This window comes from Malania oleifera, chromosome 1, assembly GCF_029873635.1.
Source record: "Malania oleifera isolate guangnan ecotype guangnan chromosome 1, ASM2987363v1, whole genome shotgun sequence".
NCBI lineage: Eukaryota > Viridiplantae > Streptophyta > Magnoliopsida > Santalales > Ximeniaceae > Malania > Malania oleifera.
Window position 1 is genome coordinate 23,428,018 of NC_080417.1, and position 53,462 is coordinate 23,481,479.

General features: G+C 35.2%; 1 protein-coding gene and 1 long non-coding RNA gene across 3 annotated transcripts; both read left to right on the forward strand.

Annotated features, from left to right (window-relative positions):
- The first annotated feature begins 34,645 nt into the window (after window positions 1-34,645).
- Window positions 34,646-51,933, forward strand: LOC131161740 (uncharacterized). Of its 2 annotated transcripts, none has more exons than XM_058117708.1 (9): window positions 34,646-34,841; window positions 34,983-35,231; window positions 35,324-35,385; window positions 37,155-37,281; window positions 47,071-47,219; window positions 48,070-48,177; window positions 48,293-48,412; window positions 50,709-50,882; window positions 51,549-51,933. In XM_058117708.1, exons 2-9 carry the CDS (start codon window positions 35,123-35,125, stop codon window positions 51,648-51,650), a joined length of 951 nt encoding a protein of 316 aa, XP_057973691.1. In that variant the 5' UTR covers window positions 34,646-34,841; window positions 34,983-35,122; the 3' UTR covers window positions 51,651-51,933. The 2 variants fall into 2 exon arrangements, with proteins under 2 accessions (XP_057973691.1, XP_057973685.1); XM_058117702.1 differs by having other exon boundaries at window positions 34,685-34,841; window positions 35,054-35,231.
- On the forward strand, window positions 45,765-46,476 carry LOC131161757 (uncharacterized). Its single transcript, XR_009138614.1, has 2 exons — window positions 45,765-45,847; window positions 45,970-46,476. It is a non-coding gene; the product is annotated as an uncharacterized LOC131161757 (long non-coding RNA).
- Window positions 51,934-53,462: the final 1,529 nt, after the last annotated feature.

Sequence of the window (53,462 nt, forward strand, 5' to 3'; positions counted from 1 at the left end):
AGAGAGAGAGAGAGAGAGAGAGAGAGAGAGAGAGAGAGAGAGAGAGAGAGAGAGAGAGAGAGAGAAGATTGCTACATGAAAATTTTCATTGAAATCCCAGTTAAGCATATTTATAAAATGTGGATTCGTCAACGAGACACATCACCTCATCGACGAGTCCATGAAAGGAGTTCGTCAACAAACTCATAACCCTCGTCGACGAACTTTAGGCTCTACTGAACCCCTCTCAGTAAGTTCTCATCGACGAGATGCAAGTCCACGTCGACGAGCCGAAGAAGGCTTCTCGTCGACGAGCGCTCTACGTTCGTCGACGAGACCCTGCTGAGTCCCTTTTGAAATTTTCCTTTTCTCTTTTTATTTTATTATTTAATTACTATAATTCTTCAGGTCTTTACATTCTCCCCTCCTTATAAAATTTCATCCTCAAAATTTTCTATCTGTATTGGACACCATCCATTGAGAAAAACAGGCTACTTATTTTATTATTACCCTCATTTTTGGCGGAGGAATACCGTGGTTACATAACTAGTTTTGGGAGATTACAATTATACCCATAAAAGAAAATTTTCTCCCAAAACCAAAACACTAACTATCCTATAACCTAAAATACAAGTATACATTCATCACTCTGTACTAAATAAAATAAATTGTCATTATCTGAACAATGTTGACTCTTACTGTGCCCCACTAAATAGGTTTAGGTATTTCTGTATGATATCCTCCTCAAGCTCCCACGAAACTTCCTCTATGGCATGATTCCTCCATAAGAATTTTACTAATTGAATTTTCTTGCTACGCAATTCATGTTCCTTCCTATCTAAGATCCGCACTGATGCTTCCTCATATGCCAGTGAATCTCTAAGTTTTAGATCCACATAACTTATTACGTGGGAAGGGTTCGGAACGTATTTCCTCAATATGGAAACATAAAATACGTCATGAATTCTAGATAGAGCTGGTGGTAGAGTTAGCCTGTAGGCAACTAACCCCACTCTCTCAAATATCTCAAATGGGCCAATGTACTTAGGGCTCAGGTTACCCTTCTTCCCAAATCTCATAACTCCTCTCAGTGGAGCTAACTTCAAAAATACCCGATCTCCCACGTCAAACTCTAACTCCTGGTGGTTAGTATCTACATAATTTTTTTTCCAACTCTGAGCTGCACTGATTCTATCTTTAATAAGCTGAACTTTATCGTACGCCTACTGCACCAACTCTGGTCCCAATACTCGCCTTTCTCCCATTTCATCCTAGTATAATGGAGAACAACACCTCCTACCATATAGAGCCTCATAAGTGTCATTCTGATGCTGGCCTGCTAACTGTTATTGTATGCAAACTTGACTAGCGACAAATACTAGGTCCAACTGCCCTTGAAATCCAGCACGCACACTCGCAGCATATCCTCAAGTATTTGGATCATCCTCTCTATTTGCCCATTTTTCTAACGATGAAAAACTATGTTGAATGCTAATTGTGACCCCATAGCCTCCTAAAAGCTCCTCTAAAATCGTGAAGTAAATCAGGGGTCTCGATCTGAGACTATAGATACTGGCACACCGTGAGAGCGCACTATCTCCTGAATGTATAACTCTACCAGTCTCTCCATAGAATAGTTGACTTTGATAGGGATAAAGTGAGTGTTATTCTTCAGCCGATCCATGACCACCCATACAACATTTTGTCCTTGTCGACCTGATGGTAGCCCTATCATGAAATCTATGGAAACATGATCCCATTTCCACTCAGCGATGTAGAATGGCTGCATCTGCCCTACCGGTCTTTGGTGCTCAGCCTTTATCTGCTGGCATGTCAAGCACTATTTCACGAATTCAGCAATCTCCCTCTTCATGCCGCTCCACCATAAGGATTCGCGTAGATCCCGATACATTTTTGTGCTGCCCGAATGCATAGTGTAAAGGGATCTATGAGCCTCCTCTAAGATTGTTCTCCTGATCTCGACGTTTGTAGGAATGCACAGTCTAGCACAAAATCTCAAAGCTCCATCATTTGAAATAATGAACTCTTCCCCCTTTCCATCCTGTACTATTTCCATCAGTTCTACTAATTCTGGATCATTCCTCTGGATGGCTTTAATTCTTTCTTGCAAAGCAAGTTGTACCACCAGGTTGGCAATGAATGCCTAGTGATCACCCTCTATCACCTCCACACCCAACCTCTCCAAATCCATCTGGATAAGGTGTTGAATCTCCACTACTGACAATATTGTTCCCACTGACTTTCGGCTCAGTGCATCAACTATCACATTTGCTTTCCCAGGGTGGTAGTTAATAGTGCAGTCATAATCTTTAAAGAGTTCTAGCCATCTTCTTTGCCTCATATTCAGTTCTTTCCGAGTAAAGAAATATTTCAAATTTTTGTGGTCTCTGAAGATTTCATATTTTCCGCCATAAATATAGTGTCTCCAGATCTTGAAAGCATACACCACTGCAGTTAGCTCTAAATCATGCATAGGATAGTTCTTTTCATATTCTTTAAGATGCTTGGATGCATAAGCAATAACTCTCCCATGCTGCATCAACACGCACCCGAGCCCCTTCTGAGACGCATCACTATAAATAACAAATTCTTCCTCTCCTGATGGAATAGCCAACATCGGGGTAGTAACCAGCCACTGTTTCAACTTTGGAAAGCTCTTCTCACATTCATCAGACCATTTAAATCTCGCATTCTTTCTCATAAGCCATGTCAAAGGACCTGAAAGTCTAGAAAACTCATCCACAAAGCGCCGGTAATACCTTGCCAGTACTAGAAAATTCCTGATTTTTTGAACATTTCTCGGCCTCGCCCAATCTACCACTGCCTCTATCTTGCCTAAATCTACAGCTATACCATTCCTGGATATCACATGCCCTATAAAAATGACTTGCCTCAGCTAGAATTCATATTTCTTGAATTTCGTATAAAACGTTCTTTCCCTCAATACCTGCAACACCAGCCTCAGATGATGTTCGTGTTCCTCAAAACTTTTCTAATAGACTAGTACATCATCTATAAATACCACAACGAACTGGTCCAAATACTGATGGAACACCCAATTCATTAGGTCCATAAATGCTGTCGGTGCATTCGTCAGACCAAACAGCTTAACGAGAAACTCGTAGTGCCCATATTGGGTCCTGAAAGTCGTCTTCGGAATGTTCTCCACTTTAACTCTCACCTGGTGATAACCTGACCGGAGATCAATCTTGGAGTAGACTTGAGTCCCCTGGACCTAATCAAATAGATCATCGATTCTGCGAAGAGGATATTTATTCTTTATCGTCACTTTGTTTATTTCTCTGAAATCAATGCACATCCTCATGGTCTCATCTTTCTTCTTCACGAATAAAACCGGTGCTCCCCAAGGCGACACGCTAGGCCTGATAAAACCTTTTTCTAATAGCTCATGCAACAAATCTTTTAACTCTTTTAATTTTACTGGAGCCATTTTGTAGGGCACTTTAGATATTGGTGTCGTCCTTGGAAGTAGATCAATTGCAAATTCTATCTCTCGATTAGGTGGTAAGCCAGATAACTCCTCTGAAAAAATATCAAAAAATTCTCTAACCATTGAAATATCAGTAAGCTTTAATTCTCCCTCTGGCCTCTCCTTTACATAAGCTACGAATCGCTGACAACTACCCTGAAGCAGCCTCATCACCTGTAAAGCCGACACTAACTGCAGTGGAGTACGCACACGCGATCATCCCACGAATCTGAATTCTTGCTCACCCAGGGGTATGAAGCTCACTTCTTTCTGATAACAGTCAATGCTGGCATGATTAGCTCCAACCAGTCCATACCTAATATCACGTCAAACCCCTGCAGGTTTAGTACCACGAGATCAACTGGTAGAACTTTCCCCTAAATGGTCACTGGAAAATTCCTAAGTACCTTTCTACACCTCACTGTAGATCCAGTCGACGTGGCAACAAACAACTCTACATCTAATAGTTGTGCCTCAAACCTAGATAATTCAGCATAACCCGATGATACAAATGAATGGGTGGCACTTGTGTCAAACAAAACAACAACTTTATATGGTAAAGCAGTAAAGATACCTGTCACGATGTCTGCGGTAGTCTCAATGTCTCCCGGCGTCAAAGCATAAACCCTTGTTGGGGTTACATTCCTCTACTGGTCGCCACCCCTGGGTGCTTGATTATATCTCTAGATCTGTCTAGGGGCTGGTGCTCTGTTTAGTGACCACTAACACTCCCGTGCTGTGTCCAGGTCTTCCACAATTGTAGCAAACATTACTTCCCAATTGGCATGCTGATGTATGCCTCCTACCACAAATAGGGGAAATAGGGTATGCCTACTCACCCCGATACCCGTGATCTCCTCTCTCCTGTCTCTGAACTCTGCCAAACCTATCTCCCCTCCAATGGCCTCGTCTAGAACTCGTCCAAATTTTCAAAGATGCATACCTCTTTCTCTAACTCAAGGTCCCCACATCCCTCTGGCTCGGTGTTCCTGCATCTTTCTGCTCACTCTCCTCCGCCATAGTGGCCTTGTCAACAAGCTCGGAGAAATTTTGCAACTTTAAAACCACCATTTGTTTATAAATATCCCGTCTCAAACCCCTCTCAAACATCTTATCCTTTTTCACCCCATCTGGAACAATATAAGGGGCGAAGCGTGATAGCTCAATAAACTTCGCTACGTACTGTTGGACTATAAGATTTCCCTGAGTCAATCCTAGAAATTATGTTACCTTTGCTTCCCTGACGATGGCAAGAAAATAGCGATCAAAGAAGAATTCTTTAAATTAACACTAGAACATAGCTACTAGTGCCTGTCTCTATTCCTCCAGTAATCTCGTAGCTATCCACCACCTCTCGGCCTCACCTGTTAGTTTATAGGCAACATGAATTACCCTCTGCTCGTTGGTGTAATAGAGGACCGTCAGTATTTTCTCGATCTCCTACACCCAATTCTCAGCTACTACAGGATTGGCTCCTCCTGAGAATGTTGGAGGATTCATCTTTGTGAACTTTTCAATAGTACAACCTCGATCTGTCGATGGTCCTCCCTGCTCTCTAGAGCTATATGCAATCTCAGCCATAACCTATTGAACCACACTACGCAGTATTGTGTCTGAATCACCACCGCTCGCACCAAAGGGGCCTGTATCATCATCTCCACTAACGTGAGCACTGCTACCCCCAGGTCCATCCTACAATAAGATAAACATAGTCTGAGGACCTTGTCCATATAACATAACCAGTATATTTATCAAATTTTAAAATCTCATAACATCAATTAATCCATCGTCCTTACCCTCAATTTAAGATTCAGTCCAGTAATTGAAAAATACAACCCAACCATAGTTTACTATGACTTTTATGAAATCATCACCCCAGGAAAGACACAGAAATCACAACGAAAATTCTGCTTCCCGATCACTAAACAAAACCCTAAATACTTATTTTCATTCCCCAACATTGATTTACTAAATTCCTAATCTATTCCTATACTCTGGTATTGTTTTCGCTGCACTCTATAGTCTACAAAACCTAACAACCTAGGCTCTGATACCAAATTGTAACAACCTAAAATTTTCATCCATTTTTTTTCCTATATTAATATAATTCCTAATACTTTGCATGAACATAGCTATCATCATCACGACCCGGAGCGGGACCGTGGTAACCTGTGCATTTCATATAACACCTAAGTAGAAGAAGTATATACATATCTAACATATTTTAAAATACAATACTAGAGCACCATATACCTAGCTGTACCCATACACGTATATACATAACACTTCCCAAAAGTCCCAAAAATACTATGGGCTCCACAGACCAGCCCAAAACTCATCCCAAAAACTATACCGACCCAACACCACATCTACCTCTGAGCTGGCCCTACTCACCTCTCTAAATTACCTGAAATGTTTAATAATTTTGGGGTGCAACACCGCTCAGTAAGGAGAAACTTGTTATTACCAATGTGTGGCGTATGAGTTAATTGGCAATATATCATTTAATAATCTCACGTATGCGGTGTTCATAATTTTCAACACCCTGAAATAACACCCATATAATTCCTAGTCACACAACTGAATTTACCATAATAATTATCACATTTATATTTCCCCAACTACACATATCCAGTTTTTCTAAACTATAATTTACCTGAGCTCCTAGAAAGATACCCGCTGGGGGTCCTTAACCCATACCTGCAGGGTCCCAAAGATACCCTAATCCTAAAAATACAACACCACAATGTTACTTCACAAAGCTCTAGTACATCCTCATACCAAAATCTAGGCTTAAATAAACTTGGTAATACTAAAAATACCCAAATAATCTACTTACCCTGGTTTTGGGATAGTGCCCAAGTTGGCCTAACCAACTATCTATTCCAATAGACTTGAAGATAATCTTCCCAGGAGTAACGTGGCTGCTTCCGATTGTTGAACCGGCGAAGAACGAAGCTAGAAATCTAGAGAGAAGGTCGAGGAGACAATTTTAGAAAGAGGGAGAAGATTACTACATAAAAAATTTTACTAAAATTCGAGTTAAGCATATTTATAAAATGTGGATTCGTCGACGAGACACGTCACCTCATCGACGAGTCCATAAAGGGAGTTCATCGACGAACTCGTAACCCTCGTCAATGAACTTCAGGCTCTGCTAAACCCTTTTCGATAAGTTCTCGTCAACGAGACACGAGTCCACGTCGACAAACCCAAGAAGGCTTCTCGTCGATGAAGACCCTGCTGAGTCCCTTTTAAAATTTTCCTTTTCTCTCTTTTCTTTTATTATTTAATTACTATAATTCTTCGGGTCTCTACATAACTTGGGTTAATGTCTGGTTGACCAACCCTAACCCCCTGTTTGGCTCATGAGAAAATGTGAGAAAACACAAGAAACCCAAGAAAACATAAAAGAAAATTGAAAAATAGGAAGAAATTGAAAAGGAGAATAAGAAGAGGAGTGAGTGAGGTCACCTAAAGCCTCAGATATGCAAGGAGGAGAGAGGCAAATAGCTTAGAGCTCGTTGTCTTTACGAGTTCTCACTTAACCTACATGGAAAAAGCAAAGACAGGGTTAGAAAGAATAGAGTAATAGATTGAGGGAGATGAGCAGAATAGAGATTGAAATAGAGACCCAGAAAAGGGATCGAGGGAAATAATAGATTAAAGAGAGAGAGAGAGAGAGAGAGAGAGAGAGAGAGAGAGAGAGAGAGAGAGAGAGAGAGAGAGATGGAGATAGAGATAGATAAAGAAGAGAGAGCAAGCAACAGCAAGAAAAGATAAAGAATAAAGAAAGATAGTCAGTAGCGAAAAAAGGAGAGAGAGAGAGAGAGAGAGAGAGAGAGAGAGAGAGAGAGAGAGAGAGAGAGAGAGAAGAGAGATATAAGAATTTTTGAAAAAAATAAATTAAAAATGTTAGTTTTGGTGCAACCCCAAGAAGGGGGGTGAATCGGGAATTTAAAATTTGTCGCCTAGGTCTACTGGTTTTATCAACAGTGTAGCACAGCCTAGGGTCAGTCTACGCAATCAACAAATAAACATACACGTGCAGTAAAAGTAAAGTGTGAAAAGTAAACAATACACGCAATATGTTATCGAGGTTCAACCAAATTGCCTACGTCGTCGCCTTGGCTACACCAACACAAGGATTCCACTAAAGCTTACTTAACGGGTGGAGCGACACCGGTAACAACCAAGTCAATTCAAAGGGCTGACCTCAACCAACACGCCTTACCAGGATGGCACCCCTAACTTTCCTAACCGTGTCTATGCCAGTCCGGGACTATTCAACAATGCTAGTCTCTCTCTTCAGGCCCGCGCCTAGAATACAATCAATGTGTATAAAATTTGTACATGGAAATACGCTTCTACACAAGTAGATATGTGCACCAATATAGCTCAATCAATATTGCAAGCATGAATGATATGTAAATATGCTCAGTGCTCTAATATGTGCTAAACACTCAATCAAGTATAGATTATCAGTCCAGATCTAGAGTGTATATCAAAAATAGATTTGAAACACAATATGTGAATAACACAAGATCAGATCAAGGTTTCAAATATGCTTAAGCAAGTTGATTCAAACAAATTCAACAAGATATTTCAATATACAAAGCGCAATGGAGTGTTTGAAAACTAGCTTTTGAAAAGGATTTTGCATACAAAAATTATAGGTTTAGGTATCTTGCAATGGCAATACAAGAACCACAACCTTCTAAGTCTTTCCACACAAGATTTATCAAATAAAATCAGTGGAAGAACTTAATGCTAAACTCTCAAATAAAATCAATCAAACAATATAGCAAATAAGAGTACTAGCTAGGAAGATTAAGCACACTCAATTTAGAAATACTCACAACACTTAAAAAATCAAGAAAAATGAAGTGTATTGAGTGTTTGGGAGTAGTATAGGCTAAAAAGAGATTTTTGAAATTGAGAGAATTGTGACCTTAATCAAAATGCTAATTCTTGCTAATTATGACAAATGAACAGGTATTTATAGGCAAGGAGTATTTTTTAAGCGTTGGGAACACAATGGAAATAATTAAATTTATTTTAAAAGCCATTAAGAAAATTAACCCAGTTTACCCCATTAAAAAATCGGTAAAAAATATTTTAACCCGCGAGGCTCGGTGCCCGACCCGAGGTTTGGACGCCCGAACAAACTCAGTCAAAAATCCAATTTTTAATGGTTCAGGTGCCCAAAGAGTGAGTCGGTCGATTAAACAAAAGTCAGTAGCATTTGTTCGTTAGTTCGGGTGACCGGTTCCAAGTTCGGTTAATCGAATTGACCAATTTGGTCACCCGAGCCCGTTTTGAACGTGATTGTTCAGGCGCCCGGGTTGTTGAAAAGGAACTTGACACAAGTTTGGGTGCCCGAGGGAGATACGCTCAAAAGTGGTTCGGGTGCCCGAACACCAAGTCAACATATTCACTTGTTTGGTCGCTTGAGCCGTTTTACATGGCATAGGTTCAGTCGCCCGAACCCTCTCAATATTTTCTATTAAGTGCATTTTTAGCCTAAATTGATTCCCCTGGTATGAAAAGTGATGTTGGGAACTTATGTACTAAATGTAGATACCTAAAGTCTAACTAGGGTATGTTATGAGCATACCTAACTACCATGCATGATGCAAATTATTACAAGCCACAGGGTGTACAGTCCATAATAATTGCATCCTAGAATGAAGAAATGAAAGATTAAATACAGACACAATACAAAGTTTCTTCATTCTTTGGCACGAACACCGTACGCCATTATGATATGTCTTTTAGTCCGAAAGCGCACACAAGGTGAACCTGCATGCAAGCCTTAGTACAACCATCAGTATCAAGAGTATTTGTCATGATCAAAACTGGGTATAACCTATCAGGTCAACAAAAAAAAGAATAATTAATTGTACACGTGTCACCGTATGGACAATGACACATGGCATAACTAGGATTGCGTATTTTGGGAGCGATGTTGCGCGATCTTGATCATCCAAGTTGTGTTTTATCTAGACGACCGGATCATTGCGATGTTAGCGATCTACGTCAAATGCCCAATGCCCATCATAACTTTGCCACTTAGCGGGTGATGTCATGCTGATGTCACCTTGCTATAGTAAACTAAAAAATATATATATATATAAAACACAAACGCCATATGTTGCCACCATTAGCTGACACATGACAATCCTTTCCCTAACCAGGTTAACCTGAGTTGACCCAATTCAGATCAGTTGAACTAGTCTGACCCATGACGAATCGTGCAGTGCATTTTTTAAATTTAAAAATTGACTGTTAATTGATTTTTAAATTTTTAAAATTGGGGAAAATAGTAAAAAATTGAAAAAATAAATTAAATAGAGAAAAAATCTTTAAAAAATCTTAGAGAATTGGAGAAAAATGTTGAAATTTTTTAGAAAATTCTTAAATTTTTTTTGGAAAACATGGAAAATGCTAAGGGCTCTCTTTGCTCAAATTTGACGAATTTTTATTATTATTATCTGTATATATTATTTTTTTTGTGCGTCACGATTATTAAATAAAGGGTAAAGAGGTGCTTCAAACATCACCTATATTAGTGTTTTTTTTGGGGGGGGGGGGGGAGAGTATCTAATTGTAATACCCCAACCCCAAAGGATCTAAGATATTTACTTTTTACCATTGATTTACAGTTGAGTAAATAAACTCAGTTATTATTAAATCAGAGCGCTAATTAACTGTATTACAATAATTTATTTTCAAAAAAAATAAAAATGACACAATAGATAATCATCTGGCATCATACTAACATTTCTAATAAATCCTTTTTTTTCTATCCCACCCACATGCTTGTTATGCCTGATTTCCAATATATCCTTCAAAGTCATCTGAAATATAAAATATGATTAGGGTGAGACGACGCTCAGTAAGTAAATAAGATTATTATTAGTGAGTGGTCAAAATGAGTTTTTAAAAATTTCGTAAAACAATATTTAATACTATAACTTCAAAACTGCTTCTAAACTAAATGTAAATCTAAAAATTTCTACATAAAACTTTTACCATTAACTATAACAGTAAAATTTAATAACCATATACTGTGACCATTAAATTAAACTTTTAACTTTAAAACTATAAAAATATTTAATTATATACATACGTATACTTTTCCTTATGCGTTTCCTTTAAATCGTCATTTAGGCACAAGAATGACCTTTTTCATATAAACTTATACTTTTCATTCAAATCATTAATAATTCTATACACGTAATTAAATATGCATAAACATATATCGTAAAAAACACCCTTAAACCTGTTAGCCGTAAGTCATGTTTACCCCCATGACTGAGTTGTGCAGTCCAAAAACTGGGCTTAACTGGCTAGCCAACCAAACTAAATCAACGTACGTAAACATTAAGTGAGATTTTCCTTATTAAGTCATTGTCCGGAATCAGGTGTGCACTCAAGAGAAATCCACTAACATAAATAACCACTCAGTAAACAGTGTGGGTACACTCTAATCTGTTTAAACTTTAAGCTGCGGTACCGAACATTTGTAACTTTGAACTTCCTTTGTCATAAGAGGTTTTAAGACCATTTTATTATAATTTATGTAATTTAAAATAATCTCGTTAAAATCTCATCTTTACTCATATTTTCATAAAAAAAAAAAATACAATGTAGAAATAAACTCAAGCCACACAAATTTTGTGTTAAAAATATATATAATTTTTTTTAATATAAAGAAATGCTGAAAATTTACCTGAGGGGATTAGAACATTTCTTAACCCAAAAATAAATGCAAGTATATTAAAGATAGAACTGGTATATTTAAATATGCGTAAAAAAATAAACTCATGGAAATTTTATGGAACTAACTAACATAATTGAAATTTACTTACAAAATAAACTCGGGTATGAATTTTAAATAAAAAAAAAATTAACATAATCAAATTTACTTACCTCTTCTTTTACCTTGTGCTACTAACACAATAACTATCTCTAAGAAACGAGATCAGAAAGAGTAGGTGAGTAAGAACTTACTCAAAAATTCTCTCTTCACCACTAATTCTTTCACTCACTAATTCTTCTCTTCTTTTGAAATTTTTTGTGAAAAATAAAAGTTAAGAGCTTACTATTTATAGGAAAATTTTGGGGAAGAAGTGGAATTTGTAAAAGTATGGGGAGGGGTGAAATTATTATTTTTTTAAAAAAATTAAAGAATGGGCAAGGGATGGGCAAGGTATGAGTTGAGTATGGGATAGGGATGGAGGTCATGTGGGAGTGTTTGCCACCACTCCCATTTAATTAATTTTTAATTAATTACTTACTTAATTAATTATTTATTTATTTATTTTATATTTTTTAATTTTTTTAAATCATTATTATTATTATTATTATTATTATTATCATTGTTATTATTTTTAAGCCATGTTTTATTTATTTTTTTTAAGAATTAAATTCCAATTTCGAAAACTTAGGTAGGCCCCACATGGTCTTGTGGGCCCCACACAACTTCAAGACCGAACTGGGTCCTACGTAACTCCCATAGTCTTCATACGGTTTTGAGCCCTACATAACTTTGAGACTCATGTGGACCCCTACATAACTTCAGGACTCATGTGGGCCCCACACTGTCTTGTGGTTCCCGCATAGAATACCTTTATTATTATTATTTTATCATATATTTTTACAAATTATGTCAGTCAAAACATTATTTTATGTACTTATTTATGTATACAAATAGTGTCTACCCTGTTTTATCCTATAAAATTCCATTTTGACTAGGCCGACCTCTAGGGAGCGATTGAGCTGCAATGGTCTCTGAGCACTCGCTTAGACAAGGTCTTTCTTAGGCATCAAACATGCAATCAAGGATCCTAATAGAGAAACACTTTCGTTTTGATACTAGCTAAATGACCATTATTATTATTATTCTACATTTTTTTTTTTTGGTTATTACATCCTCCCCTCTTTATAAAAATTTTATTCTCGAAATTTACAAAAAATTAAATGAATACCTTGTATAATGTTGTGCTTTTATCCAATCTTGCTATCGTCGAAAAGATGTGGGTATTTCTGGCGTATTTCTGCTTCTAGTTCCCATGATGCTTCCTCAATGTCATGGTTGTGCCAGAGCATTTTTACCATTGAAATCTTCTTTGTGCGCAACTCCTGATCCTTCTTGTCTAAAATCTGGATTGGTACTTCTTCATATGATAGAGTGTCACTAACTTCTAACAAAACATAACTTATCACAAGAGAAGGGTCTGGAACGTTCTTCTTTAACATTGAGACATGGAATACATCATGAATTCTCTATAGTACAGGAGGTATTGCAATTCTGTAAGGGACTAGACCAATCTTCTCCAATACCTCGAATGGTCCAATATACTTGGGGCCTAGTTTGCCCTTTTTTCCAAATCTCATGATTCTTTTCATTGGAGCGACTTTTAAAAATATATTATCCCCCACTTCAAACTCCAACTCACGCCGATGGATATTTGCATAGCTCTTTTGCTGACTTTGAGCGATTTTTATTTTGTCCCGGATGAACTTAATTTTCTGAGAGGTCCTTTGTATAATCTCGGGACCTAAAATTCATCGTTTGCCAACCTCATCCCAATATAATGGGGATCGGAACTTTCGACCATATAATGCTTCATACGGTGCCATCTCTATGCTGGACTGATAACTGTTGTTATAGGCGAACTCAACTAACGGCAGATACTGAATCCAAGTTCCTTTGAAATCCAGTACACAAGCTCTCATCATATCCTCCAATATCTGAATGGTTCTCTCCAATTGTCCATCAGTTTGAGAATGAAATGTCGTACTGAAAGTAAGTCGTGATCCTAAGGCTCTTTGCAAATTCAGAATTGTGATGTGAATCGTGGATCTCGATCTGATACGATAGACACGAGCACGTCATGTAGTCTAACTATCTCTTGAACATATAACTCTACAAGCTTGGTCATAGAGTAGTTAACTTTGATTGGAATAAAGTGAGCGGTCTTTGTTAGACGATCAACAACCACCCAGATGGTGTTCTGTCCATGGAGTGTTGGAGGTAGCCCAATTACAAAATTGATGGAGATATGCTCCCATTTCCACTCGGGAATGTGGAGTGGTTGCAGTGGTCCTGCTGGTCTCTAATACTCAGCCTTTACTTGCTGACAAGTAAGACACTGTTCCACAAATTGTGCAATCTCCCTCTTCATGTTACTCCACCAAAAAGACTCTCTCAAGTCTCGATACATCTTCGTGCTTCTCGGATGCATTGTATAAAGAGATTAATGAGCTTCTTCCAAGATTGTTCTTTTGATATCTTTGTCATTGGGCACACACAATCTAGTTTGGAATCTCAAAACTCCCTCGTCAGAGATGTTAAAGTCTCCCTTCAATCCACTTTGTATCTTACCCATAATTTTCACTAGCTCTGCATCTTCCATCTGTGCAGCCTTAATCTTTTCTGATAAGGTTTGTTGGATTACCAGATTAGCAATGAGAGCTTGATGATTTCCTTCCACTATTTCCACACCAAATCTTTCCAGGTCCATCATAATTTGATGTTGGGTCACCATTGCCGAGACTGACGCATTCATTGACCTTCGACTTAATGCATCTGCTACCACGTTGTCTTTTCTCGGGTGATAGTTGATGGTGCAATCATAATCTTTGATTAATTCTAACCATCTTCTCTGTCTCATGTTTAATTCCTTTTGCGTGAAAAAGTATTCGAGACTTTTATGGTCTGTGAAAATCTCACACCATTCACCATGGAGATAGTGTCTCTAGATCTTTAGTGCGAATACCACAACTGCCAGTTCCAAATCGTGTGTTGGATAATTCTTCTCGTACTCCTTGAGTTTTCAAGAAGCATATGCAATGACCTTCCCCTATTGAATTAATACACACCCGAGCCCTTTCCGAGATGCATCACTGTAGATCACAAAACCATCTTCTCCTGATGGAATTGTCAGCACTAGGGCAATGATGAGACGTTGCTTTAATTCTTGAAAGCTTTACTCACATTCATCAGTCCACTCATACTTCACATTCTTTCTTGTCAATCTCATTAGAGGATCAGATATTTTAGAAAACCCTTCCAAAAATCGACGATAATATCCTGTCAGACCTAAGAAACTCCTAATCTCATGAATATTCTTCGGTCTCGCCCAATCCACCACTGCCTCTATTTTACTTGGGTCCATAGAAATACCATCCTTAGATATTACGTGCCCTAAGAATGCAACTCTTTCTAGCCAGAACTCATATTTCGTAAGTTTGGCATAGAGTTTATTTTCTCTTAGTACTTTGAGTACTAGCCTCAAATGGTTCTCATGTTCCTGGGGGCTTTTTGAATAAATCAAAATATCATCAATGAAGACTACCACAAATTGATCTAGATATTCACAAAAGACCCTATTCATAAGGTCCATAAAGGCAACAGGAGCATTGGTCAGTCCAAATGGCATGACTAAGAATTCATAGTGTTCCTTGGAGTTGATCAAACAAGTCATCTATGCGAGGTATTGGGTACTTGTTCTTAATGGTCACTTTATTTATTTCTCGATAATCAATACACATTCTCATTGATCCATCTTTCTTTTTAACAAATAGTACTGGTGCTCCCCATGGTGACACGCTGGGTCTGATGAATCCTTTGTCCAGCAACTCTTGTAATTGTTCCTTCAGTTCTTTTAATTCTACCGGTGTCATTCTGTATGGAGCTTTAGATATCGGTGTCATCCCTGGTAGTAGGTCAATAACAAACTCGATTTCGCGGTTAGTAGGTAGCCCAGGTAAATCCTCAGGGAATACATCCGAGAATTCCCTTACTATTAGAATATCCTCGAGCTTCAATTCTTCCTTTGGTACCTCCACCACGCAGGCTAGGTACCCCTGGCATCCATTCAAGAGTAATCTTTTTTCCTGGATAGCTGACAATATTTGTGGTGAAGGGCATACACGAGTTCCATTGAACTTGTATTCTTGCTCTCCAAGAGGTATAAACACCACCTCCTTATTATAGCAATTTATACTAGCATAGCCAGAAGCTAGCTAGTCCATCCCAAGAATTACGTCAAACCCATGCATACTAAATACTACCAAAGTAGCCGGTAGTATTTTTTTCCTCAATACAAATTGGGTAACCTTTAAGTATTTTTCTATATACTACCGAGGTTCCCGTTGGTGTAACCACAGATAACTCAGTTTCTAACGGCTGAGTCTCTACCCCACATATTTTAACATAAGTTGTAAATATAAAAGAGTGTGTGGCTCTAGAATCAAATAATACTACTACTTTCTTGGAGAATATGGGAATAATACCTGTCACCACATCATTAGTATTTTCTGCATGTCCTGGAGTGAGGGCATAGACACACGCCTGAGCAGTGTTTTGTTGATTGTTGTTTCGAGGTGCCTGGTTGCCTCCTCTTTGTTGATTTGGATTGTAGTTATTTTGTGGGCATTCTCGTTGCATATGACCAAGTTTACCGCACTAATAACAGACCCCTAATCCGGCCCGACACTCACCCCCATGTATTTTGTTGCATCTTGGACAAGGGATTCTTTGTGCATTATTTGGATTTCTCACTGTTTGTCCTTGCCCCACATTGTTGTTGTTGTTGTTGTTGTTGCTCCTTTTCAAAGGTCCTTGATTCCTACCAGAGTGAAACACTTGTGGCATGGGCCTCTTTCTCTGGTCGGATATTTCCACACTCCTTTGTAGACTTTCTTCTGCCTTCGTTGCTTTGTTTACCAAATTGGAGAAGTCTTCAAGCTCGAATACTGTTACCATTTCATAAATCCTTAAGTTCAAGCCTTCTTCAAATTTTCGAGCTTTCTTTGATTCGTTCGGAACCAAATATGATGCAAAACGGGATAATTCAATGAATTTTGCTGCATATTGTTGTACGTTCATATTTCCCTGTTTTAACTCCAAAAATTCCCTGGCCTTAGCATCTCTGGTGGTTTTGGAAGAAAATCGTTCAAAGAAGACTTCCTTAAAACGCTCCCATGTAAGGATTATTGGATTTGGTCCTTCCTCTAGGAGTAACTTTTTTGAGTTCCACTAGCGTTTGGCCTCACCAGTCATTTTATAGGCAGCATATAACACCCTTTGTTCATCCGTACAATGAAGGACTCGTAGTATTTCTTCCATTGATTGCATCCAATCTTCTGCAACAATTGGATCAACTTTTCCCTCAAAATTCGGAGGGTGCACTCGATTGAACTGTTCCACTGTACAACCTTCATGGGTTGGTGAACCATTCCGTTCCTTGGAATTCCGCAGAAGTTCCGCCATGACTTGTGTCATATCACGCAACATCTTAGTAGCATTGATGTCTTCTCCATTGCAAGTCCCCACATTATTCTCGTTTCCTTCAACGCTTACGTTGTTGTTCTTCGCGTCCATTCTGAAGGAAAGGACTAGAGTTATTTTAAAATTATAACCTTATCTTTAAAGTTTAATTAAAGTTATAGGCAAAAGAAAAATGTACTAATTTACCCGATCTTACCCACGTCATGGTTATGCCTATGCTCTAGTAAAATTATGTCTTAAAGTCTACAGAACTTATAACCTATTGCTTTGATACCAAATGTAATACCCCAACCCCGAAGGGTCTGGGATATTTACTTTTTACCATTGATTTACAGTAGAAGTAAATAAACTCAGTTATTATTAAACCAGAGCGCTAATTAACTGTATTACAATAATTTATTTTCAAAAAAAGAAAAATTATACAATAGATAATCATCTGGCATCATACTAACATTTCTAATAAATCCTTTTTTTTCTATCCCACCCGCATGCTTGTTATGCCTGATTTCCAATATATCATTCAAAGTCATCTGAAATATAAAATATGATTAGGGTGAGACGACGCTCAGTAAGTAAATAAGATTATTATTAGTGAGTGGTCAAAATGAGCTTTTAAAAATTTCGTAAAACAATATTTAATACTATAACTTCAAAACTGCTTCTAAAATAAATGTAAATCTAAAAATTTCTACATGAAACTTTTACCATTAACTATAATAGTAAAATTTAATAACCATATACTGTGACCGTTAAATTAAACTTTTAACTTTAAAACTATAAAAATATTTAATTATATACATACGTATACTTTTCCTTATGCGTTTCCTTTAAATCGTCATTTAGGCACAAGAATGACCTTTTTCATATAAACTTATACTTTTCTTTCAAATCATTAATAACTCTGTACACGTAATTAAATATGTATAAACATATATTGTAAAAACTACCCTTAGGCCTGTTAGTCGTAAGTCATGTTTACCCCATGACTGGGTTGTGCGGTCCGAAAACTGGGCTTAACTGGCTGGCCGACCAAACTAAATCAATGTACGTAAACATTAAGTGAAATTTTCCTTATTAAGTCCTGGTCCGGAATCAGGTGTGCACTCAGGAGATATCCACTAACATAAATAACCATCTGTAAACAGTGTGAGTGCACTCTGATCCATTTAAACTTTAAACTGCGGTACCAAGTATCTGTAACTTTGAACTTCCTTTGTCATAACGGGTTTCAAGACCATTTTATTATAATTTATGCAATTTAAAATAATCTCGTAAAAATCTCATCTTTACTCATATTTTCATAAAAAAATACAACGTAAAAATAAACTCATGCCACACAATTTTCATGTTAAAAATATATATAATTTTTTTTAATAGAAAGAAATGCTGAAAATTTACCCGAGGGGATTAGAACAAAATCTTAACCCAAAAATAAATGTAAGTATATTAAAGATAGAACTAGTATAATTAAATATACGTAAAAAAATAAACTCATGGAAATTTTATGGAACTAACTAACATAATTGAAATTTACTTACAAAGTAAACTTGGGTATAAATTTTAAATTAAAAAAAACTAACATAATTAAATTTACTTACTTCTTCTATTACATTGTGCTACGAATACCATAACTATCTTTAAGAAATGAGATCGGAAAGAGTGGGTGAGTGAGAACTTACTCAAAAAATCTCTCTCCACCACCAATTCTTTTACTCACTAATCCTTCTCTTCCTTCGAAAATTTTTGTGAAAAATGAAGGTTGAGAGCTTCCTATTTATAGAAAAATTTTGGGGAAGAAGTGGAATTTGTAAAAGTGTGGGGAGAGGGGTGAAATTATATAAATATATATATATATATATATATATATATATATATATATATCTATATATAGATATATTTTAAAATTAAAGAATGGACAAGGAATAGGCTAGGTATGGTTTGAGTATGGGTTAGGGATGGAGGTCATGTGAGAGTGTTTGCCACCACTCCCATTTAATTAATTTTTAATTAATTAATTATTTATTTATTTTAAATTTTTTTTTATTTTTTTAAATCATTATTATTATTATTATTATTATTATTATTATTTTTAAGCCATATTTTTTTTTAAGAATTAAATTAGAATTTCGAAAACTCATGTGGACTCCACATAGTTTTGTGGGCCCCACACAACTGTGAGACTCAACTGGGTCCTACGTAACTCCCATAGTCTTCATACGGTTTTATGAGCCCTACACAGTTTCGAGACTCATGTAGACCCCCACACGGCTTCAGGACTCATGTGGGCCTCACACGGTCTTGTGGGTCCCGCATAGAATACCTATATTATTATTATTTTATTATATATTTCTACAAATTATGTTAGTCAAAACATTATTTTATGTACTTATTTACGTATACAAACAGTGTCTACCCTATTTTATCCTATGAAATTCCATTTTGACCAAACCGACCTTTAGGGAGCGACTAAGCTGCAATGGTCTCTGAGCACTCGATTAGACAAGGTCTTTCTTAGACATCAAACATGGAATCAAAGATCCTAACAGAGAAACACTTTCGTTTTGATACTAACTAAATAACCATTATTATTATTTTATATTTTTTTTTGGGTTATTACACTAACAATATCCTCTTTTTTGAGGTCTTATTAGGCATTCAAAAATAGCACCTTATTTTATATTTCTTTTGAAAAGTTCTATGTTTATATTTATTTATTAAAAAGTTAATTGAAGACCACTAGATTCAGTTTAGGGATGATTCATAGTTAATTATGTACCATTTGTAGAATAGGTGTACCTCGCATAACTGAACTTTCGGCCCCAATTCTAGTAAATGTAGACTAAGACTACTGATTCCTTGGCTTAAGATTAGTCGAAAGACCAATCAATGAATAGTAATTAGGTAAACTAAACAACACCTAGGTAAATAACAAATTAGTGGTGACTCCATTGAACCTATATTATTATTACCCTTTGCCATTCTGGAATCTTCTTTGGGATGTTGCAACAAGTCTTTTTAGGATCGTTCATTATATAAATGAGTGATTATCAAGTTCAATTTTTATTTTAGTTTAATAAATCAAATATGAATAAACTCGACTTGTTTTGATTCTATTTAGGCTCATTTAATTAGTTAGAATTAGAATCATCTATGGTTTCATTTAATAAGGTAGATTTAGACCTGAAAGTATGGGCTCTTTGGGCGTGGGCTTATTTAACTCAAACCCCTTGACCTATATTTAGTGATATAGTCAATGCTCAAGGCCAATAAACTTAGTGGGGGTAAAAAAATTTAGCTAGAACTTCATAATAGTAGCAATAAGAATCCCTGTCCACGTTTTTGTCTAACAAAACCTACAAGTCTCTTGCCTTTGGTGAGAGGTTCCAAAAGAAGTAAAATTGTTTGTGAATATTTCAGTAGTTTGGTTCAATAAGGATGCGACAAATTATTTATTTACATAATAAACAATTTTGAACGAGCATATTAAAGCACAATCTGAGCCCAATTCAAACTCAAACTTGATTGAAATATAATATACAAGTTTGAGCATGGTAAGGTCAATTCAACTCAACTTGTTTGTAACCCTAAATTCACATCCTTTAGGCTTTTAAAATGTAGGTTATCTTTATCATGTATCTTGATCTATTACTCACAAGAGTATCTAATTCAATAATCTTCTTTTTTCCCTCAATCAATTTATTAGTTTATAACTTAAAAAAAAAAAATCCTCCACAACGAACCCAAGAGAACTTACAGATTGACTTTTTGCATTAATCCTAATTAATCAAAAAAATTATTTTGTTTTGTTTCCGAGTACTAATCCAAGTGATATATACTTATATTTATATGTACAAGTGCAATCCATGAGCCTCTCTCTCTCTCTCTCTCTCTCTCTCTCTCTCTATATATATATATATATATATATATGTACAAGTGTAATCCATGACCCTCTCTCTCTCTCTCTCTCTCTCTCTCTCTCTCTCTCTCTCTCTCTTTATATATATATATATATATATATATATATATATGTACAAGTGTAATCCATGACTATATATATATAAATTAGCAAAGTGACAAAGGAAACATACCCACGATTCTTCAAGCTAAGCCCTAATTCTGGGCATCCATAAGGCTGAAGCATATGCATGTATGTATCATTTTATAGCTGTCAAGGGCAATGGAAGTTCATTGCACATGTACAAAGCCCAAATGAAAGATCTAGCTAGCTAGCTAGCTAGCCTCTACTTGTCTGATCCCTCGGTATAATGATTTACTCATTGCCCTATTTCTCTCCAAGAGTAGAAGTAAAAAAGTGTTGGGATTCTTTCAAAGAGGTAGAAAAAAAAAATGTTGGGATTATCAAAGCCTAGAGAGGGAAACAATAAAAAACACATATAGGAATTAGAAATCTGACGAATCAAAACCAAAGCTAATTCCCGGCTACTTAATTATATGCTTGCCCTTGGAGATTGTACTCCTTCCTCGGGGGAGAGTTTGGATTTTTTTGGCTCATTAAAATCAATAATATTTACAATTTTTTGCAGAAAATATCCCAAACTGTTGAAGATGTGATTTTTATGTTAATTCTCTTGAGTTTAAATCGAATAAAAAGAATTATAAAAAAGTAATATAAGGTGAGAAATGCACTACTTTCATTATATAGTTCAAAAATAATGAACTTTTTAATGAATCTGAATAAAAATCATCTTTATTAAGAGATTAATAGTATGATTTTTTTTCCATGCCATAGTTTAAAGTCTCAAACATTGTACCTAAACTTTCATAGCTCCACAAGAAACCAAGGTCTTTGTAGCGCCTAAAAGATTCTTCAACTAGAATGGTCCATTACTACTCAAATTAAGTGTCCAAGATGAAATAATTATTTACAGCTGCCCCTTCCCATAGGTTGCATTATGGTGTCTTCGTAACTTTACTCAAGTATTTTTTTTATTTTATTTAATGTTATTTGACTTATTATCAAGTTTTAGTCTCATTGAATTCGGAAGCCACATACACGAGATTAAGAAAGTGTTATATATAATACAGACTTCTCAAAGGTGCCATGTATGGTAGAAGGATGCTTATCAAAAAGTCTTTTATAATTCTTCCTCTCATTGTTTTAAAACTTGGAATTGTGAGGAATCACTGAGCTATACTACAAGAAAAATGGAGTATTGGGGGTTCGAATCACGGTTGATGCACACGGTGTAGACTTAATTGTGTCCTGAGATGTGCCCTGAGAAGCGAGTTGGCGAAACGTCTAACCTAGGTTGTGATTACCAACCGCATCCGATTTACACGAGTGGCGAATCAGGGAGGAAGGCCGCCGCTCCGTGGGCTTGATGCCACGCCGGGGGGTCTGAAGGGCTCGTTGGTGGTAGGAGTCCCCACGTTAATAAAAAAAGAAAAAAGAAAAAGAAAAAATGGAGTGCAGCGATGAACAAATTTCATCGTGAAAATACATTTTCCGTTCGGAAAAGAAATTTTTGCAATGAATAAATGTTGTGGCTCATTTTGTCACTAAAAGCCCTATGGCAATTACTTTGTGATGGCATTGCCGCAAACATTTTAATTATAGCAGTGTTGTCACTAAATCCATTTCTAAAACAATCATCCTTTACATTTCTAAATTAGGAATGTTGCCCTATTGAGCAATGAAAAAGAAGATGTTACTCCTAAAAAATTCCCATTGGGGCTTACAATTTACATATTTAGTGATGAACATGCATGCTGTTGTCAATTTGCTATACTTGCCTCGAAAATATAGGAAATAACCTTCATTGATAAATGCACTTTTGCAATTGGTGACAACATTATTTTGTTGCTAAACAAACAATATTTCTCTTTAAAACTTGATTATTTGTGATAGTACATTTTTCTTTCAACAAGCAAAAAGAAACTTTGTTTAGCAAGAACTTGAGGAAAACAAAAGTACAAAATCCTAAAGAAACATAAGTTATTACAGTCGCAATGTCCTAGAGAAGAGTCTGGAAGAGTGAGGAATAATAATATTAAAGATTCGATGGAGTTGTCACTAACTTGTTATTTACCTAAGTGTAGTTAGTTCATATAATTACTGCTCATTGATTGGTCTCTACATTAATCCTAGACCATGGAATCAGTAGTCTCGATTTACATCTACTAGAGTTGGGATCATGAGTTCAGTTATGCAAGGAGAAGGTACTAGCACCTCCTACACAACCGTTCTATGAAAGTTACCTAATTAACTATGAATTATCCCTAAACTGAATCGAATAGTTTTTAATTAACCCCTTAATCACTACAAAAAATAAGGTTATTATTGAAGGATCAAAACCATCACTAATAATCATAAAATCGTCACTAATAGTTTTAGTGACGAATTTATAAGTATTAGTGACGGTTTTAAATTAATTGTTATATCTGTCGTTACTACTAATTATTAGTAACGAATTTTGAAATCGTCACTAATAATATAGTATTAGTGACGAATTATAACCGTCACTAAAACCCCAATACTGTCACTAATAATTCTATATTGGTTCAACATAAATTCATCACTAATAGTAGGGTATTAGTGACGAATTTTAAAATCGTCACTAATAATCTAGTATTAGTGAAGAATCATAATTCGTCACTAATAGTGTAGTATTAGTGATGGTTTTAAATTCGTCACTAATAGTTGGGCTCTAGTGAAGGATCAAAACCGTCACTAATACTTATTAGTCTTTAGTAAAAGATCATAATTCGTCACTAATAGTGTAGTATTAGTGACGGTTTTGATCCGTCACTAATATCTATAGAAACCGTCACTATTAATTTAAAATTAATATTTTTTTAAATCATTAATTCCTATGAAAATCTGTAATTACATTTTCACATAAATTAAACCATAATTATTAAAAAATTCATAAATTATTAAAATTTCTAATTCAAAATCAAATACAATTACAAATACATTATATAAATTCCGAATGTTTTATACATGAATCTCATATGTTCAGATAACAAAAAAATAATAATAAAAAAATCAAAAGTTGCATCCTTCTGTAGTGCATGGCATCGTGTTGATGATGTGACAACCGCAAACCCTACAAATTAAGAATTATAAAAAAAAAATAAAAAATTAGTATACAATTTTTTACCTTATACGTATTATAAGTATCAATGATTTGAGAGAAAAATAATCGGACACTTGGACCAAAAAAAAAAAAAATGATACTATATTAAATAGCTAAATTTTATCAGTTTTGAGAAATTTTGGCAATATTTCCTTTGTAAATAGGATATTTTCCATAAAGATATGTTTGAAACCTGAGTATTTACACTAAATAGGTCACAATAATCCAACCAGTAATTAATGAATTTTATGAGTGCACAAGATCTTCATATAATCAGTATTAAATAATGTAATGTGTTTATGCATCCCACAAACAATTTATATCAGACTATAGTTCTATGAAAAAATAAAATGTGACATTGATAATGATTTACATGACTTCTTTAGGACTAAAAAATAACTATAATAATCAAATAATGCAAATGAGTCCATTATTGATAGAATTTTCACTTAGCATATGCAAAAGTAAATTTAGAGATGAAGTTTAAAATTTATTTGAACTTCACTCATCATTTCAAAAAAGTTTTAACATTCAGTATACTATAATCATTCTCACAAATATGGTATATGACTTTGAAACACTATGATCTATTTAAATTTATCCAACTAGTAATGACTACATCTTATAAGTGGTACAAAACAAAAAAAAGTAAGCTTTGAAAAACTATGATTTATTTAAATTTATATACACACACACACACACACACATACATACATACATACATAAATATCTTTATTTTGACTAGATTGTATGCATGCTTTTGATCTTTGTTTCCTTAATTGGATCTTAAAATAAAGTTTAATGTTGTTAGATCTTCAGTTAAGGAGTTGGGAGGCTCCTGTATTACTTGTAGGCTATAGTGTTTGGAAGATTTATTTGGGGGGAGGTTAAGAAAGCGTTGGAATTTAACAAATTTTCGGTAGCATACTGTCTCTAAATAGAACATTTCCCAAACCTGCAAGTCACAAAAGTTTTTCCTAGGTTTAGCTAAGACAGCAACAGTAGTACACAACCTAGGGTCTCTCTACACAAATATGAAATTGCAGAAAAGATAAATCAAGTCCTAACAGCACAAGCAATACAGTTTCAATATCTCCCAACAATTTACAATTCAACATATGAATAGAATTAAACAAGCAACAGAACTACCAGCATGCAATTCAAACTACGTTTTACATACCTTTTAATGAGAGGAGCCACCGACATCATCTGGTCGAGATTGGCGCATCATTTGTTCAAACTACACTTAATTGCCTGTTCAGAATTACTACGAGCATGGCTTCAACGTTGGACACCTTGTCTTTCAAACTCTGGTTCTCCACTGTGACGTTAGACACCATGTCTTTCAATTGTTGGTTCTCCATTTCCATCGTATGCATCTACTGAACCATCTCCTCCGCCCAAGACTTGGCGTCTCCACATTTGATTAAATCTCTCACAAGACCACGGATATCACATCAAGCTAAGAAGTTCACAACACCCCAACATTCAATCTTTACTAGCTCCACTAGTTTCTAAAACAAAGTACAAAGCATTTTGTCAGAACAGTTGAACTTATATTCTAACATCACAATGTATAAGAAGAAGCACCTTATTGTTGCGAGGATGAGTCATCGTCTATAAATTGGACATTTTCTCATAAAACCTCTATTTGAAATCTGGTTATTTTCAATAAATAAATCATTTCAATCATGCAACAACCTAAATCCACTACCAGCATACAATTCACAATATACTGCATCAGTCATGCAGTTGGCATTCAACACAAGCATATATTTCAGCCCGCGAATTCTAGAATTCATATAACATAATACCATCATCTCTTACATTGCAGAAAACATAATAATAAAACTTATAATTCCTTTCATTTCTCCATATTTGATTTGATCTCTCACAAGACCACGGATATCACATCAAGTTAAGAAGTTCACAACACCCCAACGTTCAATCTTTACTGGCTCCACTAGTTTTTAAAACAAAACACAAAGCATTTTTGTCAGATCAGTTGAACTCAGATCCTAACATCACAATGTACAAGAAGAATTACCTTATTGTTGCAAGGAGGAGTCACCGTCTGTAAATTGGACATTTTTTCATAAAACTTGTACTTGAAACCTGGTTGTTTTTAGCAAATAAATCATTTCAATCGGTGGCACGGCAGAACGTGCTGAGGGCAACTGTACATCCTCAAGAGTCATCCTTGGTGCTCTCCTCTCATCCGAAATCCGTTCATGCTTACTCAGGGCCACTTGACCCCTGGAAGAAGACTCTCCCCTCGGCAGGTGCTGGATCCTCTAACTCTTGGCAGCACATCATGGCGAGTGGCCGTGCTTTGAGGCAGCCCGAGGCTTCATTCGCGGAGGCATTGGCTAGGAAAGATGAAATCCTAATATTTATGTTGAAAACAAAATTTTTTTCAGAGGGGCATACTTAACAATAACATTACGAGAAAATATTCACCCCTACTTATTAAAAAAGTTCAACATAAATTTAATTTTAAAACTCATTTACTAAATAAGTAAAGTATGTTAAAAGTCGACTCGATTTGGACCGACTTGATTGTAATCTTATCTAACAATAACATTACGAGAAAATATTCAATTAATAGGCAGACGTATATAACTCACCCATTTCATACCAATGGAGATACGTGTTGATGTGGTCAAGTGATCAACTGTGGTCAGCTCAAACATAGACATGCTATTTGTGGTTCCAAGAACATTACTCATCTCATTTGGTGCTTATACAGTTATATACTTCAACATCTATTATCTCATATTTTGGAAAAGTTTTTAACAAAATTTCGGTAGCATGCCGACTGTAAAGTGAACGTTTACAAAAAAAAAAAAAATTACCTGAAAAAGAGTTTATATATAAGAGCATGCGAGAACCTAGATTCACTACTAGCATGCAATACACAAATCTGCATCAGCCATATAGAAGGCATATTCACAACCAGTATGACAACTCAATCTAGTATTTCACAAGAGATGTAATATAATTTCAATAAGAGTAGAAAGTCTTAACACAACACTTATATGGTAAGCAATACACTAATAAGAAAGGAATATACATTCAAATGGTGAAATAAACTCAAATTACAAACAATCAAATATATCAAACCAACAATATTCACATTTTTCTTGAAATACGACAAAAAGAATATGTAAAAAAAAAAAATATGAAGATATAAGGAAGAAACAAACAACTGAGAATATGTTATTTTAAGGCATACTTAATGGGCATATGGAGTTATTAAGTATGTTAAATTGCGTGATCAAAACCTAAATATATACAAGTTTGCAAGTATATGATGACTATTGGATTTGAATACATCCAACTAAAATTTCTGTTTATAACCAGTTTATTCTTACTCAAGTGTGCTCAGTTTTTCTAGCCACCAGCCAGCAACTCTAATAATTATTACAAACACACAAACTTGCACATAGACCTCTAAAGTAATTCTAGCTCGCGTGCGCGCGCACGCGCACACACACACATAGAAAATCATAATAAGCCCTTAATAGAAAATCATGTTCATTTTCATATGTTATGCTTTAATTGTGTTATAGTTTTAATAGCAATAATAGTAGGCAAAATCATCAACTAAAAAGAAAAGCATATATGTAGAGAAAAAAATATTGTACGAACTTCTACCAAAAAAATTAAGGGGAAACCAAATCCTAACTCCTCTAGAAGGGCTCTGCTCTTGTTGGCATCACCACAAAAAACACAATTCCTATTGTGTAAATCCCTCGATTTTCTAATCCAGAGAATCAATGCAAATCTAGGGATATGACTTTTAACCAAACAATTTTGTGCCATCATACAGTAGGAGTCTTCTCTCTAATAACCTCTCATGCTGTAGATAAAGGAATTTGCTGGAATTTTTTACCAAAAAAAATGTTAAAGTCTGCCTGTGCCATAACTGGATGGAAAGAGATAAATTCTATGATTTCCTTTATAACTTGAGTAGTTCTCCTAGACCAACACCAAGCATTATTTTTTATTATTTCAAATACAGTAGCATTATAAGGGAGAAAAAAATTCTTTTTGAATGGATAGTCCATATTTTAGGAAGAGGGGACCATATGGATGTCAATTATCAAATAACGGTGAGGTGTTTCTACCATCTCCAACATTGTAGCTAAATAAATAGGTCACTTTATATCTGACTTTAAGAATCGTGCACCAAGCTGGAGTATCAGAAGGAGGTGGTCTTAGAGCCCAAATACTTCTATTCTTTAGTTTATAAGAAATCAACCAGGTACCTAAAGGAAATGGTATCAATACCAATGAGCCATAAAAGCTTTTTTTTTTTACAGGAAAAGCATCCCTTAGCTCATTTAATCTTATGAGACCAAGGCCTCCATCAATTTGCAATAGGCTTACATACTTTATTTCAGCTTATTTTGCTAAAGGAGCAAGAGAAATCCTTGCCTTTTCAAAGAAAGGCCTTATCTTTTCTCCAAACAATTCAAAACCAAATTTGGAAGAAAAATACAGGAACCCCAATATTGGTGGATACTCATCTAAACTGACTTAATTAGCTGAATTCTGCTAGCATATGAAAGGTTTTTCTATCTCAGATACTAATATTCCTAATGATTTTTTCAACTAATACTTAGCAATCTTCTCTGTTGATTTCTTTTTGTTGCTAGAGGAAGTCCCAGATATCTATCTGGTAAGGCTCCCATAGTTATATTCAAGTTCTTATGAGTATTCTGAAGAGTTACCTCATCAATTCCTGAGTAAAACATCATAGATTTAGAAGCAACAAATAGTAAACCCATGAAACATTTTCAGAAAATAAACCAATTGAAGGAATAAATTTTTTTTTTAGGGGAAAAAAAACTCTTGAACCAGCACAAACACATAATAAACATCAAGAACTAAAAACAAACCCAAAAACAATTTCTTCAAATCCCAATTCAAAGATATCTTGAAGGCTTCTCATGTTTGATCTCCTCGGCGAAGACAATGGAGACGGATCCAAAGCGTTAGTGGCGGTGAGGAAGAGAGAGAGAGAGAGAGACCGAAGAGATTGAGAGATAGAGAGATTGAGAGAGAGAGACTGGAGAGACTAAGAGAGAGAGAGAGAGAGAGGGAGAGAGAGAGAGAGAGAGAGAGAGAGAGAGAGAGAGAGAGAGAGATGGAGTGAAATGACGACGATTGGAGGGAAATGAGTGAGATTAATGGAACCTGCGTGCATTTTTCAATGAGAGGCTATTAGTGACGAATTTCAAATTTGTCACTAATATTGTAAAATAATTTTTTTTAATTTTTTTTAAAATAACAGAATTATTAGTGATGGTTCCCAAATCCGTCACTAATAAGGGACTAATAGTGATGAATCTTCAAATTCATCACTAATCTTGTGAAATAATTTTTTTTTATTTTTTTAAATAAAAGAAATATTAGTGATGGTTCCCAAATTTGTCACTAATAAGGGGCTAATAGTGACGAATATCAAATTCATCACTAATATTGTAAAATAATTTTTTAATATTTTTTTTAAATAAAATAAGTATTAATGACGGTTCCCAAATCTGTCACTAATAAGAGGCTAATAGTGACAAATCTTCAAATTTGTCAATAATATTATGAAATAAATTTTTTTTTTACTTTTTTTAAATAAAAGAAGTATTAGTGACAATTCCAAAATTCGTCACTAATAAGGGACTACACTAATATTGTGAAATAAATTTTTTTTATTTTTTAAAAATAAAAGAAGTATTAATGACGGTTCCCAAATCAGTCACTAATAAGGGGCTAATAGAGACGAATATTCAAATTCATCATTGATATTGTGAAATAAATTTTTTTTTCATTTTTTTAAATAAAAGAAGTATTAGTGACGATTCCCAAATTCGTCATTAATATTGTAACATAAATTTTTTTTAAATAAAAGAAGTATTAGTGACGGTTCCCAAATCTGTCACTAATAAGGGGCTAATAGAGACGAATCTTCAAATTCATCACTAATATTGTTAAATAATTTTTTTTTCATTTTTTCCAAATAAAAGAAACATTAGTGACGATTCCCAAATCTGTCACTAATAAGGGGCTAATAGTGACAAATCTTTAAATTCGTCACTAATATTATAAAATAAATTTTTTTAATTTTTTTTAAATAAAAAAAGCATTAGTGACGGTTTCCAAATCTTTCACTAATGAGGGGCTAATAGTGACGAATCTTCAAATTCGTCACTTATATTGTGAAATAAATTATTTTTATTTTTTAAAACAATATTAGTGATGGTTATTTAATCGTCACTAGTAAGAGTCTTTTAGTGATAGATTTAATTCGTCATTAATACCGCATAAATTGTCGCTAATATTTTTCCGGGATAATTTTTACGCGAAAAATGTTTTCCCGCAAAATTTTTGGGTTTTTAGTGACGAAACTATTAGTGACAGTTTCAAATCCATCACTAATAGTTTTGTTACTAAAAATTGATTTTTTTGTAGTGATAAATAAAAAAAAAATTAAAATTTTCAAAATAAAATATAAAAGAAGTTGCAATTTAGGAATGTATAATAAGACCTCCAAAATAGGGGATCTTATTAGATAAATTCCCTTCAAAACTAATATATATAAGTGAGATTTGAAACACTTCTTTACCCTTTGTTTGATCATTGGGACACACACACACCAAAATAGAATATACGTACAAATAATTATAAAACAAATTCATCAAATTTGTGCAAAAAGAGTCTTTAAAACATTCTTAGGTTTCCAAAATTTTTAAAGAATTTTTTGAAAATTTTCCAACATTTTTCTGTAATTCTCTATAATGTTTTAAGACTTTTTCTCCATTTTTTTTATTTTTATTTTTTCCATTTTTTTTGTTATTTGAGTCAAAATAATTCAAATAGTTTTAAATTATTATTTTTAAAATATTTTTCCTAATTTTTTTTTCTAATTTTTCACGATTTTCTAAATTTTTAAAAATTAAAAAAAAAATCAATTAAAATTAATATTTTTATATAAAAAAAAAAACAAGTTGGCAGTTCAGGATGGGCCAGACTAGTTCAACGAGTAACCTTGGGTTGACTTAAGTCAAATCGAATTGACCCGGTTGGGGAAGAGGGTTGCCACGTGTCAGCTAGCAGTGGCTACATGTGGCGCTGATATTTTATATTTTTTAATTTATTGTATTAGGATTACGTCAGCATGACATCAACGAGTAGCCTAAAGACCAATCAACGAGTAGTAATTAAGTGAACTAACCGTACTTAGGTAAATAACAAGTTAATTAGTGGTGATTCATTCGAACCTTAATATTATTATTCTTAACCATTCCAGACTCTTCTTCGGACGTTGTGACAAAGAGAATCTCCTTTTTGATCATGTTTAAATGTATATCTCTTCGACTGAATTTTGTGCATATATGGCATAAATCATGCTTAGAGAAATGCAAAAATAGAATCAAATTCTATTCATCTAAGCATATTTTGCCAAAAAAAAAAAAAAAGATTTTCCAATGAGGCTATTATCATTAAACATAAGAATATAAATCACCTGTGCTTCCGAATGAGCAGACAGAAAAGAAAAGGTTGAGAAGAAGTTGCTTCAGGGAATTCTTCCCTGCCAAGCGATCCAACCTAAGAGGTTATGTCGTCCTTACCTATCTTGATTGGCGCATAATTCCAGAAGGATTGACTGTGTTCTTGCAAATTTGTGGCTCCCATGAATCTTTTTTCGTCACCAAATCTAATGCAAATGAGAAATCTCCACAAGCTTTTGGTTTTCTTACAAATGAAGTCTCCAAATCAATTTTCCAAGCAAGATCAAGTTCATACCCAAACCTTTATTAGAAGGATATAATTTATTTCATTTTATCAAAGGGTATTTAAAACTCTTTACAATTTTCTTGTAGAAGAAATTACTTTGAAATCTCTCAATTTTGTCGACCACTTTTATAAGGATGGATAAAATAGAGGAGGTCATAAATTTAGTTTGTATTATTTATTTATTTTTTTAATAATTCAGAAACTCAGCCATCAACGCGCCACTTTACATATTTGAAAGTATAGATTTAGTAAGTCTTAATCTTCCACCCAAAGACAAATATTTAGCTTTCTACTGAGTAAATTTAGATTCTACTTTGTTCACAACAGGATCCCAAACCCTTTTTGCACTAGCTTTCGCTCACAATGGAAGTCCCCGATAGGTTCTCGGGAAGGTAACAATCTCAAAATTTAAGATCTTTGTAAAGGTAATTGAATTTGGTACTAACCTAACTAGAAAAATAATATTTTTTTTTGCGAAGTTGATATTAAGCTCAACCACACCCTCAAAAAATAATGGTACAACTCTTAGTCATTTAATTAAGCTTGAAGATTGAATTCCCACTGAAATTACTATATTGTTAGTAACATGTAAATGAGAAATTTTGATCAAATTACTGTCGTTTTAGATGTAAACTCCATCGATCATCTTTAAATATTTTGCCTTTTGAAACATTAGATTAAACTTTAAAACTATAGAGAGAAGAAAGCTTCCATAAAATTACAATAATATGTTATTTGTTGCAATTGATTAAACTAACAATAATTCAAATATACACTTACATAATCTTAAAAAATTGTTATAAACATTTATGTCTCGACTTATATATTTCAATAGTTTATATACAAAAGTCTTCACGTCAATATTAATGCTCATACAATTATTATAAAGTGCTTAGTGTATACAGAAAATATTAAAAAAAAAAATATCACATCACAATCAAATAGCCACAAAAAACAGAGCCTACCGTTAATCAATCAAGTCAACTAGTGATAAGTTAAACTTTTAAATCAGATAAAACGAAAGAGAATGGTTAAAAACAAAAAGAAAAAGAGGAGAGACAGAGAGTGGGTGTGTGTTACATCCATAATTGTTTATCTGATGGCTGCCCATGCATGGAGGAAGTGGGATATGAACACGAGGGTGGGGGGGGGGGAAGTGGCGGGGCATGCATGAATCATGATATGAGATTGAAGAGACACAGTGCACCACATTTACACGTCACGACTCCACAGAATTGAAGTACTCATTAAGTGCTTCTAATCAATCCAAACTTTTGGAGAAAAAACCCGATTGGGAGTTGAATTTTGAAGTGGAAAATAATTAATCAGTTAATTAAGTGGTGGTGATCAATGGACGGGAGAATTAAGAGAGGAAGCTTGCTACAGCACGCACGCCTGTCGCTCCTCTAAAAAGATAGCTGAAGGGGACGGCATGGCATGCATGCATGCACGTAGAGCCCACCCCTTAATTTGTTCTTCTTTTACTTGCTTTAACGTTGATTGATGGGACAAAACCAATTGACCGAATCCCATGAAACTAAGACTGCTCAACTTGTCCTTAATTGCATTGCATGCCCCGCCATATGTGCGTAGAAACAATTTTCCTTTTTCTTTTTAAACAAGAGACAGAGGCAGAAGGGGATGGAGCTAGTGAGCTACCGTTAGGGTATGTGTACGCACGAATCATTACTTGACCAAATTTAACTTTGCGTAAGCTACCCAAATTAAAGTTTTCTACTCATGATGATGGTTGGCTTCCAACATCTTCTCCTTCTTACATGCATTTTCATTAAATTAGGTCTCTCTCTCTCTCTCTCTCTCTCTCTCTCTCTCTCTCTCTCTCTATATATATATATATATATATATATATATATATATCTCACCAATTATTAATTCCACAGGTCCTCCCCTTCATCATCATTCATTTTACATGTCTATAAATCATCTTCATGCATGGTCAAGGGTTTTGATGCTGTCTACCACAACGCACAGTAGGAAACATAAAGGATAGTTGGGTACATCATCGTCAATCATGATCCCTCCCACTGCGCCCTACCCGCACTGCCAATCTTAAAATCAAGAAGAAATTAAAATTAAACAGATAGAAAGGAAGAATATATATATATATATATATATATATATATATGAGCAATATTCCGTATATATCCCCAATACAGTATTAGCTAGGCTCATACATATTTTTTAACAGGTTTCCAAATCCAATCTGATTAAGAATAAGATATTCTCTCTTTCCATTGGTATTATCTTCATTAGTTTCTTAATTTGTATTCTTTAACTTAGTTGCCACATCCAAAAATACGGCGAGATGATTATTTATTGCGTTTGAAAGTATTAATTTTGGACTTTAAATTTTAATTTGAATAATGAATTTGAACAAATTTTAATATAATATTCTATTATAATTTTTTAAATTCAGACAAATTCAAATCCAATAACTATTCAAATTATAGAATATTTATACAATTAGAGCTCCGTATAATGCCAGTCCAAATTTTTAGCATTTGAATTTTGCTTTTTTAAGATGAAATTAAATGTGCACGCTGAGTTTTAAAAATCAAAATTTGATTATTTTATTATTTGAAAAAATTAAATTTATTTGGAATCTATTTTTAAAATTAAAATTTTTAGATTATTTAAAAATAAAAAATAAAATAAAATAATGAAAAATCTCAAAAAATGAAGCATGGAACCTATCATTTCACGTGTCCATACACTTATTTTTAAAATTTTAAAATATGAAAAAAATATTTTTCTTTGATATTAATAGATATAGGATCAATTTATCGGATATTTAACACACAAAATATAGAGATACAAATATTAGATTTTTGAAGTCCGCACTAAATGGGAAAAATGTCCGATGCAGTCTTAGAGTGGTCGGGCCTTTCAAGAGAAGCCCATGTTGAATGTCATTGGGCCTTTAGAGAAAAGCCCATGTATGATGTGGTCTAAGCACTTTCCCACCGAGTCCACTAAGCCTGAGCTTGGACTCTGGAAGTGGGGTTTTCTCTTCGTCGATTTCTCGCAAAATCTTCCCACCCTCGTCGGAGGCTGCTACTGCTGCTTCAGTACGACGAGGGCGCCGGCGTTATCAGCGGCTGCAAATCATTCGGCTCTATTCATTAAAGAGGTAATCCAGAGTTTGTTTCTAGTCATTTGTCATAACTTATAGGGTTTCTGTGCTCGAGACTTCATTTTATTTTCGTTGGAAATGCTGCAAAAGAGAGAAATTGAAATGATCCCATCATCGATTCCAATCTTAATGTATTAGGTTTAAACATGTGTTCTTTTCAATGAAAATCTTCGACGAAGCTGAGCTAGTTTTGGAGCGAGCATGAACAGGTGACATTCTCTTGCCGCTATTGGAATTCGCGATCCACCTCGTTTGAGTATTGATTTTTGTTAAGAGGGATGGCTGGGTCGATCTCCAAAAGGCTTTTACGTTCTTTTGGATCCTTATATGTGTGTGGTCGCTGCGATTCTTCAAGGATTTTATCTCATTCTTCTCGTGCTTCTGATGGTGAGCAAGATGCATCCTGTAAAGCGAGGTGTTATTTTGCCCAGCTAGATTATTAACTTGCTAGCTTCTTTTAATTTTTTCCTTTAAAACAGCTGGTCGTGGCCATATTTATGCGGATGGTTTATGTTCTGTGGAGTCTTCTAATTTGGCGAAGGTAGTGCTCCTCACATTTATTTTATTCCGTCCTTTGTTTGTTGAAGCTTTTCTTCTTTTCTTCTGTGGGATTATTTGCTGTGGGTTCTTATTCTTTTATTCCTTACGACCCTTTTGTTTTAGTGATATAAAATCCTTAGTAAAAATTTGTTGGGAGCCGCTGAATTAGTTTGTAAATCTCATATCATTGTACTGGTCATGCTCTGTTTCCCGTCTACATGTTTGTTGTAGTATTGTCAGTAATTGGGTTTCATTGCAAGATGGTCAAGGAGCTTGATTTTGTTGGTAGATTTGAATCTCTCTCAAATCTTACAGAACTTTCCTGTATTTCTTGAGTAATAACCTAATTCTTTTGTGGTATTTCCTAATTTTTAATGAAGTCATTGTAGTCCTTTAGATGATCTTGTAAATTCTCAAGATTTAGATTGTAGTGTTTGAATGTCAAATACCTTCTCTTAGTCAGTATTCACTCAATTGTTTGATACTCCTCTAGTTATGGCCATGAATGTCTTTTGTCAACTCACTCTTGAGGATAACATCGATCATGTTCAACAACCTCAAGGGGCTTTCCTCCTCCTCTTTCTCATTCATAGAAAAATACCACTGTTTTTGTCCCTCTCGTTTTGTTGTTGCTGTTGTTATAATTATTATTATGCTTTGTTTTCCTCATCTTGGGACACATCTATGAGGTCGTTGTAGTATTGTCAGTAATTTGAAAATTGCGGGGCTTAATACCAAGAAGGACAAGGAGCTTGATTTTGTCAGTAGATTTGAATCTCTCTGGAAATCTTACATAAATTTACTCATGTATATTTCTTAATTCCTAGTTGTAGGTAACTCCTAAAAAGTTTGCGTGTTTGCTCTAAATTTCCAGTTTGGAAGTAGAAAGTTTAGTCATATGCTACATGGGAACAGCCAATATATAGCAATGCATTTTGTTATTGAGTGATGACAGTACCAAAATTAGTTTTGAGTTCATTTTTTCTAAGAAATTGTTTTTTAATTTCCAAATTGAAAAAATTCCATACAAAATGTAATTTGTCTCATTTTAATTTTTCATTATAAAAGCATCACATTTGCATTGATAGGTTTGGCATTTTTTTCTTCAAACCCTATATGTCCTTTATCTTTGCTTTACTTATGTTAATTTTATATGTCGTTTGGATGACCAAGAGAATCATCTATGTTGAACGCCGCATTTTGAGAAGAAAAATTATTTGTAAATTATTCTAGATTGAGATTCTCAATTGTCTATGCATGGTCCTCATACCCATTCAGTGTATGATTGGCATTATATTCCATCCTAACCAAGTAGTCTATCTAAAAATGCAATCTACCTACAATTAATAATGATTATGGAGTGTTATGCATGTATGATCGAGGCACATAAAATACAAATATGTCTTATTGCGGTTAGGGGATACAAAGAAAATGTATTTGAAGTGGGAAAAATATTTTTTTTTGTTGCCATACTTCTTCCTTGCTTTATGGACTTTCTGAGAATCAAATTCACAATGAAATAAGCAAAGGATATTAGATGCTTAAGTTTTAAAATTATGTTAAGCCTCTTTCTCTTACTAAGAAAACATGGTCTGTTTTTAAGCTAAGATGTTTTTAGACATTGATTTCTGCCACAACTTATTTTAGAATTAAAGTGAATTTCAACAAATTGGTTATTTGTTCAAATCTTTGTCTTATCACTAAACTCTTCTTTTGGGATATCTTTTGTTGTGCGTATCTGTTATAAGCCTGTTAAATATATTGATGTAGGTTGGTTCATCTTTTTTTGGTTATCGAGGGCTTTCAACTACCATCCTAACACCTGAATCAAGTGGAGCCGCATTTCCATCAGATTTATTGTCCAAAAAGACTATGCTTACTCCTGAGCGTTCTCCAGGTATGATGAAGATTCACAACATTGAATGTGTTATAACAAAGACTATGCTGCTTGAAAGTGAATAATGTAGGAAAAAAAGTTACCTAAAATGTTGCCTTTATATATCAATATGGCTCAAATAGCTGTGATCTTGAGTTCAAAGTACAATTTTGAGTTTTTACTTTGGTTATAAAATTCTTGCGAAGTTTTAACATGCAAGCATGACCAATTTGTGACAACCATAACGATATGAGTCCCATATTCAATTTAGGTCTAATGACCATTGCATTTGGTTAATGAATGTGGTTCAAACAAGAGAATTGATTTTGAGAGAAAATGGAAGTTTTTTCAAATTTCTAGATATATGTGGAGGCCTTTGGAGCTAATAATTTGGTAGTTTGGCACATTCACATGTGTTAGCTTTACCGTGATCCCAAAAGAGGGGGTAAATTGGCTGACAGCAGTATGTTCACAAGCCTATGGTCAATCTAGTGCAAATAATGTAAATGTACCATAAATTAAATAAAGCAGTTTAAACATTCACACAAGCACCAGAAAGCAGTAAATAAAGGGTGGCACGTAGATATGTTATCGAGGTTCGGCCAACTGCCTACGTCCCGCCTTGGCTAACCAGCACAAGGATTATCACACTAACTTGCTCACTTCAATGGGTGGAGCGGCACCTATACAAATCAGGTCAAATTACCACAGGGCTGACCTCAACCTTTTCAATCCTTACCGGGATGGATTACCGCCCCCTCAGGTCACGCCTGGAATCTCTCAGATATACAATCAAACGGTACAATATATGGGTGCTTTCACGTAAAGCAAATTTGTACCACAAATGCGCACAAACACAAATACCACAGATGATTTAATAATGTAAGCTCAATGTGGTCTAAGTAGTTTAACTCTCAAAAACGTTTTCTATCAATATAATGAGTACGTGAGTGTATCAATAATAATCTGTGTATCTCAAAATATTCAATCAAACATGTTTACACATAACATCAAGCAAGCCTCAAGAATATCAATCAGAGAATATCTCAATCACACGAATGTGTATATGCTTGGATTGCAAAATAGATAATCTTTGTTTTCGGCAAATGATATATATATACTTGTATAAATATTACCACAAAGATTAGTGTAACAAGCACAAATATCTTTTCACAAATAGTTCAATAAATTCCACAAGATATTTGAGTAAGCTTGAAATATGTTTTTGCAAACCAAAAACAAATACAAACTTCCAAAGATATTGCAATGATAATGCAATACTCGGAAGTTTACCACAAGTCTTCTTAGGGTAGGCTTATTAGTAAAGCCTCCTAAGAAAACTTAGGTTATGCTCTTGAGAGAAAAATCGATTCAAACACTTCAAACAATGAGAGCAAAAACCTTTTAGAATATACACTCAAAGCACTTACAACTGATTTTGAACTTGAAGAGGTAAGCTAGAGTGTTTGTAAGAAGGGTATGAGCAATACGAATCAAAAGGGGTATTTTTGCTTGGGAGAGAAATCTTTAATCCTTTTTCGCTAATCACACTTAATTTTCCCAAATGAAATAGTATATATAGACATACCAAAATATTTGACCGTTGGGGACCTATTAGGGATTGTTGGAAAAGTTTAATGACACTTAAAATAATTTAACCCTGTTTAAAACATTTAACCGCGGTAAAAAAAATAGGAGCAACCCGAGGGGTCCGGTCGACCAAAAGTGTTTCGGTCGACCAAGACTCAAATGGTTCGGTTGACCAGGGGACTTTTGAATTGAAAGGCTCGGTCGACTGGAGAGGGAGATTTCCCAAACTTTCGAGGTTCGATCGACCAGGCCTTTTTGAACTGTATGGTTCGGTTGACCAGACTAATGGGAATTCTCCCAAGGACCCTCCGGTCGACCAGGTAGTTGGAGTACAAAAGTTGTCGGTCAATCGAGAGGTCAAAATGTTGACTCCCAGGTGGTTCGGTCGACCGGGGTCAAATGAACTACAAGGTCTTGGTCGACCGGGACCTTGGTCAACAGTTGACCCAGGTATGGTTCGGTCGACCAGGCCAGAAATGAACTGATTTGGCCGATCGACCGAAAGTGCACCAAGTGTGCATTTCAGTCTCATATTGAAGCAAACAAGCCCTATTCAAGTGCTTAACAAACATATGTTAAAGTGTGAGTGTCCTAGGGCACTTGGGTCCAAAATAGAGACACCGAAAAAATCCCGTGTCGGTCGACCGAAGGGTATACTAAGGTGATTTTGCATTATGATTTGTTTTGAGCTTACAAGATTAACCATCCATGTGATGTGTGTGCTTATTACAAACCAAATACCTTAATTACAATTACAGACAGATTTCACTAAAAATATTACAATTAAGAATATGAATTTGTCTTCAAGCTTTTGATCTTTTACGTGCCATTAATGACCTGCTAATATGAACCTGCACATGAACTAGATATTCATTAAATGCAAGAGTATTTGTTATTATCAAAACTAGGGCGTGACCTATAAGGTCAACAACATGTCATATCACCTTTGACTGGCGTAGGCATGAATTATGCTAGATATACAGAGCATATAGGTAGAGCTCATGAAAGCATACATAGGTCCCACTTAATTAGTGTTACTTTATAACAGAATGGTTCGAATTGTCCTCTCTTTTGAGAAGGTCTATCAGTATATAGGCAAGACTGCCGGTTATACAACGAAACTTAAATCTGTACATGCTAATTACACAGAGTGATCTTAGGAAGCTATATACGGTAAGCTAGCAAATTTACATAGGGTGATTTTAGGAAGCTATACATGGTAAGCTCAATCTCCTCTCCTATTTATGAAAGTATATACAACCTAGATTAATAGCTATTAACAAGGCATAATTTATGGCCTTCTATTGACATCCGCCCTCAAATTGATGCAGGTTATCCATAAGCATCAATTTATTTGTAAGAAAATTATGTCGTTGCGGTGTGAGAGTCTTGGTGAAAATATTTGCCACTTGAAGATTGCTAGAAACATGAGGAAGAGAGATAGTCTGAGCTTCAAACGCCTCACGGATGAAGTGGCAATCAACCTCGATATATTTAGTGCTCATGGAAGATGGGATTGGCTGAAATGTGAATGGCACTAGTATTATCTGCATGAAGAGAAGTAGGACCACTTGGAGAGAAGCCAAGTTCAGCCAATAGCCTTCGGAGCCAATGTATCTCAGTGCAAGCTTGGGACGTGGCCTTATATTTGGACTTCGTAGAGGACTTAGAAACACGGTCCTGTTTCTTGCTTTTCCAAGAAATAAGAGTCGGACCAAGAAATATACACCAACCCGTAGTAGAACGTTGAGTGTCACTACACCCAGCATAATCAGCATCACTATATGCTATAAGATCAAGTGAAGTACCAGCAGGATAGAAAATTCCCCGCAAAGTTGTGCAATGGGCATAGCAAATGATTTGTCAAACTTCAGCCATATGAAGGTTCCGAGGAGAAGCCATGAACTGACTAACCTGTTGGACAGCATAAGAAATATCAGGTCTAGTAATTGTAAGATAGACCAAGTTGTCAACCAACGTACAATAGGCTACGGGGTCTGATAACAAGTCACCCTTTTCTTTGAGCAGCTTGATATTAAGTTCCATGGGAGTATCAAGAGGGGTAGATTCCTGGAGACCAGCATCAGCCATCAAATACTGGGCATACTTGTGCTGTGGCAGAAAAATACCATGTGAACCAGCAGTAATTTCTAGATCAAGAAAATATGTAAGAGATCCTAGATCCTTCATGTGAAAAGAGTCCTATAAATACTGCTTTAATTGGGAGATCATAACCAAATTAGTATCCGTGATGATTATGCCATCAACATACAACAAGAGAATGACAACACCAATCTCAATTTTGTGAAGAAACAACGATGCGTCATACTTGCTTTTGAGAAAAGCAAACTTGAGTACGGTAGAAGTAAATTTCTCATACCATGCACGAGGGGCCTGTTTGAGACCATACAAGGAGTTATGCAACTTGCACACTGCCAAAGTAGGGGTGGAAAGTAAACCTGCAGGGGGACGCATATAAACATCTTCCTTGAGATCCCCGTGAAGAAAGGCGTTCTTCACATCCATTTGGCGCAAACCCCAATTTTGAGAAGCGGCAATAGCCAAAATTGTGCAGATGGTGGTCATTTTGGCCACCGGAGCAAAAGTTTCCTCGTAATTTATTCCATATTCTTGATTATTTCCAAGAGCTACTAAGCAGGCTTTATACCTGTCCAAACTACCATTAGACTTAACCTTAATAGAATAGACCCACTTGGATCCAAGTGGAGTCGCACCCGCAGGACAATCGACCACTTCCCAAGTCTTATTAGCCTCAAGAGCACATAGTTCCCCCGTATGGCCTGTTGCCAACATTTCTCTTTGACTGCCTGTGAGTGACCAGTAGGAATAGCAATAGAAGATAGAGTGGCCGACAGTGCAGAAGTAGTAGTACCTGCCATATGTGACGGGAATCCATAATGTTCAAGAGGAAGAGATACTCTAGAGGAGCGGCACAAAGGAGAAGATGGAAAAAAAAAAAACGAGCAGAAGGGGGCAACACTGAAAGTCTCTGATGGTATACCTTGCTTGGCTAGAACCTTTCAACATGTATGCTAGGAGCACTAAAATTGTCATCAAAAGAAGGAAGAAAGCAACGGAAGACTTTGGTGAGGAAGATATAAGAAAGAACCATTGATTTTTTTTATTTTATTTTAAAAAAAAAGCACATTCCTTGAAACACGAGCCCGATTAGAGTTTGGATCATAGCATAAATAACCCTTTTGTGTGACACTATATCCCAAGAAGGCACAGTTGATGGATTGGGCAGAGAGCTTGTTTTTGTCCCGCGCCGGGGGGGGGGGGGGGGGAAGCTGCATAAAGCATACACACCCAAAAATGTAAAGATTTGTATAGGTAGGATTGTGATGATAAAGCTTGAAATGTGGAGACTTGAAATCCAAAACTTGGGAAGGAAGTATATTTATAAAAAAGGTTGTTGTGGTGAGTGCTTCTACCCAAAACGTAGGAGGAACTAAAGACTCAATGAGCGTGGTCTGGACAACATCTAAAAGATGACGATTCTTTCGCTCAGCTACTCCATTTTGTTGTGGAGTATATGGACAAGAATGTTGAGAAATAATACCTTTAGATTGCAAGAAAGATTGGAACTCATGAGACATACATATATTCCGCACCCGAGTCGGACCGAAGAATTTTAACAGCAGCCAAAAATTGATTGTCAACAAGAGCTAAGAACAGTTTGAACATATGAAAAACTTCTGATTTGTGTCGTAAGAAATTGAACCTTGCATATCTGTTGTAGTCATCGATAACTGTCACAAAATATTTTTATTGGGCATGAGAAATAATTGGACAAATACCCCAGACATCACTATGAATGATCTCAAAATTGTGGGTGGCTCTACTCCCTTCAGAAGGAAAGGATAAAGTCTTACTTTTGCCAAGTTTACAAGTTGCACAATCAGGAAACATAGTGGAAGAAGAATGCTCTTTATTATTCAATAGACCAGATTTCAACAAATAAGATAGAACCCTAGAATTAGGATGATCAAGGCGCTTATGCTAAATTTCATTTGACACACTAGACTTATCACAAAGTAAAGATAGTATAGAGAAAGAAGGTAAGCTTTGTGGAACAGGTAGTTGTAGAGAAAAGAGACGTCCATGCTTAGCCCCCTTCGCTATCAACTACTCTGACATCTGATCATGTACAACACAACCACCATGAGTAAAATGTACATCATAATTTTGGTCCACAAGCTGGCCAACAGGAACTCAATTCACAGAGAGATTAGGTGATACAAGAACATCCATAAAGGAAGAAGATACATCACCAACTGCCACAATGGGTAGAGCACTACCATTGGCTGTTTGAATATGTGAAGGGCCACAATATTCTATGACATTACTTCCATGGAGAGAATTAGTTGTATGATTAGAAGCACCCGAGTCTAAGATCCAAGAGGGAGATGAAGAACCAGTACTTTGAAGTCCCAATTCTGAAAATGCACTCACAATCATTTCTTGCACCTTTTATTGAGTTAGAAAAGGTGCTGGAGGCTGCAAGGCAACAGCAGAAGTTTCAGCAGTAGCAGCAGGCATAGCTGGCTGTAAGTCACTAGTAACAACTGCATGATAGACCTTGTTGGAGCGTGAAGGATGAATAGTACAGTCTTTAATAATGTGCCCTGGCTGCTTGCAGTAATTACAAAATTTCTGAGGACAGTTAGGGGCAATATGGCCATAATTCTAGCAACTATAGCACTGTGTGGTGCTCATGTCACGACCCTTCCCCTTGCCATGAGCAGCACAGGCAACTGAGACATTAGAAGCAACACGAGATTGGTCCATAATATTCTGAGTATTGAGGCGGTGTTCCTCACGCAAGAGTTCTTCAAAACAGGCCTCCAAAGTCGGAACAGGATCTCTATTTACTGGAGAGGCACAAATAGATTCAAAGTCAGGCCTCAATTTCATTAGAAATTGGTCTCTTTGGCTGGTTTTGTGTACGTGTTGTACTGTCGCCAATCCTGCCTCCAATCCTTCTGCAGAGAACCTGGCTGTAACAAGGTCAGAATAACCATTCCACAAAATCAGAAAACCAGAGTAGTAGTCTTGAACTGATAGATCCCCTTGAGTATAGTTAGCAATGGCCAACTCAAGCTGGAAGTGCCTAGCATTGTTGTCTTGGTTGTAGACTTGCTTGAGATAATTCCACATAGCCTTTGCAGACCTATGAGGACGCAGAGAAAGAATCAGATGTGATTCCATAGAACCAAGAATCCAGGACATGATTTGATTATCTTTGGCATCCCAAGCTGCCTTGTCAGCCACAGACCTCTCCGCAGTAGATCCCCCTTTTCTGCTGCCATCTATGTCCCCACAGCTCTTTACCCTTGAGAAGGGTCTCCAATTGAAACTCCCAAGCAACATAATTTTTGCCAGTGAGTCTGACACAAACATTATATGACTTCTCCACAAGTACTGAGGCTATGACTGAGAAAAATAGGACTGAGATCTTAGAGAATAGCTCTGATACCATAACAAAATGGTTCGAATTGTCCTCTCTTTTGAGAAGGTCTTTCATTATATAGGCAAGACTGCCAGTCATACAAGGAAACTTAAATCTGTACATGCTAATTACACAAAGTGATTTTAGGAAGCTATATATGGTAAGCCAGCTAATTTACATGGAGTGATTTTAGGAAGCTATACATGGTAAGCTAAATCTCCTCTCCTATTTATGAAAGTATATACAGCCTAGATTAATAGCTATTGACAAGGCATAATTTATGGCCTTCTATTGACACTTTATCCAAAAAATAAATGTTATAAGTTATGATGTATGACTATCAATTACAATATCATTAAGATAGGCCAAAACTGAATGTGGACTGAAACAAACTTATCAGTTCTGTAGCATGAAAACCAAATCATTTTTTTTCCCTAGAATTCCTGAGTAAATTTCTAAGGGGCAATCACCTTGGGCGTCAATCATGATTCACTAGTTGGTTGCCTGTGCTCCTACTCCCCTGTGGATCACACCCATGACTTGGTTGACACTCTCCTATCAGAGATTTATAATAAAGCACTCCCCACCTCTCAAAACTTCAGTCCCACCATCATGCCAAACTAGATTTAGCACTAATTGTCATGAAATTGTCAATCTATAAATACTGGCTATATAATTAACACTAACATATGAAGTCAAACCTTGTGGAACTGAGAGACCAAGACGGCCAAAAGTAGAGCTGAGACTTGAGAGCACGACAGAGCAGTTGGCCATGTGGAAGGCTGGAGCAGCATGGCAGGGTAGTCAATTGGGTGGAACACTGGCAGTGCTGCTGCTGTGTCGCATTGGGCTGAGGGTGAGCTTGAAAATCTTATGAGGCTTCAAGGCAACTAGTTGAGGAGGATGAGGAGCCAGGGAAGAAGATTAGAAAAGTGGAGAGTAAATGAATTTGCCTTAAAAAAAAAGGAGATTTCTGAAGATTGGAGAACAACTGAAGTGATGAACGGCTGAACTAGTCTTTAAAGGTGTAGTTCAGTTTGTTTTTTAACTTGCAAAACTGAAACTGAATTGAAATATATTTGGTTATAATTGTTTGGACCGAACTGAATTCGAGTATGAAATAGAGCTGTTTGGATTGAAGTAGTTCAGTTATGTTGGTTTTTTTTGGTTTGAACTTTGGATTGGTCTGTGCATAGCCATAGACACCATAGGTGAAATTCCTCCATGGTATTGTTAAAACTTGATATAAATTGTTGGCCCACAACCTAACAGCTTTGGCTTTTAGGTAAAGTGGTAATCTAACATTGTATCAGAGCTGGTTACCAGGAAATCCTGGGTTCTAGTCTCCTTGCCTGTGTTTATTTTGTGGTGTTTAAAAAATTACCATATTCCTTGTAATGGTTGTTATTTATTTTGTGTTAATCTCTCCACGTGCTATCAGGTTGCACGTGTGGTGGGAGTGTTAAAGCTTGATATATGTTGGTGGTCCACAACCTAAGGATTAAGTTGAATGAGTTGAAGAGTGTAAACTTTTTACTCTGTTAAGCAATTATTGGACTCTGAGAATTTCATTACTGTTTATTTAACGCTTTTGCAGCAGGACCACGTTATACCAATCAAAATTGAACCCCTCTACTAAATTGCAGGGACGAGGTGAGCAGGAGGCTAGGAATCTGGTGGGCCCAAAACAAAAGAAAGCCTATGGACAATACTTGAATGTTGGTCCCATTGTGCAGAAAGTCGTGGAGAGCAACTTGTAGGAGGCCTTTGAGTGAACAAATAAACAGTATAGGGCTTGGGAGGCAATTGAAATGGGGAGAAGGAATCTGATGGGCCCATGTTGGAAGAATATCATATCGCAGAGTGGAATATGGAATCATGTCATAGATGAATAGTGAAGTTCCTTTTTGGAATGAATAGTGAAGCACGAATGTGATCCCACATTGACCATGGAGTGATGTTGAGAGGGTTTATAAGGATTAAGTTGAATGCTGAAGTAATTTGAGCTTCATCTTATAGCTCAGTTGTCGAATTCTTAATAGGTTAGCAAGCTACGACTCTTAACATTTATGTGGTGGGTTGTTACAAATATTTGTTGAAGAGATCACATTATTTAATGTGTCCATTCTATAAAATCCAATCACAGATTTACCTGATCTTTGGTCACGAATATCTCCATGCCCTGCTATTCCTGCACCTTATTGAAAGGTTAATAATTTGTTACTTCAATGAACTATTTTTAATGATTATTATATAGTGAAAAAATTTATATAAATATTGAGTAGTAGAGTTTTTCTAGTGAATCTGAACATGTTCAACAAACTTGAGGATTGAGGAGATGATGGAAAAATAGACCAGTTGAGATGAATTTAATTTTTCTTGTTAGGCTGGCATAAGCAATAGATTGCATAAAAGCTTACTTAGAATTGAATTTTTTTTTTAGTTAAAAATTTACTTGAAATTTAGATTTTAACCTTCAATTTGTTTGTGTTGAAGATGATTTTCTGGTTATTAGCTCCATGTGGATGCATTTCAATTAATATGCATTCTTGTCATAATGCTTATGTTGCAATTAGGCTACCTTCTCATTAGTTTAATATACTATCTCAATGCTGAATTTTTTTTCCCCAACTTCATCTCTCCATTTATTGTTCATTATTTCATGTTGCAAATCTTTGATAAAATTCAAATATTGATTCACTGTAAAATTAGAATATTTTTTTAGATTTACTCTTTCTATTTTATAGGATTTTACCAGGACCTTATAATCCCAGTGACAAATTTTCACAATGAAGACAAAGGCTTCATAGTTTTGGCTGGTGATGTTTTTGATGTACCGATTAGGAAGGATATTGTTCACCGTGTTGTAAGATGGCAGCTTGCAAAACGACAGCAGGTATTATCTCAACTAGACAATTTTAAACACCCTCCCCCTTTTTAGGGGGGTTGGTGTGTGGGGTTGGGGCAGTAGGGGGTGTTGTGGGGGCCTGGGGGAAGTGGGGTTGGGAATAAATAATAGAGAATGCCAAAGGGGCCAACGCCTCTTTAGATCAGATATACTACTAAGCATGATTCCTTCCACAAGTAAAAGAGAAACAAAGAAAACTAACAAGTGGAAAAGCCTAAAATATAAGAGAAGGTATAAGAATGATGGAAAGGATTCCAGCTTAGAAGCATGGAAAGAGAGCTTTGGATCGAGGCAACCAGTGCATATTCCTGGCCTTCAAACACCACCCTTCAATTTCTCTCCAACCAAATGCAGCACATGCAACAATGGAGCAGTTCTCCAAATGATGCTTCTATCCCCCTATCCTTAATGCCATTTCCTTTTTACTGATCTTTGACCTTCCCTGGCAACACCCAGTAAATTCCAAGATATCCATTGCTCTAGCAGAATACATGCAAGTCCTTACGTATCGAACATGCAAATACAAGTGTGCTTCTAGTCTTGAAAATTTAATTTGTGGATGATTTTTCTTTTTGAAGCTGTTCAGAACTATGGACTCTAATTATCAATTCTCCTTTTTTCCTTCTTATTTTATTCATTTTTTAAAAAGGGGGGCAGGAGAGGGGTAAAGTTATGCATTCCATTAATATTAAAATACAAAGAAGAGAAGAAATATAGCCTGATTAAGTAATGTATTGGTCTGTGAAAAATATTAACTTCCCTGTTTTATGTGATTAATTAGTAAGTTGGGTTTTATGAAGCATATAATGATTATTAATGTTGGTTGAGTGGTCCACAGGGAACACATTCAACAAAAACTATTAGTGAGGTTAGTGGGACTGGTAAAAAGCCATGGCCACAAAAGGGCACAGGTCGGGCAAGGCATGGAACACTGCGTGGGCCTCAGGTAATGTATAATCGTGCTTGCAGATTATTGGGTTATGATTACTTGCTTTTGAAGCTACTTTGTGTCCAAAATGCTATCAAATAGGTCTTGATGAATTTTATGGATGCTATTACAGTTTAGGCATGGTGCTACCATGCATGGTCCTAAGCCACGAAGTCATGCTATCAAACTGCAAAAGAAGGTTCGCCGTCTAGGGCTGAAGATTGCGCTGTCAGCTCGTGTAGCGGAAGGGAAGGCAAGTTACTTCCTCCTCCCTCCCTTTTTCTTTCTTTCTATGGTCACACAACACACCTAACGCACTTCTCCATTTTACCCAACCTGTTTTAATTCTATATACTACATCTTCTTCAATTTCCCTTTTGGCTTGAAGAATAGATCTAAGATATCTAAATCTATTAGTGCTATTATTTTCTTGATTATCAAGATTAATCTTCTCTCCATTGTTATTCCTAACATTTTTGAAATTACATTTCATATGTTGTGTCTTATTTTTACTTATTTTAAACTCCTTAGATTCAAATGTGACTTTCCAAAGGTCTAGCTTAGATTCCACTCCGCTCCTATTATCATTAATTAACATGATGTCATTTGCAAACAACATACACCAAGGGATCTCATTTTGGATATTCCTAGTAAATTAATCAATTACTAAGGCAAGGACTCAAAGTAGAACCTTGATACACGCCTATTGTGATTAGAAACCTAGATTCCCCCTTATATAGTCCTAACGCTAGTCACTACTCTTATCATACATATTCTTAATGATCTCAGTATATCTATTGCAAGCTCCCGTCATCTCTAAAACTCACTAAAGAACTTCCCTAGGTATTCTATCATATGGTTTCTTTAGGTCAATAAAACCATTTGCAAGTTCCTCTTCTTTTCCCTAAACTTCTTAAAAGATAAATAGCTTCTGTTGTTGATCTCTCAGGCATAAAAACAAATTAATTTTATGAAATGTTTATTTTTAGTCTTATTTATGTTCAATTACCCTTTCCCATAATTTCGTTGTATGACCCATAATCGTAATTCGACAATAGTTATTACAGTTTTGAATAAAATAAAATTTAAAAAATATGATTAAAATAATAAAAATGCAAAAGACAAAAAGTATAAATTGAAAATATTATAAAATAAAAATTATTATAATTACTTAATTATTATATTTCAAATTCACTTTCTAGTGCTACAATAACAATCTTATTTTGTACATGACAATTGAAAAATAATAAAAATATTTTTTGAATGACTTTTATTATTATTTTTGAATCTTCAAAAAAATTGGACATTTTTATCTACTTATATTTCATATTCATACGATCATTTTGTTTTAAATTTGGTTTAAATTTTGTATAAAATGAATGATTTAATCCATTTCTAGATAGGTTGCTAAAGCAACTGAAAATCATAAAATGTGGCTTTCTTTTTTATGAAAACAGTTGAAATTTTACAATACATATGGAATGATACCAGACAGCCCCTACTAGCTTTTGCATGCGTTTTCTGTGTGCACTTTTATCTAGAATTGTAGATGTGTGTGGTTGTGATAAACTCTAATGATGAACTTGAGAAATGAATGCAAGTAACTGATTTTTTGCAGAGCTTCAGTTGCCCTCAGTTCTTGCAGAATATTCGTTTGCTTGTTTCTGTATGTTGCATTGATAATTAAGGCCATATTGAGGTTTCTCTGTCTTCAATGTGATTGTTTAGACTACTGGCTTCCTTCCTGTTATGCTTCATTCTTCAGCTTTAGGGACCCTGCCTGCAAATTGCCAAGAGTGCGCTGGTAACCAGTGGATCTGGTTTTCTGAGCTTGAGATGTTTGGTTTTCCTACTGTTGTGTTACAGCTCTTTTAGGTGTTCCATTTGTTGGTTTGAACTTTTATCTTTTTGAGGGTTTGGTAGAGTCTGCCAAACTTCTATGCTGGGTCTGAAGTGATTGATGACTTGATGGTCGCTGTGTTGTTATGGGAAAACAAAGTGAACAAATATATTTAATGCATGGGCATGGAAACTTAAAGATTGATGCAAGCATTTTGGTCCAGAGGAAACAAATTTCACCATTAAAGTTGCATTAGACCTTTTACTTTTCATTAGTAAGAGGATTGTGCTGAGGTTGGCTTGTCTGGTGACCACGCTTCTGTTGCTGTTAGTTGTAATAGAGTTTACATATTTTAATATATTCTCGAGGCTGGTAGACATGTTCTTTATCTTAGTATGCACATAATGCATCTGTTTTCTATTGTTCAATTTTGTTTCTTTGAGCCTTTAATTATCATTATTGTCATCATCATCATCAAGCTCTGTGTGAAGTATGTTGGATTTAGTCTGATGATACATGTTTCACCACTTTTTCCATTTCTGGTTATTTTTTTATCTTATCTTTTTTCTGATGGATTGTTAATTTTTCTTAAACCTTAGGACTGTTATCTAGTTTCCTGTTTACTTATTGAGGATATAGCATAATGAAATGTTTAATTTCTCTTTTGATTCATCATGAGTAATCAAAGAACTCCTACCAATTATTGCAGCTTTTGGTTTTTGAGGATTTGGAGGTTCCCACCCATAAGACCAAAAACATTGTGAATTATGTCGAGCAAATGGAGAGTGTCAAGAAACTTCTGCTGGTGGATGGGGGTCCAATCAATGAGAAAGTGAAACTGGCTACCCAGAATTTACATTATGTCAATGTACTACCTTCAATTGTAAGTTGCAAGCTTTGATTTCGTCTTTTGCTTGACTATAGCATTTTGAAGGATCCACTATAGAGGCTTGTTTGATTTCATCTATTAATCTTTCTTTAGCATGTTTGCTTAATATGTGACTGCATACTTCGATATAATGGATTAGGGAAAATATTTCAGATGGTTCTATTAAACAATGGATTTCATCTTCTGTTCCTTCTTACTTGCTTTTAGCATGTTTTCTTTAATATGTAGCAAGTTGCTTTTATTTAATGGATCAAGATAAACCATGCAATTGTGTTCTATTGTTTTTCTATTCAGTATTTACATCATGATAGAAATCTCCGAATTCCTGAAGATATTTGATAGAAATACCATTGTTTTTTTTTTGGGTGTGGTTATGTGGGCACCTCTCAACTCTTATTTTGAAATTTATGAAAACAATAATTTCAGGGTGGCTTTTTTAAATAAAATAAAATAAACTGCATTGATTTTATGAAATATCTGTCTTATTTTTCAACTGGTTTCTTGAACATTTTGCTGTTACGAACATAGCATTTCAGGGTGGCTCTTGAACATTTTTCGTAAACTGCATTGATTTTATGGAATGTCTGTCTGATCTTGAACATTTTTCTGTAGAAGAAAAGGGAACTGGCTTAAGCACTATTGACATGGTTTCTTCTGCAGGGTTTGAATGTGTATAGCATCCTGCTGCACGACACATTAGTGATGTCTCGTGGTGCTGTAAATGCGATCGTTGAACGGATGCATACTCCAATCAACCGTTGAAGCAATGTCTACAAGCATTATGATTCACAATTGCAAAAGATCAGATAAACAATTCTTAATTTTCCTGTTTTGAGGTAGAGATAAAAAAATCTGTGCATGTACATTTTGGAGCATGTAATTGCTGGACACTTGGGTTGATTCTCCATCCGTTTGTCCTGTACTTGCCACCTGGAAATTTTGTAGTAGAATATCATTTATTGGACATGTAATCATAGAAGATTTGTTCTTGCTTTTCTATGATAATATTTGACATGGTAATTTAAGAGGAGCTAAAGTTTTGGTCTGTTTTTCTGTCGTTTTACATGTTAATTCAGGAGCAATAAACCGAATTCTTTGGAACCCCCAAGGCCCCAACTAATACTCGGCAGCAAAGGAGGCGTCCCAAAAGAGATGGGCGTAAACTGTCGTTTATATTTTTGGGGTATGCGTTAAAATTGTAAAGGTGTTGTGGAGTTTTACAGGCTAAAATATGCTGGTAAGGATTGCAAATTTGCACACGCTGTTGGCTAAACTATGAATAAAACCATAGTTGGACCCCTGTATGCCACATTAAATTCCACAATCAAATGTCTCCACTCACCGTGTAAACCCCTTTTCTTCATATTAACATTTCTCATTTATATGAAGAATATTCAGGAAAAGTGAAATTAAAAATAAGGTTCTCACGAGGTATTAGTCGTCCAATAAGTTCTTTGTAATCACGATAATTAATGACCAGATTTATCTCTTTTTGCTAAATTTTTTTTAATATAAATATTGTAAAAAGGTTGCTTTAGAGCCTGTTTGGATTAAGGATTTTGGTCAAAAAAAAGAAAAAAAAAAAAAAACAATAGGGAGAAACTTATTCGTTACTATATTTTTCCTCTACATCAAATATTATTAAAAATAAAAATTTGTTTTAAAATGATTAAAAATTAAGAAAAATCAAATGTAAATGATTCGTAAAATCATATTTTTATTCATTGAATTGGTTTTTTTTTTTTTATTATTCTTTCTTATTTTTCTAGATAACCAAACATAATATAGTGAATTCCTTGATATTTTTCTTTTCTTTTCTTAAGATTTTTTAAATTCCAAACAGAGGAAATGAAGCAGAAAACACATTACTAAAATTCTAATGCATTATTTTTTTCAAGTATTAATCGAGTGAATCATAAGCATATGGAGACTATAAGAATATTGAAAACTAACCCTATCAATGAAGATTCGGTATGGAGTCCTCCCTTTTAAAATTCACAATTACATTTGATATCTTGCTAATTGTTTAGATTTTGCAACTAAGAATACCAAATTAAACTAGAAATCAATAAACAGTTTTGATGCAATATATAGGCTGATTTCATAGCAAATCCTAGCACAGAGTTGGATATAATTGAAAGAATATGTTTTAAATTCTCTTTAAATGGATCTCTTGCTATTTTGATTAATGAGTTTATTTCCACTTCTAAATTTTTGTTTCTATTATCAATATTTAGCTATATACGAATAATTGAAAATCAGATTTTATGTTTCTCAATATTTTGACAACTTGTTTCCAAAATATTTTAAATTCAAAATTAAATTTTCTAAATTAAAAAATTATTGTTTAATGTGTGTTTTCTTATAAATAAAATCATGATATAAATTTAAAGAGTAATTAAGTGAAAATATCCATGCAATTTTTTTTAAAATAAAGTAAAAAATATAATCCATTTATAAAATACTTTTACTATTTTTCAATTGTCATGTATAATAAATTTGTTGTTGTACAATAAATTTTGAAATACAATAATTAAATAAGCAATTATGATAATTTATTTTCGTTGTAGTATT

Excerpts from the sequence above, each read along its gene's own strand:
- LOC131161740 (XM_058117708.1), top strand. The coding sequence starts at position 35,123 with ATGGCTGGGTCGATCTCCAAAAGGCTTTTACGTTCTTTTGGATCCTTA. Across the intron at positions 47,220-48,069 it reads AGCTTGCAAAACGACAGCAG|GGAACACATTCAACAAAAAC; the intron begins GTATTATCTCAA and ends AGTGGTCCACAG. Across the intron at positions 50,883-51,548 it reads TCAATGTACTACCTTCAATT|GGTTTGAATGTGTATAGCAT; the intron begins GTAAGTTGCAAG and ends TTTCTTCTGCAG.